The 72,089-nt window shown below is 37.1% G+C and overlaps 2 protein-coding genes and 1 long non-coding RNA gene across 4 annotated transcripts; 1 reads left to right on the forward strand and 2 right to left on the reverse strand.

Moving 5' to 3' along the window:
* Positions 1-3,536: 3,536 nt before the first annotated feature.
* LOC112785456 (protein FAR1-RELATED SEQUENCE 5-like) lies at positions 3,537-6,776 on the forward strand. Its single transcript, XM_025828920.1, has 5 exons — positions 3,537-3,623; positions 3,743-4,294; positions 4,370-5,965; positions 6,496-6,564; positions 6,693-6,776. Exons 1-5 carry the CDS (start codon positions 3,537-3,539, stop codon positions 6,774-6,776), a joined length of 2,388 nt encoding a protein of 795 aa, XP_025684705.1.
* Positions 6,777-7,525: 749 nt separating this feature from the next.
* Positions 7,526-7,967, reverse strand: LOC140182662 (uncharacterized). The gene is made up of 2 exons (XR_011878658.1): positions 7,865-7,967; positions 7,526-7,775 (listed from the first exon to the last, which is right to left on the reverse strand). It is a non-coding gene; the product is annotated as an uncharacterized lncRNA (long non-coding RNA).
* A 17,133-nt stretch (positions 7,968-25,100) lies between these two features.
* Positions 25,101-31,095, reverse strand: LOC112783594 (probable inactive shikimate kinase like 1, chloroplastic). Of its 2 annotated transcripts, none has more exons than XM_025826600.3 (10): positions 30,721-31,095; positions 29,587-29,633; positions 28,747-28,801; positions 28,584-28,656; positions 28,406-28,493; positions 28,045-28,127; positions 26,224-26,323; positions 26,074-26,152; positions 25,883-25,947; positions 25,101-25,319 (listed from the first exon to the last, which is right to left on the reverse strand). In XM_025826600.3, exons 1-10 carry the CDS (start codon positions 30,923-30,925, stop codon positions 25,251-25,253), a joined length of 864 nt encoding a protein of 287 aa, XP_025682385.1. In that variant the 5' UTR covers positions 30,926-31,095; the 3' UTR covers positions 25,101-25,250. The 2 variants fall into 2 exon arrangements, with proteins under 2 accessions (XP_025682385.1, XP_025682386.1); XM_025826601.3 differs by having other exon boundaries at positions 29,587-29,627; positions 30,721-31,063.
* Between the last annotated feature and the right edge of the window lie 40,994 nt (positions 31,096-72,089).

Here is a 72,089-nt window from a genome sequence, read left to right on the forward strand (position 1 = left end):
ATATCATGGAGGTCCACGAAACAGACAATAGCAGCAACATCCTCTAATCATGTTGAAATACTGGCAATTCATGAAGCTAGTCGCGAATATTTTTGGCTGAGGAGTCTGATTCAATATATTCTATCATCATGTGGATTGATTGGTCATAAGATAGCTCCAATTGTCCTGTTTGAAGATAATACATCATGTATTGCTCAACTTAAAGGCGGATATATCAAAGGTGATAGAACAAAGCATATTTCTCCCAAATTCTTCTTCACTCATGATCTTCAAAATCAAGGGACAATTGATGTCCAACAGATCCGCTCAAGTGACAATCTGGCAGATTTATTTACAAAGTCACTCCCAAAATCCTCCTTTGAAAGATTGGTACATGAGATTGGGATGCACCGATTTCGAGATATCAACTGATGTCGACAAGAGGGGGAGACTGTACTCTTTTTCCTTGGTCAGGTTTTTTCCCATTGAATTTTTCTTGACAAGGTTTTTAATGAGGCAGTCCCCATCACTAAAGGATATTGTACTCTTTTTCCTTCACTAAGGTTTTTTCCCATTGGGTTTTTCTTTAGTAAGGTTTTAACGAGGCAATAATCCTAAATGGTCATCCAAGGGGGAGTGTTGTGACGAGGATGGATAAGGATGATGGATGCCCATTTATGAGGGCACATTTTCCCTATGTTGAAAGAAATAAATGAAGTTTGAAATGTAAACTTTGTGTGCCTATAAATACATGTACTGAGGCAAAGAGGGGATACAAACACAACAACCAATAAACAATTCTCTCTCTCCCTTACGTTGTAATACTTCTCTCTCTTTACATTTCTTTATTTTATATTTGTTAACTCTTCCTTATTTATTTATTTAGTTATTTTATAACAAGTCGAACCGATTACAATTATTAGGCTCCTTTTTAATAATTGGAGATGTGGGCTTTGTGTTTCATGTAATTTCTTTTTTTAACTTTTAATTTTCTATTGTGCCAGAAAGGATGAATGTAAATTAAAATTGGGTTTCTTTATCAAAAGAAAAATGTCTAATAAATTTTCACATGAAAGAAGAAATTTAAATTCATCAAATACCTATGTAGATATGATATACAATTTTAAAATGATTTGTGATTTTTTTTTTCACCATTCAATATTTTTTCTTTCTTTTTTTAGTATCTTTTTCTTTCATTACAAAATGTGTATTTTTTTTATAATTTGTTTAGTTTTAAATCACATAACTTTGTTAGAGTACACCTAATTCTTATGTTACCAAATTATACTTAACAAACTTAGTTTAAGATAATTTGATTAATTTTACAGTTTGTACATTGTATTAATAATTAGTTATTTAATATTCTTAAAAAATATAACAAATTATAATTTAGAATCAAAACTATTTAATGTAAACTCAATATTCATATTTAAACTAAATTTGATATCAAATTATGAATTAAAACTTTAAATGTTATCATTTGAATTTCTTGGTTTCTTTGGTTTTGATAAAAGTTAGAACAAAATTAAAAAAAATGAATAACTAAGCAAAAATCTTTTTAGCTTTTAAGAAAAATTGAAGTCTATTGCTGCATTAAGAAACTATGTTTAAATTAAATACAACTTTATTATTCTAAGTTTTTTTTTTCTAAAACCAAATAAATTACCAATTTCAAGTAATAACATTTTAAGACTAATGCTATGGTGCTAAAAGACATTTTTTTTGGTAGATGCTAAAATGTGTTGTTGACATGTAGAGAAGGATACGTGTTTGTGTTGCTGGCACACACGCAAACAAGAACTGGATGGTAGCAGGAAGTGGTCAGAATGAAGTGATAGTTTGTAGAGAATGATTGACCAATTTTTATAATAATTAAGTAGTGCTAAGTCTTAATGATAATTAGGATACGTTTCAGGTACTCCAGTGTACTTTACTGGAGTATTGATGTGCCATGTACGTTTAGGTTTTCAGTTTTGTATTTGTCTTATAGTAAAGTGTTAAAAGACTATATTAACCTCTGAATTAAATTAAAAATTACCTAATTGGGCAGCTAAAAATTTGTCATAGCTTGCTGCTGGAATTGAAATCTTTGCAGCTTAAATAGGAAGATGCTAAGAAAGTTAAGTGGCTTATAATGTTGGATGAGCTGGAAGAATGTGATGGTAAAGCATGTTCGTGAGAAGTGGATATGGTCGCATCTCTGCCGCAGTTCGCCCTTAAGAATGTGTTGATGTCCTGATACAGCTGTGTTGGGTTGTTGGCATTCTCGACCTTCCCCTAAGTAGCTGATTCGATGTTCTGCAGTGGAGTTGTTTTGGGTGCTGTTGCGAGAAAAGGAGGAAAGGGCGATTCATCAGTCGGTATTGTGCGGGCTGCAGAAGCTTGCGCCGTTAAAGGAACAATCGAAAGGTATGTTTGTTATTTCTGGCATTATTTTTTGTAGCAGGGGAATTAATTTGGGGCCAGATTTAAGGTATCGGAACTGACCGAGGGAGATTACATGTGTTGGCACTGTAATTTTGGGTTGTTGACATGGCGTGTACCTGGAGAAGTTATTTATGATCTTTTTAGATAAATTAATTGACTCACACTAAAGGATTACACTGGTATGCAGTGGAAAATGGAGTTTGGCGTTTAGTTAGAGTCATTTTCTGTACAGAAGCAAAGGCAGAAGTTTTTTACTTTTTGGGTAGATTAATACAAGAATTATTAAAATTTAGAATTGTTGAATTTCTATAAACTTAATTAAAGCGTTAGTTTATTTATTTGTTCAGGACACCACTGTTTTTTTAAATTGGTTGGTTGAATAGATTAGGATTAGCTGCATGTGATGTTAATGGCATCAAGTAATTTAATATGCATCCGGTCACCAGTTTAACAGGAAAGGTGTAACTTTTTTCGTCTCCAAATTTCAATTCGAATTGGTTAGTTAATGTGCTTTGCTGGTCTTCTGGTGCATATGTTATTGGAAAACAGAGGTATCTTGTTCTACATTTGTTGTTGAATTGGCTACATATGTATTTCTCAATCCGTCATGCCAGTTTAGTTTCTTAAAGTTACAACAAAATCTGGTTTCACAATCACTATGAGGGGAGTTGAAGCAATTTTTGAGCCATTTAAGTGCATAAGCAATTTGGTTGTTCATAAAGGACTAATAAGCAACGAACTATATAGGAAATTCATGTTCCCCCTAGTCACAACCGTAGTTGTAGTTATGACATTTATTTTGTCAGCTTCATTTGATTATGTAATAGTAGATGTGGTTTTTTATGTGTTGATATGAATGATCAAGGTGGGGTAGTTGTTTGTATAGGGGGATTTTACTACATCAAATGAGTGTATAGTTTCGCTGGAAGCATTGAAATTGGCGTAGATGCTATGCGTTTCCCATGTTAACATGTTAGATTAAGTTGCTTTGTTAAAGGGGTTTTTATAAATTGGGCAGATTGTGACGGCGAGAGTGGTTTTTTTTGTTGTCTATGCAATTGTTGAAGTTCTTAGGAACCACAAGTGAGGGGATCCTCTAAAAGAAGCAAGTGCAGCCAATTAGGAAATAGATGAACAACATAAACCAAGAGGCGATATCAACGTCAGCCAATCATGAATCGGCGGTGCCAGAGCCGGAGGACGGGATTTTGAATGAGGTATACGATAGGGGGAAGTTGCAGATTTGGAATGTGTTATTTTCTTTTTCAATCTGAAGATGAATAGTATAAGTTAATGTACCAATTGGGTGATCGTAGCGTTGTTAATTGTTGTGCAGGAAACACTTTTTGACATGAGCATGTTAGGGGACGAAGAAGGGTTTCCGAATATGACGCAGACAAAGGTGGAGCCTGAATCTGCTCAGGTACCAAGTCATGTCAGCGTTGAAGATGTGCTGAAGATGGAGTTCTTTACCCCTGGGGAAGCAAGGGAATTCTACACGAGTTATAGTAGGTTAAAAGGTTTTGCAATAAGGAACAGTAAGACGGTAAAAAATGCTAAAGGAGATATCGTTAGATACAATTTTGTTTGCAACAGAGAAGGATTTAGGCAGAAGAAGTGGTTAGATAAGCCCGATAGGAAAAGAGAGTACAAGCCTATAATGCGATGTGGGTATGTAGCAGAGATGAGGATAAAGAAGAATCATGGTAATGGAAAATGGTATGTTTCACAGTTTGTGGATGATCATAACCACACCCTACTCCCAGAAAGGTTTATTGGATATCTGCCTTCACACAGGAATATGTCTGATGTAGAAATTGCTCAAATGAATAGCATGCGGCAAGTTGGGATAAGCATTCCGAAGATATACCAGTCATTTGCGATGCAGGTTGGGGGCTTTAACTTAGTAAGATTTACTAAGCAAGATATGCACAACGAGGTGTGAAAGCAACGTGCTCTCCAGAGCGGAGATGTGAATGCCGCGCTACGTTTCTTCGAACATGCTGCCAGAAACGATGAGAGACTGTTTTGGAGGTATGAGGTGGCGGCTGGTTCTCGCATGTGTGACATTATATGGAGTGATGGTCGAAGCCAGGAAGATTATGAGGCGTTCGGTGATGTCCTCGCCTTTGATGCGACCTATGGGAGGAACAAGTATAACTTGCCGGTTATTGTTTTGTCCGGTGTTAATCACCATAATCAGACATGCGTGTTTGCAGCAGCAATGGTTTCATGTGAGTCACAGGATTCGTACAAATGGGTGCTGAGACGGTTTCTAGAATGCATGCGGGGAAAGGCCCCGAAGGCATTTATAACTGATGGGGATCCTTCTATGAGGCTAGCTATTATGCATGTATTTCCAGATGCTCATCACAGACTATGCGCGTGGCACCTACTAAGGAATGCCACTGCTCATGTCTCGCAACCACGTTTCACACAGTTATTCAAACAGTGCATGCTCGCTGACATAGAGGTTCATGAATTTGAGAGGCAGTGGGAGGCGATGGTTGGGGAGTGTGGTGTTCGAGAGGTTGAATGGGTGATGGACCTCTATAGTAAGAAGTTGTCATGGGCAACCGCGTACATACGGGGCAGATTCTTTACAGGTTTAAGGACAACCTCTCGGTGCGAGTCGTTGCATGCTAAGTTGGGTGGGTTTGTGGAGAGTAGATATGGGATATTGGACTTTATTACAAATTTTCAGAGATGTGTTGATTTCCTAAGAGACAAGGAGGAGGAGCTTGACTTTCGTTCCTTTTACGGTACCCCGGTGCTTCAAACGCACTTTCAAGAGATTGAGAGGTCAGCGGCGACCCTGTATACCCGTGAAGTATTTTATAGATTTCGAGAGACCTTAAAGCGGGTTGTGAGATTTAACATTATCGACCGGGAGGATTGTGAAAACGGATGCTGCTACGTGATACAAAAGTATCGCCGACCGGAGTCAACTTGGCAAGTGTTGCACCAGCCGCAGAATGGAACCTTTGAATGTAATTGCCACAGGATGGAGTCATATGGGATCCTTTGTGTTCACATAATTTTTGTTCTGGTAGGTATTGATATCGGTTATTTGCCCGAGACTCTGGTCCTCAAGAGGTGGTGCAGAAACGCCAAGAACAATGTGACTTTCGTTAGACAAGTTACTGAAACGGGTGATGCTGCATCCCGGTACCACAGCAGACTTGGTGCATTTGTAGACCAATGTAAGCGTTTGGCTAAGGTGGCTTGTCTAAGGGAGGAGGACTACAAGGTATATAGCGAGAAAATGGCACGGGATGTTGTCATGTTGGAGGTCAAGAATGGGTTGCGTGTCGCCGCAGATGTTAATACACAGCCTAACGGTGAGGGCGGTGGTGGGATAAATGATCCAGTCCGCGTCCGAACAAAAGGCACCGGTAGAGGAAACGTTTCTCAGCGAACCAAGGGACCGAAGAAGAGAAAATGCAGCGCCTGCGGAAAACTGGGTCATCGCCGAACTCGCTGCCCCATTGGGGCAGACCTGCGCCCGGGATGTCGTGGATCGCAACGGGTTCCCAAGGGTCGGCAAGCTGAAGCTCAGGTTAGCACGATATGCTGTGTGTGAGTTATAATTCATGGGATTTCTAGGGTGGTCATGAAATTTTTCAAACTTTGAAGGATCAATGATTAGGACATGCCAAATGTGAGTATATCCCGAAAGGAGTAGATGATAACAGGGACTTTAAGTTTTGAACATTGTTGAGTTTGCGTAGGTTTTGAGAGTTGTTCATAAAACAAAAAGCATCAATATTTCATGAGCATAGAACATTTCATACAGGGTAGAATCAGCATGAAAGTATAAGTAGAACATGAGCAATTCACAAAGTAGGAGAAACATGAACAGTTAAATCTATAAACGTCAATATAGCAAATTCTAGGTATTAGGGGTTGAGGCACATGTTTTATTTGAAATCAATTAATCATGTTGGGAGGGTTCATTAATATTAGGAGTGGTTTTTTTGTCATATGCGGATCCACAAAGATTTGATGTACGTCAACATTTCAATTCCATTAGAATTTATGTTGGAAACATTGTATTTAATACCCGACTTGCCTCTTTTTGCTGTGCAGGCGACACCGTCACAGACGACTAGACCAGATCACTTGAACTGTTTTGCCTCTGAACTTGCAACGGGTCAGGTAAGTGCCAATATTGTCCCGTTACAACTGATTCAATTATGCCACGTGTTTTGTTTACGTTTCCATCTCTAGCTTTGCTATCAGTGGGCAAGCACCCTAACTGTTGAAAACATAAATGTAAATTGCAGCAGGAGCTCCAGATGGGGGCGGGCACGAGGAAGAGGAAACTAAGGGTTGAGCTTCCAAATACATTCCCGCAATTCATGTCATAGGAGGCTATCATAGACAAATAGACTTGTAGTTGCTTTCATTATTCCTCTAAGTGTAGAACATTATTTTTAAGGTTTACGCACTAAGAGGCTAGCCCCCAACCATGTTGTGTTATTGACAGTGTGGGAATATCAATTTGATTGAGTTTGTTGGGTTGTTATGAAATATCCTAATGTGGTAAGAAATTTGTGTTGTAACAGTGGCTTCTTAGCAGCGTATATCATTTCACCGTAATTAAAAAGTTTATTATATTCTAACAGGAGCTTTGTAACAAGTAATATGTTCTCTTGTTGGGGCATGCAAAGGTTGCTGCTTTAGGGCAGGACGTTTCCTCGCAAGGAAGGATGGAGATTTGGCAAGATATGTTGACCAGTACTCGGAGTGTCAACATATGCTGAGGAATGCACAATCACTCTGGGGCAATGCCTGATTAAAACGGTGACCACACATGCAAGTTTGAAAAAAAAATGGTTATGAGAAGCGAACACCTGATGAAGCCACCTAACTAATACATATTCATAGATATAGAAACCATCTGGAACCAGAGTTCAACCCTTACACATTAAAGCCTTGATATAGCAATACATAACAGCAACAATTAAATTAAAAATGTATGGACCTGCTTAACGGTTCCCACTTACATTGTTACACAAGTCATCATGCTAATTAACAATAACAGCTGGGTACATAGTAAGAGCATTTGCTACCCGGCAGGGTTCATAACCAAAGTTGACCACCGGAATAATACAAGTAGAGTACAAATACTAAAGTCTGGAATTAGAAATATATAACATCAACAAGTACTTTCAAAATAATTGGGCCTTGTAAATGGATCCCAACTTCATTCACATAAAACCATGTAACTATCCTAGTAATTAGGGAACAAACGGAAGACTCCGCCACACCGTCTCCGCCTTGAGGTCCACAAGCGCCTTAAGCTCGCTGTAGTCGGATCCGGCAATCCTGATTGCTGTTTTCATCCTCAATGTGGCCTCATCACCCTGTGAAGTAAGTATATAAATAGTGAAGCCGTAATATGAATAATGACAAGTTAATTTCCAGCAACGTACGAGAATGAAGGGGTTCTTACAAGGTTGCCTAGGATAGCTGGGGAGAATCGCCCATTGTGAGACATCCACCAAATGCACCATATTCCGGATTCATCCCTATGCAAAGTGAATTGTGACATCAATAAACGAGTGACGTAAAGGGCAAACAGTCGGCCACAATAATTAAAATTTGATCCCCAACAACATGGTTCGAGGGATGTGGTTTTTGATTCCAATAAAATCTAAGAAATTGTGTAGAAAGTAATTATGTGACGAAAATTATGGAGACATCATAGAATGACTTACGCGCCTAGCCTGCTCGGAATGCTCATCGGGTATTCAATGCGTCCCCACGTGTTGGGGTCCGGTGACACATGTTTAAAGTTAGGCAGATTCTGCTCATGTTTGAAAATCTTGCCGAGGACAGCCATCTGCAGTTCGAATCAGCATGGAAAACATATGAAATTCTCAACAGTTGCACCATACATGAGTTTAGTGTGTGCTATATGCCTTGCGGGTTACTTACTATAAGGCGCATATTCCGCTCACGCCTGGGAACGGACTCCATGCTTGTGCAAACATCAAGCGCATAAATAGTGGTTCTCTTTACATCCAACAATAGCATGTACCAACTCTCAGGTGGCTCGCAAATGGGTACAAACACCTGTTCAGGCGAGCAGCAGCGTACAGCATCAGTTAAGATATATCGATACGGTGTTTGAATGCCAAATCTACGTGTTATCGATAAATATGGAGCACGAAAGGAGAGACGCTACGTCGAATATTTCTTACATGCTCAAGTTCTTGGGTTGGTGGCATCCATCGTCTCGCGTAGCTCTCAAGTAAATGTTCCGTCGGAGCTTGGAACAAGATCTCTGCGGCAAATGTTGACGGGAAGAACCAGCAATGCGGAATAGGGTTTGCCTTGGCTTGTAGAGACGAAAGCATTGCAACAGTGTTGATCACCTACATATTTCACCTTTATTAGCTTTCAACATTGAAATAATGAAATCAAATACTGCCGTTAATTTGGGAATAGTATCGAGGCAAGCTGAAACGTTATTACATCAAAGTGGGGCATGCATTCCGGCCTAAGGGATAAGAACTTTCCCCGGGGCAGGGTTAGTTCGTAATGCTTAAATAAGATCTCTGATTCCCTGTAAATAGAAGAAACACGAATAGGGTTTAAGGTTGGGTGCTGGAGCTATGTATAAAACCCCGAAACAACTGCTGACTGTGTCCTAGTGTTAGCAGAATGTTACCCTATTTCTTCATTCTTGGCAAATATATACATCCCAAGGCGGCACTCGTCCCTGGTGAGACTCATATCGGCAGTGGGCCTGAACCACATGGGAAAATTCTGCATTGAAAATATTTGTAGTGGTTAGGAGGGATGCTACACAATGCAGGAATAATAAAGTGCTTGAACCCAAAAGTTAGATGTAATCATCCACATCGTTAACGACAGGAGTAAGATAATGTGACTTGCCTTAGGGATTTGGTAAACCGGGTTGTCCAAGTTCGGCGGCGGAATGCGTCCCCGACCCCCCCTTACACCACGCCGAAACAGAGGTCGTGTCTGTGGCACGGAGTTGGAATGGGTCTTCGGAGGGGAGCCCATGGAGGCATCGTGAAGGGCTGTTGCAGCCAAGTCCGACGTCGACAACCGCGACGTCTTCTGGCGCCTAGGACCTGGCTCGGAAGATGCATAGAGATCACTCAGCTGAGTCGTGCTGTCGAGATCCCTTCCGACCGTTGTTCTCTGCAAAAAGAAAACCTAGGTCAGCCGATAAACATAAGTTCCCAAGAATGACAGATATTAAAAAATAATATTATGTTTTTAGCATTGGACTGAATAATAAAGGCCTAACAGAAAGTTACCCACGGTATTCCATTTTTTGTGGGTTCGACTTTATGGCTACTTACATATACACACAATAAAATAAGCCATAGTTAGTTAACCAAAAAAAAATAAGCCATAGTTATTCCTTTCCCAAAGAAATTCCCATAAACATTCTGATCAATTACATTAAACATATGGTTGATGGGTATTTCGAAAGTGGGCCAACGCACATGTAGCCCAATGGTTGTTATTTAGGGTGAGCCATGTAGGGAATGGTCATGTAATTTAGGCTCATTCAAAATTTAAATCCTGAGCATAAAACTAACGCGGTGTGACGAATATATGTTTAACTGCGGACTTTTAATTTTGAAACAGGGCCTTGCTTTCATATACAATGCCTTGGCCTTGCGTGTTTAGAATGACTAGAGGCTCGTAAAACTTACTGCACTTTGAAAAAGTTCATACGAAATTTAAAGGTTATCATGAGCATCAGGTTTGCACCCCCGGCGCACAATAGACTCCTACTACTCATGGGCACAGGTTTAATAACTAACCACACAATACTACGTATACATGATCATGGGATCATGTTTCACTCGGCAGTGAGATTGTTATCCATGAGAAACAGCATAATGTAAAAATTATGTTACGTAGGATTAGATATAGTTATAGCTACGCTTAGGACAACATAATTCGAAAACTTCACCTGTACAGTGGCATTGCATGCTGTAAATGGCTCATCCTTGGAGTCATTCCAAATTTTTGGAACCCCACGCGACCAGTGAAGGCTGGCTGGTGCTTCGGTCAGGATTAGTGTTGCACCAGTGGATAGTACGGCTTTTGAAGAATGGTGGTCAAGCAGAACGAGATCATCCTCCGAACCTGAAGAATCCGGGACAACAACGTCGAGGGTCAAGTTCGTGATGGGGTCACCCAAGATTCCCTTACCCTTTTCTGAACTGCTTAGCTGATGGGTGAACATCTGAGCAGATGCTTCGTTTTTGCTGTTGTTCAAGACAACTGCAGCAGCGCTGCCAACACCTCCAGGAGTGTTAGGCGCCTGCGGTGTTTTCTTCTCCGTGGCTTCATTATGGAGTTGTGCCTTTGGAGTAGGTATCATCTGAAAAATCTCCTCCTTCTTACATAACGTGGATATCATCGTCTTGATATACACAATGAGAGCCTCCGTTCGGGCGGCCCTAATATCAAGCATTCCAACCGACTGCTCAATGGCCATCAAGCGTGCCTCTATACTCTGCAATAGTAACAGCTGGAGAGTTCAGGAATCCATGCTATTAAGTTACATGAAAGTGAAACCGTTCCTATTCGGGAGAGAAAGCTTTGGGATATACAGTCGACCTCGAGCGGAGCTTGGGGAGGTGACTTATACGCAGAAGGCGGAATGAACTCTTCAACAAAAATGTTGGCCGGGGACGCCGTATTAAGGAGGGGCTACATAAACAAAGGCCACGCATGAGCAGTGGATTCCATTAATGATGCTCAGAAAACTGTTGGCATGGATACAAGTAACTGAAAATACAAACTTACCACCTCCATCATTAGGTCAAGATTCAAGGCCTTCGTTTCATCAGCATCATTTTTCCAGTTGGGTTCGTCGATGTTGCCAGGAGGTTGAAGCCTGGATCCATACACAAATGAAAACATCAGTTCCATCGCTGAAGTATGCAAATAAAAAAAAGTTATGACACTAGCAGCGGCGGAATTTCCCGCCACGATTAGAATTTTAATGCTGTGTTATCATTGTGACAGAAGGGTCTTACTCTGACGTTAGGCAGGGCTGCTCCGGATCGACTCCCGCACTTTGTGACACTTCTATTTGTGCCGCTGCACGTTCTACTACAGAGGAGGATGTGTCCTAGGGATAAGGATATTTTCAAGGGAAGGCCTCTTCGCTACAACATGGATCACATTTTCTCCTCGTTGCCTTCCTTTTATAGAGCCCTAAGGCCAATGTGATGTGACCGATACCTTGGGTAATGATGATGATTTGCTGCATTGGTAATCCACTGAATCAGCATTTAATGCTTCCGGCTCAATGTGCCAAAGGGTTTGAAACTAAATTAGAAAAATGTTTGAGCACACCCTTGCATTGCCAAACTATATAACCAACCATCTTTACGGCATGCCCCCTTATGGACCCTAATGGCAGTGAAACTCCGTTAGATCACGTTCGTTGATGGTCAGTATATAACAAGAAACAGTGGCAATAGTATGGTTTTCGCAAATATCAATCGGTTGGTCATATTATCCAACCGATCGAACGATGACTAGAATGTGGCTTTTATTATAATTCAATCGATTGTTCACATTACCCAATTGATTGAAGGCTGCTATTAAAATTATATATGAAGGTTTAAACGATTGAATGATCATACAAATCGATTGAATTGGAAATTGAATTTTGTACGTGACTAATGGTTTATTCCAATTCAATACATTGGTATGATCATTCAATCGATTGAAATGTGACGTAAATAAGTTTTTTTCTGCATTCAATCAATTGGTAGGATAATCCAATTGATCGAATTTTGAATCGCCCCGTTCTCAATTTTCATATCGTTTTTATAAATTTTGAATCGCGCCGTGGCTAATGGTTTATAAATCGATTGAGTTATGGAAAACCTGAAATTCTAAAAAACACGATATCAGAATCCACGACGGATGTACAGGATCAAAGATAAACTTTTAATTGATTGGAATTGCCAAAAAAATATTATTATCAATCAAAGATCTTATTCGTTATTGTTTTTATTTTTTATTATTAACAAACATAATAAACGAATGATAAAATAATCATTTACAAAATAAAAAAAATAATTTTTATAATTAAATAAAATATATGGGGTTGATTTGTAATTAAAATTAGAAACGGACTATTTAGCAGCTATTAAAAAACTTTAAAAACATGTTTTGTTACAGGATCACTTAATGGTTCAAACTTTATGAGACCATCGAATCCTTTGCCCTGATTCTAAATGTTTAGCAATAACGTAACAAGTTCGAAGAATACCTGAAAAAGCACAATGATAAGATAACAACAGAAATAAAATTATAGGTTACTTAACATAAAAAATTAAATAATATTCTCAATATAACAAATTTATAAAATTTTAATACCACGTGAATAACATTAACATGCCAAACAAGTTGAACATGTTACAAGTGTAACTGTAAATATAGTAATCGAATAATAATATTACAGCACGTTGTGCGGTTTCGATTGGATTCGATCGGTTATGAAAAGTCGATACGAGGTCCAATTTGATCCACCGGTTTGCAGAAAATTAAAACCAATCACATTCGAGTTACTGCGGTTTTAATCGATTTTGGTATAGATTTGATTCGATGAGCGGTTTAAGTTGGATCCGTTTGGATTTGAACACCCGTAATAATAACAATCTAAAATCTTAATTAACTAGCGGGTTAACCACCAAGAACGCCCCCAAATTATTCGAACGTCGAAAAAAAATTCCAAAATTGTAGGAATAATAATATCTTATCGTTAATTAATTTTATTAATTTCTTAACTCAACAATCTTCATTAAAGACATGCTATTTGTAAGGGGTTACTTAGAACGATATGGATTGACGTCGGACCAAACTGAGTGAATAAACAAAAAAAAAACGAGGAATTGAACCCACTATCACTCCGGTTTGCTACTTGATTTGTACAAACAAAAGAACCGATCCCCAACTCCTTAAACACAAAGTTAACCTATCAATACCGATTAAACTCGTTCGCGAATGGTTCACCCGAACAACTTCGAATCTAAAATTTTGAAATATTGCATGGCCTGCTTGAAACTCCTATATTAACGAAAAGTAGACTCCTTCGTTGTTATATCCGTGCTAAAAAATTAATTACAATTGTTTTTATTTAATATTTAATGCTTAACATACATAACTTCGATATTTACAATTAATTACCAAAATCTAAATAAGTTAACTCTCCATTATTCTACGCCAACAGTTTTCGGGGTGCACTGTATTTACACAAATTTTTTACCAACCCAAAACTCCTCAGGCCCATTACCGCACTATGGAAACAAAATTTGGACATGTGTCTTTGAAGTCTCTTTCTGTGCATCAGCTGGAGCATTTTTCGAGCAAACCCACTCCAACTAAGTGTTGCAGACTTCGATCGCATTAAATGCTACGATTTAGCCCATCAAGACAGCCTCCGTGAATGTCATTCCTTCCCCAAATGGAGGTGACACAAAGGCGTGATCATTTTGCTTTGGGAAATATCAACTGTCAACAATGCATCATTGCTACTGTCACGGGAGGCACTCAGCTGACAGGTTAGACTGGCTACGACATGATGGTGGCGCTAATCCTCGAGGCTACAAACCATACACTATACGCTTCGTCCTTGGCCGAACTAGAACAAACACTTCAGTTCCATTCTAAATTCGTGATGATCTCAGAAACATGGATTTTAATAACTCTCAAAGGGCCACCGTTAATTACGATATGGAACGTGCGGGATATATGTCTAATTTTGTTAATCTCATGTTAATCACTTCTTTTACACTTTCAAACTCCTGAATATCTGTACATCGAAATTTATATTATTTTGTATAACATCAATGATTTCATCTGTAACATTGAGGAGCCAAATAGTTCCTTTTTTTTTGAACTATTTACTATACAATAACCTAAATTTTTAGTACTCTTCTTTAGTACTCTTCATTAATTTAAAATTTTTTTAAGACTTAATTTTAACTTTAAAAAATTAACTTCCTATACAGACCTAAGTTTGAGTATAAAATCATAAAAAATTTCTTATATATCGGCCATATTAACAATTCTATCCAAAAAGCACAGCACTATACTTGACTGAAATTTCCTTACAAAAAAAATGCTATTTGGTTATTTACGGTGAATGCAAATTTAAATCCCACCTCCTGTCCGCTTTTAAAAAAAATTACTCAAGTGGACCAAAAAAAAATACGGGATTTAAAGAATTTAATTGTGCTTTTTATTCCCTTAACGGATTTGTCGAAACCGTCCGTACTATACTTTTTCCAAACACATTTACTCACGATTCAACTAATCTATCTTAAAAACCTAAAAGCTAACTTTAAATTAAATAAATTTCTAAACTCACTCAATGCAAGAATCTTCCTCAGAAAGTCTCTTCACATAATGCCTTCCACCTGAATAAACCTCTCGTCCACAACCATCATTGCATCTCTCATTCACCCACCCCAACAACAACAAACCACTCCATGCCCTTGTAGATTTATAACACTCACCACCTAAACAACATCACAACAACCAACCACCTCAGGACCTGGGACCGAAACCACCTTGCCGAACCGTCAACAACAATGGAGGCCGAATTGAGAAAATTCACCTACTTCGTCATCACCAAAGGAAGGAACCCGGGAGTCTTCACTTCCTTCGACGAGGCCAGTGCTCAGGTTGCGGACTATCCAAACGCCTAATACCAGGCATTCAACTGTCAGGCCCTAGCACTTGGTTCCTACACGGCGCGATTAAAGGCGCTCGAAAAAGAGAAACAGGCCCTAGATGAGATGACGCTGCAAATGGGGCTACCGGATGAGTCTCCACCAAAAAGCCCTGCGACCGTCGTCACCGAAAACGGTCGTCGAGCCCCTCTTTCTCGGTGTAAGTCTTTCTTCACCTAAACACATACTACAATCTGCTAAATTTACACCTTTTTACCAGACATGCCTAACGCCGAGCTTTTCAAATTTCACACAGGGGTTAATTGCATCCCACCTACCGAGGTTGCCTCCGCTGCCTATGCCGTCAACCTCAGCATGGAAGATTTGCTATACAAGGTTTGCTACAACGCCTCCTTGCCACCTCCATCCTACTTCCGTACTGAGCTAGGTCTCCGTGACACAGGAGTCGTCTATGCTTTTCTCGGTCGTTCTCCCTTGGAACCCCTTGGGAGCCGACGTCCACGCCAAGGGTAGGTTCAGCCCTCTCGAGATGGATGCTAAGGAAGATGCTGCTTACAACATGCTTCAAAAGGTCCTCCACACCACGGGTCAGGAAATAAGGGACTTCAACTACTTGAAAGCAAAGATGTTACAGATGGCCAACAATGAACTTTCTGAAGAGGTTGAACGCCTTCAGGAGAAGACTCGTCTCCACGGCTACGACAGCAGCCTGGAGAACGTATCGCCATAGTACTCTTCCCCACCCCCTCTATATCCAATTGACCTGCATTCTACAGATCAATCATCACATCATTAGGAAGACTTTTAAATAGTAACGTTGCCGGAAATATATTTCTATATTCCATGCTCATGTCGATAATTGTTGTGTTAATCTTGCATGATCAATCCAACTTATCTATTCCACTGTCTTATGAATGAATTCCATTATCATCCAAAAACTCATTTGCCCAACACTCAAAATTATGTTATCACAACTGTGACCACGCAAGATATGCCGATATTGACCGACGCCAAAATTTTCTATTTTCTTTATTGCTTCTCAAATTTTATTAGTTTAAATTAATAATCTATTTGTTACTTATTTTAATTTCTATTATGTTTTGTTCTTTTTTTGCCAACACAAAAACATCACAGAAACAAATTAAATAAATTAAATTAAATAAATAATAAATACCCTACTAAAATTTTAGGAAAAATTTAAATTATCAGCATGAAAATTATAAAACATAAACATAGGATACTTAACGATATATTATTTTTTCTATAAAAAATTTCCCTATCTTTTAAAATATTATAAAACAATTTTGTCTTAATTAATAATTTTGATATTAACTACACATCCTTTTTAACAATTAAATCTTTTAAGCTGTCGTTTAGAAATTTTTTTTTAGTGATACTTCTAACTGTACTTAAATACATACACCCACAAACTTTACATCAAAATTTTGTGTTTCTCTATATCTACTTACTCTTCTTTTAATTGGCATTCTAAATAGATTCTCAGTTCACCTCCATCAACTCCAACAAAAAAAATTTTAACCGCCTTACCCAAACTGAACCATTTAAAAAAAAAAGGCAACACTTAAGCCAAAACTTGGATAAACTTAATTTCATTCCTGGAGGTACCTTTGGCTTTTCGTTTTCATTTATACAGATACAATTTTTTTCCACATGCTCATCCACATAATTCATTAGCCCATTTCCCATGCTTTCAACCCAAAATTTTATAGCTAGCCCATTCAGACCCGACGGCATTTGGTACCGCGACTATGTTGTTGTTCTGCCCGGGAATCCATTCCAGCAACAGCTTCTCGCTAAGGATAGCAAAGGTACTCCATGGTTGAATCCGACGCCAGACAACAGGTCGTTTTCAACGATAATTATCAAAAATTGCGTTTTGTTACATTTACAATCCTGTTATGACTCTTCTCCATGCTTTTTGGATTCGAATTCTCCTGTGTTTGTCCTTGTTTCAATCTCATCATTTATTTCTTAGTATGTTCAACAATGAACTTATTTAGTCTATTTCTGTTTTAACATATAACCTTTTCTATATGAGATGTAGTTTAATTTTGCTAGCATTCCGAAGATAAATGATAACAACATATCCACCTTAATTTAACTTCTACTTCCATTAAATTTATAAAATGAAAAATAAGTTAAACGCGAGAAAGCTTGCGATATAATTTACAAACATCACAATAAAATATTTTAATAAACTTATTACATTAAAAACAATCCTTTTTCTATTTACCGCTTGTTATATGAAAACTGAATTAGCAATTAAGTACATTAATTCTATTCTTGTTATTTATCAAAACTGAATTATTTAGCAAAAATAATTTAATACATTTCAACAAATTCATAATATCCCTGAACCTTTAAAAAACGCTACTAATTTTTCGGAAATATTAGTTTCGATATATAACAAAAACCAAGTAACATTATGTTTAATCTTTTTTGTTCACATATGTCATTGTCTTATTTTTTTTATTATTTTTCACAATGCTTTTTTCATCTTTATTCTGATTTTTTGAATTTAATTTCTTTTTTTTTTTTGTTTGACCAGCTTAGCCATATGAAAGGAACACTTTCCTTTAACACCGCCACTTACTAGGCATCAAAATATTCCATTTCTAAAAAATAAACCCTGTCCCACAAGCCCACCTCAATTTCTTTGCTTTTAAATCTTTGGGTTTTACTACAATATGTCATTAACGGGCCCAGCATTAATCGGACCTCAATGTCCATGCCAGGAAGCCTAGGCCATGCGGAAGCCTAAGCCATGCAGTTGTTAGGGTAGCTGACTACAAGTTCCGTCATTTCACTCAACTATATTTTGCCCAATTCTGACCTTTAACATTCGGTTAACATGTCACTTTTACAGCCTGTCGCATCTCCACGCTGCATCCCACCTAACCTAACCCCACAGTATCAAAACTTCACCTAATCTTAGTCAATCAAATTTTTTATATTAAATCTAAACGCTTCCAGACGTTGGAGTTTTGAAACTCCACTCCCGTACCGTGGCGCACGTGAAGCGTTTCCTGATGTATTTGAGTTGAATGTGTCTTTTTGGACGTGAACTTTTTGGTGTACTGGTGGATTTTTGATTACTAAAATATCAATGTTTTATACAAAAAAAAAATGTAATGTACAAAAGATAAATAATATATTATATACTTTTTATATTAATAATAAATAATAATAAATCTGTTATACTATTGTATAAATTATTTTTCATACTTTTTATATTTAATTTTTCATGTTTAATATTAAATTATTTTATGCTGATAATAAATAATAATGAAATTATTGTGATAAAGTACAAATAACAAATAAAATATAATATTTTTTATTTTATTATTATATTTTTATATTAATAAAAAATTAAGTATTATATTTTTCAGGTTTAATATTATATTTTTTGTCTGAATAATAGATAATTATGAAGAATTTATTTTAGTTGTATTAATTTTTTTATTTTATTTAGAGAATAAAATGTATTTATTTTTATTATTAAAAATGATAAAAGACGTTTATGTATTATGGAATCTGATATTAATGTTAGTGGTATTGAATTTTTTTCTCTTTTATTTAATAATTTAGATAAATTTATTGGTAATTAAAGTTATTTAATTAAATGTTATTGGGTTTGAATTTTTGCTTAATATGCTACATGTGGCGAGAATGAGAGTTTGCCATGATTATTAAAAGTTCATTTCTCTTCCTTCATATTATAACTCTCTTTTTCTTTGTTTAAGCTATATTATTATTATTATTATCTGAAAAAATGGATGAATTGGTCATATTATTAGTTTGGTATAAGTTGCCAAAAAGAGGTCCAAATACAATAAAAAAGATCAGCCCAATTGTTATCAAAATTAACATTAATTATTCACAATTTATCAACTTCATTGTGTAATTGTCTTTTATTTCACTATCTTTTACTTCACTCTAATAACTTCCTGCTTCCACTTAGTTTTTGTCTGTACATGTCCTAACAATATAAACTTGTGTCTTTCTCTTCATGTTATCAACACATTTCAGTACCTGCTGAAAAAAATGTCTTTCAACACTGTAGCACAATTCACATTTTAACTGACATTTTGGTCTTATATTTAGTTTAAACAATTATATTGACTTTTGCTTAAATACTAGTTTAGTCTAAATATAATTGATAATAAATGAAACGTGCTATCTGTAAAATTAATCAAATTTAATTAAAAAAATTTTAAATATAACTTTCTAATTATACATTTCTATACCATTAAAAAAATATAAATATATACTACACCAAATACCAAAAATGTTAAATAAATAAATAAAATTAAGCGGGGTTTAACTGAATTTGGCTAACAACTTCAATCATAATATGTAGAGATGTTTGCTGAATTAATATGATACTATGTTAAGTTTGGAAACTAATATAATATGATGATCAAATATTATTAAAATATAAATTAAATATTTATTAAAATATTTTCAATTGTTTGTTTATTTGGTTTGTGTGCAGGAAAGAAAATTAATTTTCCTCTTTACTCAGTTATTGCAAGTCCAGTTTGACCATTAAACAAGTTTAGTCTAATATAAATTTATTTCAAATCATGTGGCTGAAACTTTAAAAGGGTAGTAAGACCAATTAGCCCAAGAAACAAACCCAAAGCCTAAGTCAACATTACTTCTAGCCCAACAATATCCTTAATCCAAAATAAAAGAAAAGAAGAAAATGGACTAAGCACTCTTTAGTTATCTACTCCTTTGGTTCAAGTAACACATTTTCCCAAGTTTCAACTCAATTTAATTTTATTAAGACTTCCACCGAAGCTATTCACTCTTCTCTCTCCTCTCTCTTACTTCAGTCAAATCATTTATTCATCCAACAAGAAGAAAGAAGGAAATGGAATGTTTGAAGGTTAGATTATGAAAGATGGCAAAAAGATTTTTGCCAAATCAAAGCAAAGTAAAGAAGGCTACAATCCAGTAGCTAGTCCTCTCGGTCAAGCACCACAAAAAGTTTGTTTTCTCTTTTGTGCTTCGACGAAGAATGAAGAAGAAAGCCTCAAGATCTCAAGCAGAAGAAGCAACCATAGAGAAAGTGAAGTCAACATGGTTCAGAAGCTCATCAACGTTCAGAATTAAAACTTGGGGCCAAAGTTAAGTTCAATGGTCAAGATTGAAGAAGTTTGAAGAAAAAGGATGAGAGAGAAGAGGTGAGCATGCATGCAACTGCCTCGGTTCTCTCCCTCCTCTCTGATGAAGCCGCTGCTACTTTGATGTTGGAGAAGAAGACACTGTGAGTATTGAACCTGTTTCAACCTTGGAAGTTTTACCTTCTATATTAAGGGTGAACGGCCAAGGGTTGAAAGTAAGGAGAGTAAGTAAAAAGTACAGAGTTCACTCTCATAGCTACCCAAGTTCTTTGAGCCCTTCTCCTTCATGTAGTTCATTGAATATTTTTTTTTCTCATTTTTGATCTGTCTGAGTCTCATTGTAAAAGGCAAACATGGTGAGGTTTGTAAGAAAAAGCCAATGAGAAAAAAAAAAAGGCAGTGAGTTAAACAGTGAGAAAAAGTCATAAGATGTTTTAGAGGTTCTTTATACATCTTTCTGTTTTGTGTCATGATCCTATGGGGATTCCCTTACAAGTTGGGTTAGCACTTTACTGTTGAAAGATAGGTTTGAGTCCTAGTCAAATTCAGATTGGGTTTAGAATCTGGATTTGTTCTAGATAGGATTGGGTAGATCCTAGGGAAGGAATTAGTGTTTGTAATCTGTTAAAGATAGTAAAATTCTGTCACTATTGTGATGGAGACTGAATGTAGGCTACATTGCACCTTGTAGCTGAACCAGAATACATCTGGTGTTGTTTCTTCTTCCCTTCTACTTTTCTGTTTCTGTTACTCAAGAGACAAAAATAAAAATATCTCTTAAATATCTCTTAAGATTCAACCTCTCCATTCTCTTTGCCACTGATAACCATCATACTATAATCTTCACTCACTCAAATTATTATCACAAAATTTGAACCTTATTAAAAAAAAGTGTTTGCTTCGATACGATGACAAATTCATATGTACCGATACGTTTAAAATATGGACAAATAACAATAAGTCATGTGAAATTTATTTTCCACGTCGACACCTAATTTTTTTAAAAAATATATATATTATTATCACTATTTTTACTAAAATATCCTTATAATTTAATGAAAATAACAAAATATTTTTATTTAATTTTTTAAAAGACTTAAATACCCTTTTTCATATGTTAGACAAAATTTATTCTTTTAGATTAATCAAATTATTTAATTTTACCATTTTAAAATTTAAATAATCTAAAATACAAAAACAAAAATACATTTAACAAAATTATTTAAATGTATGGGAAGTATAAAAATATAATTTTGTTAAATGTATTTTTGTTTTTGTATTTTAGATTATTTAAATTCTAAAATGATAAAATTAAACAATTTGATTAGTCTAAAAGAATAATTTTTGTCTAACATATAAAAAAAGAGTATTTAAGTTGTTTAAAAAATTAAATTAAAATATATTTTTTATTTTTATTAAATTATAAGGATATTTTAGTAAAAGTAGTGATATAATATATATTTAAAAAAATTAGGTGTCGACGTGAAAAATAAATTCCACATAATTTATTATTATTTGTTTATATTTTAAATGCATCAGTATTTATGAATTTATCATCTTACCAAAACAAACACCATTAAAAAATTATAATAAAATGGTACGGTATTTTTAATTACAACATAAAAATATAAAATAATTAAATTTGTTTTAAACATAAAAAAGTATTATTACTTGTTTCTAAATTTATAAAGATACTCTTTTATAGGATATTTTCTCATCCACCACCACACTTAATGTTTATTTTAGAATTATAGACATTAAAAAAAATGAAATTTAACAAAATTCAAATTAGTTCCAAGAGGGTTCTACATCAACTTTTTATATTTATTTCTTAAAGGATATTTATTATCTTTTCAAATTTAATCTATTAATACTTTAATATTTTAGTTACTCTTGGATACTTTGTTCTTTCATCTTCAATTCCAGATTTTTTTCAATCTGGACATCATTCAGTTGCCTTTTTAACTCTCGTTTTTTAACAAAAAAAAATTTCCAAAAGTGTTTTTTATTAAAAGTGCATCTCTCTAAACTTCTAACAAACTCTTAAAAAAATTGTGTCATGCGTATTTAACTAAAAAAAGTATTAAAATTAATTTTTTTTAATTTATTTTGGCTGATCTTCCAAGCAAAACAACTTTTATTTTAAAAAAAAACATCTTTAAAAATATTCTTAATGTTTAGTTGCATTTAATTTTATTTCTAATATTTATTATTTGAGTCCAAATTTTCTTAAATGTTAACTCCATGTAAAATGTTACAAACAAAATTAAAATTAAAAATTTTTGGGGATAGTTTTGATACAAATTGAAAATATTAAGGACAAAATTGAATAATTCAAAAATATTAGGAATTAAATTAAATATTAGCGATATTTTGAAAAAAAATATAAATATTAGGGACAAAAAGTATATTTTATTCTAAATTAGATAAAAATAAAAAATATACTACATTCTAATAAACATGGTATAAATATTTTGGAAATTATATCAATTGTATATTTCTCTATTTTAACTTCTTTTTACTAAGTCGAAAATGTATTTTTTTTAAACGCCAAAATTTAAACCTCATTTTAAATTTAACATGAATATTAAAGAATATAAATTATCCTTGTAAATGCATACATTTATTATAAAAAAGTATCTGCACTAAAATGCATACATAAATTCTCTTTCAACATCACCAAATTTTTTCAAATTATTTATATAAGCAATTGTCTACAACATAAACAACCAAAAATAAGGTGTATATTAAACTGTAAAATTTAAATTAATATAAAATATTAAAAAAAAGATTTACTAAATTATTTGAACCAACAAAATAAAATAAACATAACGGTAATATAATTGTCTTGAATAACTTGTGTAAAAAGTTAATATTAATATGTATTTATGGATAGACAAATTCCAAACGAATTTAGCTTTCTTTAACTCTAAAGTTGAAGTTGTGAACTACTTCCATTTAAAACAAAAATTATTGCTCATTCTTTCAAAGACAATGATAGATATCAAAGAAAGGACATATTTAATTTAAATTTTAAATATCTAAAAATGTGATAATTAATTTAAATCAGATTTAATTTACATTTTAAATTTTTAAAAATATTACTAAATAAATCAAAATCAAATCAAATTTTTTAACAAATCCAAACAATAAATTAAATTTAAATATAATTAGATAAATTTAAATTTGTGCTTTTCAATGAATTTGAAAGGAACTTGAATTTTTTTGTTATTCTCACTTAACCCAATACGTCTTATGAGTACGTGCCATAATTTTAGCATCACTATTTTTTAGGCAAATTTTTGGTCTTCTTGATATATTCAATGTCAATATAATGTAATTCTTCTAGTATTCAGATTTTTAAATATGATAAAATTATCATTTTATATCTTGTCTCTAAAATAATAAAAATACTCTTAAACACGTATTAGTTAAATATATAACTTTGGATTAAAATGAGAAGTAGTAAATTTAATCTTTTAATCTATTAACAAATTATATATAGCCAAGGATAAATGACTAAAATAAAAATATATTAAATATGTTTTAAATTATTCATGTATTTTTTCTTTTTCATTTTACTTTGGGGAATTCATTTGTATATTATACTAGCATTGTTAACGCAAAAATTTTATTTTGCTTAAGCTATTTATTATTTTTAAATATTTTATAAAAATTAAAATAATTTTTTATACTTTTGAGTTAGTTCATTTTTGCATCGAAATTGAATTTATTTTATTTATTTATTTATTTATTTAATAACTAGTGAAAGCCCAAATATTTAGGAATGTATTTAGTTTCTTAGTTTAGCATGCTATATGCATTTGAACTGGATTCATTCATGTAATAGTCTTTCTTACAAATATGTATTATTTATGGGTTGACTTGATAGCCATAGCTTGATCATACCAATTACCAAACTAGTTATGAGTCTATATAACTCTTTCAGAAGTTGAGTCAAGATCTATCTGGCTACTTTGTTGTCATTCCACGTGTAGGCCAAGCATTCTTGCAAAAGAAATATCATTCTCTCTCTATACAAATTGACCTGTATAATATAATTCACCTCTTACAAATAGACTCGATAAATGTTTAGAACCAAAGCCGAGTCAAGAACTGATTTTACCGGATTCAGATACATCCGAGGAGAACAAACCAAAGGGACGAACAAGTACAAGGATTTCGTGGTTAAAAACTGTTCATATTCTAGTCCAAAACAAAGTCAGAACCATTAAAAATAAAGGCCCATCAAGAATGATCTCTTTCACTTATCCGACCTCTTAAGAGGTCGGACACGACAAGGAAATCCAATCTTACTTATCTAAATAAGTAACTACATCTTCTAAATCTCTCCTACTATCTCTATCCCATCTAGGGAGATGATCGTAACATACTCCTAAAATAAAAGAAACGATTATCCACCAATAAATGTGGAACTACTCAAAAATGTGGTTATCTATTTTACTATAAATACACTGACACCTCTCAAATATATTCAAATCCTAATCTACTAAAAAATTACTTAAAGTCCATGCTAATTTAAGTATCGGAGTCTCTTACAGATACCACCTCCACCTCCTCATGAGGAACTCGAACGACAACACCTCAACTCCCGTACAAGTCCTATGATGCCCCTAAAAAAGCTTTGACCTCACGTTTAGGCCCAAAAACAACCTAATTTTAGGTAACCCTCGAAATAGAAATATTGCGTGTTTACTTGATTTGGGAGGTGTTATTTCCAAATTTTCTCGAGCATTTTGGAATGTTCCAAGCTTGCTTGTCGTGTTTGTGCAACTGTTTAAAAATGCATAATCACTACTAAAGGTTTGTTATGTAATGATCCGCCACTCTCATAGTGTGGAGCTATATATAGTAAAAACAATATATAGTAACAAATCCCTTGGTACATCATTTCAGAGTAAAACAACTAATCGAAAGTAATTTCAAGATAAGACATGAAACAAGCCATGTTTGATTAGAACGGTCTTGCAGCCTCTTCCAGCATCTTCTTCACTCTAGTCAACTTCTGGATCTCCCTTAGCGCCTAAAATTAATGAGATATTGAGAATTATAATACTAATCAACCAAAACATAGCAGCATTAAGTCAATTTGGATAGTTTAAAAATGGTGGCGAACACTAATTCAGTACCCGTGGCATCAGAAAGATTATAGATGTTTGACAAAATGGTCTAACCATGAATAAAATCACGGCGGTTGTGAAGAAGCATAATATCCAACCATGACCATTTTGTCAAACATTCATACTCTTTCAAACAAGACAGGAGACTTTCTTTCTTCTGGGATCTATTTTGTCGGCTGCATAATCTTTCGATTATCGATTTGGTATTATAGGTACAACTGTGCTTCAAATTAATTTTGTATTCTTTAACCAGAGTAAAAGTCATTTTGCACTTCAAAAGATATGATTTTGACAAAATGAATCAAACTTAAATAAGTAAAATAACTAAATATTTGGTTCATTTTGTCCATTAGAGCATATCTTTGGAGGTTATTTTGTCATTTACATTCTTTAGCGTTCATTTTGTCAAAATTGTAATCTTTCGAGATGCAAAATGGATATTTGCTCCTTTAACAAGAAGGTTAACCTCTAATGTCATCTCTTCGATTGTAATGTCATCAAAATTATCACACCCCAACCTAGAAGCAACTTCTGCAAAAACATAGAAGCCATCAATATTGGAGACAAACTTCGTAAACCATATATCAGTTCTTCAACACCTCTCTCTCTGCTGGGAGAAAAATCAGAATACTACCAACCAGGAAGGTTGCTACGTACTTTGAACTGAAATAATTGCATCAGCTGTAGCATATCCATCCCTGTATTTGTTGTATAGTGCAGCTAGTTGATCTGTTACCTATATGGTTCGTGAAAACAATAAGATTTACTGAAAGTTTTAGCTTGTAAAGTTAAGAGTAATGAATCAACCTCAGGGTAAGATCCTGATGATGATGCTTCACATACATCCCTAGCCATGATGTCTAGCGGAACATCTATCCACAAGGAAATCCCGTGTCTCAGAAGTGCCCTATGTCCAGGTAACAGCAAGTGGAAAAATGAAAAAATAGCTTTTTGACAGAATAAACAAGAACAAGATTAGTCGAACATGGGGAAGGCATACAACAAAGCTACACTTGGTTTCAATTCCAGGACGGTGGGGATAGGACAAAATTGTGTCTAAATCATATTTGGTTATAATAGACAAAGCTTAACATCAGAATATTTTGAAAGGTAAAGTGGAAAAATATTTAAAAAGAAACGAAGGCATGTTGGGAATACAATTTTATTAATCAGTTCCTCCCTCTCAATCCCAATCTTTCACATGGTGGTGGTCTCGTTGAACACATTTTTCTCCCTCTCTATCCCATGTCCTGGTAATAGAACTCAAATTTTTGAATTATAATTGTATTCATTTTTAGATTTTGAGTTATGTTCTCCCACTTTTCATGAAATTTTATTTGATTCTATATTTTGTCCGCAAATTGTGATAATTGATAAATTATATAAATTTTGCCTTTATTTTAAAAGTATTTAGTCTTAATATCCAACTAGTACCACTAACATGTTTTTGTTTACATTGAAATACATACACATAGTTAAGATAACATGCATTACAAGGGGCTACAATGATCGAATTGGAGCAAATTTGGAGTCATTGAAAGGAGAACTCAAACTCTAAAACATTCATTTTGATTCTTGATTGCTAATTGCTAGTTTAGACTTGACGAAAAAATCAAGAGATTATAATTATAGAGAATTGATTTATGCATGCCATATGTTTGATGAAATGTCAAAGTTGAGAATAAGCTATCCAACCAATAAGAATCCTCATGATAGAATTTCCAATTCTTGAACTATCTTTAACTTTATTTTCTTTTCAATCTTACTTAAAATTGTCTTATATTTTCTTGCACAAAATCAAACACCTTTTTAAATCCAATCAACTACAATACACCCTTACTTCAAGAGACGACCTGAGTTACATTATGACTACATAAACTGTGATATAATTTAGTTTAAGAGCTAGTGCGACCAAATGTCTTTTATCCCTACGAAAGCGTTTGTTTAGTGTGTGCGTTTGGCCAAGACATGGACAATGTGGAACGTGTCCCTTGTTTGGTTTGTGAGACACAAAAATGAGAGAGACACGCATACCCATAAACATACACAATATACATGTTCTTTGTGTCTCACTAAATTGATGAGACACGGAGTTGAAGCCATGGACACGGATCTGAATTTTTTCTTTTGGATTATTTTATCCTCATTGATTTTTTAAAATTCCAAATATCTCCTTCTCCTTTTACAAACCCTAATTTAATTTATGAGGATAAAATAGTCATTTTCAGTTATGTAGTGTTTTTGTGTTTTGCAACAAAACATAATATTAGACACTACACTAGTGTCATGTCTATTATTTCTAACACTATACACAAACACAAATATTTTATGTCTATGTCTTAAGTGTATATGTCTTAATGTCTATGTCTCAATACATACACAAACCAAACGGAGCCTACATGTCATGGTCCCCACTATCCTTTGACAATAACCAAATGCAGCCTACAGCCTTCTCCCATGATGCCATTGCACCCAACTATGAATCATGTTTGTACTTAGCCCATTTATACTTAAATCCCTTTTGGTGATTAACATATTTTTAAATATTCAAGAAAACCAAACTCCAAACTCCAGCAAAAACATTAAAGGACGAAAAAAAAGATCTGGCCAGGAATTAGAAATCCATACAGATTAGTTGAACTTTGAACTGCACCGTTGCCAGCACAAACTACTAGTCGGCCCATAGATGACAATTGCTTCAACACTTCAGTCTGAGCCATTTGACATGTGAATATAAGTACCTCATATTCTGATTGAACAACTCTGGACCATTTGACATGTGAATCATAAGTAACTTATATTCAAACTTATCAACTTAGAAGTCAGAAGCAGATTTTAGGATGCATGTAAACCTTGTTAATTCAAGAGTTAGCTTTGTTAAGGTACACAATGTTCTGATGCATGGATCACTAACAATAGAAACTTGGTAACAGTTTAGCAGGTATCCAATTAGACACACATAACCTTTAAACAAGTCTAATACAATCACCTCAGATTCATGTAAGGCCATTTCATCTTTCTCTCTAAAGGATTTTGCAGCAGGTGCACCACCAACAGCTTCTTCAACCAAACTATCACTAAATAGAGTAAATAAAATATCAAGTTTAGGTAACATTCTGGAGCTATGTTTAATTCTTTAAAACTTTTATCAGAAAGTAGAAAGATACCTGTCAAAATAATAATATCGCAACATATCAGCTAGCATCTTTCCTAAACTGGTTTTCAGGGAATTTTGCATGCCTTTATCAAATAGTAGACACACAAAGTTAATGGCGTCATAATAAGCAACAAACTTTCAAAGCAATTAATTGCATTATAAGCCATTCTTACCAACCAGAAAAATAGAAGTCCCTTTTAGCTCGGGGGATACATCTGCTGCTTGTTTCTGAATCAAAACTTAGTTAAAATGTGTATATCCATCCACAACAAAGGGAAAAAAAGAGTACTTTCAAGTTTAAGCCAGTAGAAAATTTCCTATATACCAGTATTTTATGAAGCTGATCCCAACTAGTGGGATAACAACAGATTGATGAATTGGAATGGCAGAGGGAGTTGAGAGCAATCACAGGGAATGGAAACGGGGGATTGTATGAAATGAATCAACACAATTACAGATGTCATAGACATTGTAAGAAATATCAGCTAACTTAAAACTTGCTTACTACCACTAACCAGTGCTCAACTAATTCCTAACAAACTTCAACAACTGGTGCTGAGTTGGCATTGTTAAATAACAGAGAAAAGGAAACTGTGATGAAGTTAAATAAGTTATATTTACATCAAAATGATTTTTCAATGTAAGATTCACATCCTAGGAAGGTGAAAACATTCCACGAACTACATGCCCCTTAAGAGGAAGTGTTAACATAAGAAGTGTATCAGGATATGAGGGTGTGAGTAGAATATTGTAATAGGATGAAATTAATGGAATCAGCTTTGGAGACGCATAGCTGCTCCAATTACTCAATCCCTCCTATCTTCTATATAGCAGGCTAATCCCTTTCCTTCAACCCTATTCCATCACCAGTATCCGATAGACAGAATCTGCTTTCGTAAGTCATGTAATTTTGTTATTTCTTTCACACAAGTTTTTATGATCAATAAATTTGTTTTTTTATTTAAGTCAGCTCTAGTTCCTACTGAATTCAACAAGAATGAATATGATCTCACCTTCACTGCAAGAGATGAATCCACAGCACCCACCTTACTCCCTGTAGCTAAGGAAGCATCCAAAAAATAGGAGAAGAATAATGCAACATTAGCACATTAGCTCCCAACAAACAAGATCCATTCTACCACTTATTCAGAGAAATTATACATATGCGCCACTTTTATGCACACCGAGCATGCAAGAATTATCGTATTTTAGTCTTGTTAACATTATCCCTAACTGATTAAACCTAATATGCTTGAAAATGTGCCACGGTATAGCAGTGTGAGTTTCTTTAGCATCTTATAAAACTGTTAAAGCACTTACTCCCTATGGAGTATTGACATTGACACGGACACCAACACAATACAATAGAACACAGGCAGACACACCAAATTTTTCAAACAACCAATATATCTTTTTTGAATCCTATTAACACTATATCTAAGTCATGTTTGAAGTGTAGGGAATTTTAAAAGAGAAATAACTAATTGGTTAAATAAGGTGTCATACTGTCTGTCATACGAGTGTCTGTTAGACCCTGACACCTGTCGAAGACACGGACATGTTGCTCATCTGGTGTGTCCGTGCTACATAGCTTGATCCAAACAGCGTTCTTTTACCCTTTTTTTTTTCATAATTAACAAACTCTTGACCCTCCAAGAGGGAAGAAATACTAATTAGAGTACAATCTCCAAACTCAAAAACTAAAACAGCCATATCAGTGCTTTCCAAAACTCAAAACTGAAAAGGACTCTACATAAATAACAACATTCTGGAAGAACACAAACAATTAGTCACAAAATCGGTCACTTGTATAAAATACACGTTAGAATATAAAATACATATTGAAATGAGTTAAACAAGTCATGTATTTATGAACAAACTTATGGTTGCTGATTTTTGGTGCGCCCGTAGCATTTTTGCATAAATCAATTTTGAGACAAATAAAGAAACAGATAAAAACATCCACTGACTTTCATCAAAATCGGAATATATTCAATACATAGTTAAAAATCCTCTCCTAGCAAAACCCTTTGGGACAAAACTTTATCTAACGCCGAAAATCACATACATGAGACAAAAGTAAGAGCATATAAATGGATGCAAATTAAAAGTTGAGGAATTTCATTAATCGAAACTGGGAAGATTACCATCGGGATTTGCGCAGTTGAGGGAAGGTGGGCCGCGTGTGGAATAATAAAGAGAAGGAGGCGAAGCTCGAAGTGGGAGGCAGCTTTTGTGGGCGTGATGTGAGAAGGTTTGGTGAAAAGAAACTGCTGATAAAAGGTGAGAATGAAGTGGCAAAGAGAGTGTGGTGTTCATGTGAGTAACAAGACTGCTGCTAGCCTTCTCCATTCAACACCACAATCTCGTTGGTCGACGGCACGACTGCAGGGAGCCCGAACTTTCTCCCTTATCCTTTCTGTTTTTAATTTTTATTTTTCGTTTGGGTGCGGGACTGGGCTCAACTACTGTCTGCCTAGGCAGCACCATAGACTACTGGTCATTGATTCAACGGGTGAATTACATATTCAACCGGTTAATTCGATTATAATTAAATAATTATATAAAATTTATTTTTTTAATAATTTTTATAATAAAATAATTTATTTTTTAATTAATTAATTAATTAGTATTTATTACATTATTTAAATATATATTAAAAAATATTAATATTAATAGATGTCATATAATTATTAATAACAAAAATATATTATAATTAATAAAAAAATTTTATTTATTTTTTTTAATTTATAAATATTTAACAAAATTTAATATTTATTTTAATAGTTATATATAATTAAATAATAATTAATTTAAAAAGGAATAAATATAAAATAAAAAATTAAATTAATATAAACACTATCTATTAATATGACTAAAAAAAATTAATACATAAAGTTATTAATTAGAATATGTCTAATAGATTATAATATATTTATAAAAAGATACCATATTATACAAAGATTAAACTTACTCTAATGGTTGAAGGCTCTTTTATATATTGAAAGTCTAAAGTTTGAACTTATTAGCGAGTATATCATCCAAGTTTTTGAAATTTGTGTGATGCGCGTGCTGACGTTAGCGGGCCAACCGGTCCAGTTCGATCATCGGTTTAGATCGAGTTTGACCGGTTCGTTTACTTGTCCGGTTAGAATGTTAACTCAGATCAGTGTAAAGTTTGGTTTATCGATTTTTTAATCGAACCGGTTAGTTTGGTCCGAATTTGATAACTATTAGTAACATTATCTTTTTTGTCTTTCTACTAATAATAATGGGAAAAAAAAAAACAAAATAGCATTTTTTTTCTACGATTTTAAAAAGAGTTAATAGTCAAAATCGTCCCTAAAAGATACCTCGATTTTCATTTTCATTACTGAAAGATAAATTTAATCAAATTCGTCCCCAAAAGATAATCAACCTGATCACATTCGTCCTTTTGTCATCTATTTTGTTGAGGTGGCTAACGTTCGCTGACGTGTCCCGTTAACTGCCAGCGTGGAAGACGCCAAGTAGTACCCTCTTGTTGTTGACAAGATAAGTATGTTATAACAATTCAAATCAGTCTCTAAGTGGATGAACCCTACTCCCAAATTCAATCATAAATAAGTTGTCGTCAACACTTAGATAGCCATATATTTGGGTAGAACCTGAAATTGTTGGTTTGCCGCGAGGATGGAGATAGGAAATGGAGGTCGTGGTGGTGATTTGTCGTATCCGTCACACGACAGTCATGGTTCCAGCGCTTCAATGTGAACGAGGAGGAAGACTTATGACGAATCATGTTTCTATGGGTTGAAGACCATGATTAAAAAATCTAAAACAGCAGAGAACCTAGATAGATTGTTCCATGCATGTCCAAGGTACTGAGTAAGTGGTGTTGAAAAAAAGTTAAAGTTTTTCTATCTTGTTCTCTGTTGTTGCGTGTTTTTTCATTTTTTTCTGCTTTTGAAAATTGCAGAAGGGCAGTCACTGTAATTACTTTAAGTGGGTTGATGATGCTGACTATCAAGGAGTGGTTGTCAGTGGTACAAAAAAAGATGCAGAAACTGATTTAGAGGTTAAAAATGGCTATGATGAATGGAGGGTGCAGGTGGCATGGAGATTGAGCAGCTTGGAAGATGAAGTTAAAGCTTTGAAACTGCTAATAATTTTTATATTTGTGGTAGTTGTAATTAGTGTGATACTTTGTTGTTTGATATGTACTTCCAAATAAATCCAGTTATGTTATTGAGTGAATTGGCATTGTATGCAAGAATGTGTTGAAATGTAATGGTGGTATTGAATTGCATGGCTTGAATGAAAATAGTGGTTTAAAGTTGGATGTATAAGATTAAGTCCAAACTATCCATTATTAACATTGTTAAATATTGCAAACAAGTCTCTGTCACTGTTGCTATAAGATATATTAAGCCATAAATATAGTAAGTAATCAAACTAAGTAATCTTAGCATTGTCTTGCCATTGAAGGCTAATTGTCATATTGTCTTAAGAAATAAATACCATAGCAAATTCATAAGGTTTTCAAATTACAGATAACTACAATGTTAATATGGTACTTCATTTGTCCTGTATGAAAAAACTGAAAGTAGTTCTATACAAAAAACAGCCAATCACACCACATTTCTAACTAATCAAACTTTATTATCATTCTTTCTTGGATGCTTAAAGCCTGGAGTAGGCAGAAAAGTCATGAAGTTGGTCAACTTCTTAGCAGTTGCAGAACTTGTCCCTTCGATTGTCTCAGCAGAAATAGTCACAGGTGCAGTTGTAGTAGATTTATGGAAGGACCTAACTCTTGCTTTTTCTTTAATTACTTATAATTTAGGTGGCCTAGATCCAATTGATCCTACATAATCCAGTACCAAATACATTTGTTAGATGATTAAATAAAGCTAAAATTTTTTATAGTTGAGTAGTGATGATACAACTTATTGTGTATCTTGGGTTGGTGAAATGCTTTTAGATTGACTGATGTCAATCTCTGTTGGAGGTTGGATAGGTGATGGAAGTGCATGCAATGGTGCTATTGCTTTTGGAGCAATATCAGCGTCAACAGGGGCAACATTTACTTCGGGATCAACACCATTTGCAGTAAGGACAACAACTGCCAGTTGCAACTACATCTGCTTGGCATGTTTCTCAACATCCACAACTTTCTTCTTTGCACAACTTCTTTTGTTGTGTCCAACCTCACCACAATACATGCATCTAATTTGGTTGTACTTTTTCTTCATATTTATCTTTGACTCAGTTGGTTGTTCATCCTTATCCCTTCTCCTTTTCTTTGTCAGTCTTCCAGGTTTGGGCTTAATTGGGGGTGGGATTGGAGCTAGATGCGGAGTTTTTTCTCATATATCCTATCCCTTTACCGGATTGACATTGAAACAATAAGTGCTCTTATACGCTTTGATCTTAAACCAATCATGACAATACTCTTCAGCCCTCTTGTCATTCTTATTCTGTGTTACTGATATTGCATGCAAACATGGAATTCTTTTCAAAACAAATTAAAATATTGATTAAAATTTCTAACATGATTGAAGAGATCATTAACTAAGTATTGAAGTTGTTATCTGTGAGTTGCCAAAACCTGTGCTTTTCCAGGTCAACCACCATATTGGTTGGCTAGCCATGCACTTCCTACAATTCTTCTTTTTCATCACCAAACCACTGAGGAGCCCAATGGTTAGACAACGTTATCATTGCTTCTAGTCTACTTTGTTGAATAGGAGGGAGAATTTCTTAATAGTTCTGCAACTTTTTCCTATTGTCAATCATACTTTTTATGATGATTCTTCTAACTTTTTTCGCTAAGGTCAGGATTGGCTTGCTCCATTCGTGTTTGATTTTTGCATTGAATGACTCACATGCATTGTTGCATATGTTATCTACTTTTGAAGCTTCACTGAAATGCGCCTTCATCTATGCTTCTTTCGTCCATTTGTCAAGATACTCCCAAGCTTTCTCGTTGATCAACTTAACTTTGTTCATGTTTCTATCAAACTCATTTCTTGTCCTTAACCGAGTACATTCCTGAACCAACATATACTCTTTTATCTCATCACCCTCCACAACTTTTCTAGCAGCTTTCAAAGCCCTAGTAATGCATGTGATATTTAAATACACATTACAATTTCTTACAAACCAATCATAAATCTCTCCATGCTTCATAGTTAAATGCTTCCTAAGCTTAGGTACTAGTTTATTAAGTGTCCAGATTTGAGTGGCAACTCTATTTTTTCTCCTTCTTAGGCAGGTGTGATTATCAACTAGAGTTTTAATTTGCCATGACCTGTCTTATTTGTTATATGCACAATATACTACCCATGGACAATCTTCTATCTTACAAATAGCTTTGACCCTAACATTGTCATTCTTTGTAAATAAAATATTTCTACCCTACTGGATTGTATAGTCCCTAGTAGCTTGTATAAAATTAGCTTTTGACTTAAATATAATATTAACCTCAAATTTCAGGTCTTGGTCTTTTCATTAAATTGAGGATATACAGTTGGTGATTCCTCCTCAGAGTCTAACTCTTTACCAGAATCCTCTGAATGCCATAAGTCAGCATCTAAGGCACCATCAAGGTCATCATCATTCCCTTCTACACCTGCCAACAAAAATTCAAACCATAAATTACCCTAAACATTTACCAGATCAATCAATAAATTAATAACCTTAAGGATATAAACATACTAGAGTCAGAGCTTTGTTCATCTTCAAAACTGCTCACAGCTAGAGTCATCAGTATCTATTTTTTTATTCCCTAATCTGGACTTAGGAGGTCTATGCTTCTCTCTGACCTCAGACTTATTATTCTTTTTTGGTGCACTTTTTTCACTGTCACCATTACTGTCACTACTATAAAGATTGTCTTCTAGAACTTTGGGAGTCCTGTACAGTTCATTTTCAGCACTCTCATATGAGTCATGAGAGTCAGTATCCTCTTCTTGGACTGGAGCTTCTATTACACATTTTTCAGATCTTGTGAGTATGCATCCATTGCTATTTCCTTTGTTCTTATTACCTTCTGAGATCTTGGCTGGTTGAGATGATATTTTGGGCTGAGGTGGAACTGTGTTGACCTGAAGGGTGGTCTTGGTGGCCTGAGAGTGGGTTTTTGTGGACTATAAGAGAGCCTTTATGGGCTGAGAGGTAGTCTTGATGGGCTTATATGCTGGTTTAGTGGGATGAAAATTGGGCTTATTGGGCTTACTGGCTGCTTTAGTGGGCTGAGAGGTTCGTTTGTTAGGCTGAGGGTGCATTGTAGTGGACATCTTGGCAAGTTGAAATGGTGCTTCTTAGCTTGGGAGGAATTCTTCTTCTTGTTATTTTTGCTTTCACAATGACTACATCCTCTTCCATGTTGTCCACTACACATGTCTGTGAAATACAATTCTCAAAATACAGGTTGATCAAATGTTGGTTCCTCCTACAATCATTGCACATTACAAGCAAATATGCATCTATCACCAACTTTCTCAAACCGAATAAAATGGAAACTCCAGGAACTTTCCACCAATAGTTTCCAGCTTCAATGTATCCCAACTCCTTATAGTAACCCCTCACAAATAACACATCAAGTATATCTCCTTCAACACCCATCAACACTTTTGTATTGTCAGGTTCATATATCATTTTTCCATCTTCACACTTTTTAAACAACCCACCATGGTGAAACATAAATATCATGGGAGGACCTTTCATCTATAATAACAAAATACCATTAATAAACAGACTTATACTAGCTATTCTCTATGTGTCACCAATGGCCAAACCCAGTTTGTACCAATCAATCATAAGAAAACGTACTCTAAATCCAAAATAAACATGCAACAAACTAAAAGAACCATCATTAGAATCAAACTCCTCTAACTAAAAATCATCACAGAGCCAGTTAAAAGAAGGCATTTTCACATACTAAAATGATAAATGAACAGTCACACAAACCCTTGGTCACCACAAACCCTAGCCTAAATTAGAGGAACACACACAGCACAATACTAGGAAGACATCACACTACAGAATAACTCAAAAATCATGAAAAAAGTTTCATCCTTACCTCTCACCGTTGCAATGCCTTCCTCCACTATCAACGCTACTTCAGGATAAGATTAACTCTACGTTCAGTAGCAACAATTCTTCTGTTTTAATCGTTAACCAACACTAACAAATGTTGATGGGGTGGTTCAAAGCTTGGGTGAAAGGCTTAGGGCATAGTTTGATGGAGACGATATGTTTTGGAGCGAAACAGAGAGAGATGGTTGTTATGAGAGGGGGGTTAGGCTTTACAATGTTTGAATCTCTCTTTTGAACCCTAAACGATGACATTTCAAGGCTTGAAGATAACTGAATCAAAACTGTGTCATTTTATTTGTGTGTCACGCTGGTAGTTAACGGGATACGTTAGTGAACGTTAGCCACTTCAGCGAAGTAGATGGTGAAAGGACGAACGTGACTAGGTTGGTTATCTTTCAGGGACGATTTTAATTAATTTCATTTTTTGGGACGAAAATAGAGATCGAAGTATCTTTCAGGAACGATTTTAACTATTAACTCATTTTAAAAAATAGGGTAAAATTAGTTTAGGCTAAATATTAATTTGTTATTAACATTTAAATCATCTTATTTCATTATATTTTAGCAATTTGGTAAAAATTAAGTTTTTCTTCCAAAAATACCTTTTCATTATAACTAATGTATGTTTTCATGCACTGCACAAGAAAATTAATAAAAATATATGAAAATGTTTTATTAAAAAAACTAAACAGAAAATATATATAATATAATAATTATTACTATAAATATTTTACAAAATTATAATTAAAAACAAAGTTGAATGATTTTTAATGTTGAAAATATTAAAAATTTTAGTATTTGTCTTTACTAATTTGGGTTGATTGAGTAGTCATCTCGCTCGTCCACTTAAGCAAGTATTAGGATTTCAAATCTCGTCTTGTATATATAACAACTTATTGACTAGTGGTAGACCCTTAATAAATGGAGCTTCAATCTGTAGTGGATTAGTTCTCAGCCTGTCGAGTTAAAAAATATGGTGAAAAAATAGTATTTGTCTTGAAAGTTGAACAATTCTCAGTGATAGCAATACTTATGGAGATTTGTCTTTGTTAAAATTTAACCAACAACAGAAAATAACAAATGACGAGGGGTAAAATCTCAACTAAACCAACAACAGAAAAGACAACACACATATATAGATAAAGCTTTGTAGATCGGTCGCAGCTTTACACCTTCCTAGACCTGTCACTGAAAAAGAAATTTTGTAGGGGATGAGAACATCGTCCTCGCAGGTTCTCAACAGGGAAGGAAATACCATCAAAGTAAAGAGATACTTGTAAATAGAAGTAATTTCATTATAAAACAGTTTATCCTTGAAATAACTTCTTGGAAAAGTTTTGTGGAAAAACTTACTTTGAAAAGTCGTAAAGAAACTCCTTTAGTTTACAAATCAGTATGGTGAGTAGTTTAAAGAAATGAAAAGGAACAAGGACATGCCTAAGAGCTTCCTACCCAACCCACATCACTCACTCCTATCTAACTAATACATAAATTAGAGTAATAAAGCAACACCTAGTCTGTAAGAATCGAGCTTAATTAATCGTCTAATTAAGTAATTAAATTGTCCAAATTAGATTTTGAAAAAAATTAGAGTGAGAATTTGAGGATTTAAATATGATTTTTGGACTCATTAGGTTTTTCTGAGTTAGAAAATGTATTTTTGGCAAAAAACCGGGAAAAACCACAAACCGGCAGTTGAACCGGTCGAACCAGTTCAAGTCTGCCCAGTACTGCGAGAGAAAAAGTGAAAACATTCAAAAACCTTAGAAAAATGTTAGAAACGAAAAATCGGGCGTTAATTTTAAAGGTTTGGCCGAAAGTTGGGCCGAACGGGCTAAAAACGCTAACGGGTTGGATGACGACTGATTTCTTTGATGGTAAAGAAATTCACAAATAAAGTATCGTTGAAAGTATAGTTTCTAAACCAACAAAGAATCCTTTCGTGCAAAAGTTTTGGTTGTCACAAGTAACAAACCCCTAATAAAATTGATAAGCGAAGTATTTAAACCTCGGGTCGTCTCTCAAGGAATTGCAGGGAGGTGTATTTATTATTGATTATGGAAGATTATCTTTTTGGGGTTTTTGAATAATGAACAGGAAAAGTAAATTGCAAGAATTAAAATAATAACTAATAAAGCTCTTAGCAAGATATGAAAACTAGAAATCCCATCCTAGTTATCCTTATCAATTGTGATGAGAATTGTTCATTACTCCCACTTAGTTAACCCTTACTAAAAAAAGGAAAGTCAAGTGGACCAATTAATGGGATTCCTCAAGTCCTAGTCAACTCCTAAGGAAAGACTAGCTTTAGAGGGATCCAAATCAACAAGCAAATTTCAATTATCAATCAACAATGGAGTTTGATAACTCAAGTGTCACCAATTAATCAATTCAAGCTAAGAATGTCAAAAGCTAAATTAAAATCATAAATCTGAAATACCTCAATTTGCATTAAATATAAAATCAATTCTAACATTGGAAGGTTCATAAACCAAATTGGAAAAATAAGTAATTAACAAATGAGATAGATAAATCAAAGCACTAGAATAAATAAAAGTAGAAGATAAATTAAATTAAAGGAACATTGAACCTGGAATGCAAAAAAAATCCTAAATCCTAAAACCTAAGAGAGAGGAGAGAGCCTCTCTCTCTATAGAAAACTACATCTAAAACCTAAAATTATGTGTATGAAAGTTGTATGATTGAATGAATGGATTCTCCCACTTTATAGCCTCTAATTTATGTTTTTTGGGCCAAAAACCGGGTAAAAAATAGCCCAGAAATCGCTCCCAGCGATTTCTGATATGTCTAGTACGCGGCAAAGTCACGCGTACGCGTCGTCCACGCATACGCGTGGATTGAATTTTCTCCAGGTCATGCATTCGCGTGATCCACACGTGTGTGTCACCTATCTTCAGGGCAGCTATGGAAAATTATATATTGTTGCGAAGTCCCGGATGTTAGCTTTCCAACGCAACTAGAACCGCCTCATTTGGACCTCTGTAGCTCAAGTTATGGTCGATTGAGTGTAAAGAGGTCAGGCTGGACAGCTTAGCAACTCCTTCAACTTCTTGTATTCCTTCTACTTTTCATGCTTCCTTTCCATCCTCTAAGCTATTCCTGCCCTATAGAGCCTGAAGTCACTTAACACACATATCACGGCATCGAATGGTATAAAGGGGAATTAATTTTTGGTAATTTAAATGCTTAGGAAGCAAGTTTCCAATTATAGAACAAAATTAGGAAGAAAAATGTAAAACCATACAATTTATATGAATAAGTGAGTAAAGAGTTGATAAAAACCACTCAAATTAGCACAAGATAAACCATAAAATAGTGGTTTATCAAACTCCCCACACTTAAACATTAGCATGTCCTCATGCTAAACTCAAGAGAAGCTACAAAGAATGAATGGGGAAAGTAAGACTCATGAAATGCAACCTATGAATGCAACTATATGCTGAGATGATTCTGTCTACTTGGTCAAAAGTGAACAAGTTCTCCAAGACAAACATAAATCAAATTCCACTAATTCAAATCATACAATAAAAACAAGTAAACTTGTAAGAAGATAGCTCAGGAATGCAGGGAACATAGAATCAAGCATTGAACCCTCACTGATGGTGTATATGCACTCTATTCACTCAAGTGTATAGGGTAATCACTCTACTCTTCTCTAGTAATGCTTTCTAAACTTTGTTCTTCACCTAACCAATCAACAAGTATTTAATGTACCAATGCAAACATCATGAGGTCTTTTCAAGGTTGTAATAGGGCTAAGGTAAAGGTGAGGGTATATATATGGCTAAGTGAGCTATAAATTGAATCTCTGATTAACCTAAGCTCTTCACTTATACATACACTCTTTAAAATTATGCCTAGCTACCCAAAATTCCTACTTTTGTATATTTCACATACTCATGTATCAGCTTTTCTTTAATTTCACCACATGTGCATTGATCTTTTATTAAACTTAGTACTGGGCTAATTTTGTCCCTTATTTATTTATTTATATTATATATATATATTCTCTTTTTCTTTTTCTTTTTCTCTTTTCTTTTTTTTTATTGAAAATATAAAAGTAAACATAACATATCAATGCACATGAGTTTTTTTTTATTTTTTCTGGTCTCATATGAGTATGCACCCAAATTCCCAATACTTTTGTCACTAAACACAACACACTTTCATCAACCCAAGTTCCCACAGTTCCCCACACTTAATTGATACACAATCTCTAACTTAAGCTAACCAAAGATTTACTTGGGGTAATTATTTGTTTTTCTGCTTAAGGCTAGTGATGTGGTAACATATAGAACAAATAGGGATAAAAAGGCTCAAGGTGGCTAACAAAGGTGATTAAAAGGGTAGGCTATTTGGGATAAGTGAGCTAATAATAAATGATGGCCTCAATCATATGCATACATATAAATACACTAAACATTGGACATATAGAATGGAACAAAGCAAAGATTGCAATCATAGGAAAGAAAACACACAAGAATAAAAATTTATGGCTAAATAATGTAACCATGTAATTAAGCTCAAATTCTCACAGGTTGTGTGTTCTTAGCTATAACCCATGTTCCAAATACAACTTCCAACAAGTTTAAAAAAAAATTTCAATTTAAATGAGTGAAATACTATAAAAAAAGGGTCTTGAAAAGAAACTCATTACTTTAACCAAGCAAAACATACATGCAAGCAATTATTAACATGCAATCAATGCTAATTAACAAAAGAAAAACTAAAAATGTTGGTGTTAAGAGAGAAAAGTTACCTCCAGAAGTCAGGTACTGACCGACCTCCCCACACTTAAAGCTTGGTAGTAGTGTCTCCACAATCGGGGCCGTCATAGCTCCCGGTGCTGGTAGGTAAGGTGGAGTCCAGAGTATCCTTTGGTCTTCCTCAGGTGGGTGGTTGCCAACAATCAGCTTCTTGAGGTATGTAAATCGACGCTTGTTACGACGCTCCATTTGCTTCGCCTGCCGGTCCAGCCAGTCCAACCTATGAAGTATATGAGGGAGCAGCTGATTTGTTGAAGGTGCTTGTGCTTTTTGTTCTTTTCCTTGCCGGTGACTTATTAGAGGCTCTCTCTGTACCCTTTCTGGTGGCCATCCTGAAAAGAGAGAAGAGAAAGGGGCATGAATTCAAAGGGATAGAGCAAGGAAGAGGGCATTACGAGTGATAATCATGCCAAGGTAAAGAAGAATGTCGTTAACACATGGTCGTGACTCCATGCAATTAGGACATCAATGGAAATATAGCATGATCAATTGAGGCAATTAAATGCAAGATGTTTATTGGCATGCTGGCAAAGGCATGAGTAGCATAGATCAAGCATTAAAAGCCAAAATGGATTATCACTCGTAACAAACTAACAATAACGTTTGTATTGACAATCATATTTAAGTAATAAAATATTAGAAGGGTTTTGTGAAAAATAGGCATTAGAGTAGAAGGATAGAATAATTAAGAATTCATAATGCTATACGGGCTTTTCACAAACACTTGGTATGCATGTAAAATATGTTTAAGGAAAGTAAGAACTCTAACATGCATGCAATCCAAAAATTAATATTAATTGTTAAATCACTCTTGATGATATCCATAAGCTCAAGTATAATAATATAAGACCCAAATAAAGCTCCAACACCAACATAAAAATGCATGAAGAAAAAAAAAGAATGAAAAAGAAACCATAAATAACTAAGTATGAAAGAGAAAAAATTTTTGAAGAAAAAAAAGTAATTAAATGCAATAAGAAAAAGGAAGGAAGAAAGGAGAAGGGAATGAAAAGTCGGGACGCGACGCACGCGCGCAAGGCACGAGTGCGCGTGAGAACTGTATTTGCCATGCGACGCGTACGCGTCGCTTACGCGTACGCGTGGGTGGCCTTGGAAGCAAAAGGAAGCGCACGCGTCAGGGACGCATACGCGTGGATGACCTTGTGCCTCTAGCACAGTTCCAGCGTGGGGGCAGCACAACTTTCTGTCCAAAATGCTATTTTACGCCGATTTCCCTATCCACGTATGCGCGTGCTTGACGCATACGCGTGGATTTCCCTTGTGGCAGATGACGCGCACGCGTCATAGACGCGTACTCGTGGGTCGAATTGTGCGCAGAGCACACCAGCCACACGATTCTATCACAACTTTCTATTCGTTGGATGGGAGAGTGAGATTGCTATCAACGCCCACGCGTGGCCTGCGCGCAGGCGTGGTTTGCCCCTTTTTTTTCTTATGTGTATGCAGAATGCAAAATACAGAATGCAGGTGAATATGTAGAAATTATGAATGAACACTAGTAAAAATAAAATAAAATAAGATTAAGAATTAAAAGGAACGATTATACCATGTTGTGTTGTCTCCCACCTAGCACTTTTAGTTATAGTCCTTAAGTTGGACATTCGGTGAGCCCCTTGTTATGGTGGCTTGTGCTTGAACTAATCTAGGAATCCCCACCAATGTTTGTAATTCCAATGGCCTCCGGGATCTCAAACTAGGCACAAAGAGCCTTCAAGCAAGATTAAGCAAGTGACAAGGCCCCAAGAGTGTTGATTGCTAGACTGAATTCCAGGGTCCCAAACCTTGCTTTTGCACCCGTCTTCTTGTTGACCATCTTTGTTCCAACCAGGTGGTAAGCAATCCGAATTCTCACTGAGGCATCCAAACAGTTTCCTAGATCCATACAATTTAGTATTCTTCCAACCATGATAATTCAGCCGTGAGCTTCCTACCACAATGAACCTAGGATTGTGTTGTCAACCACTGATCATCTCCCTCTTATTCTTATAGCCACAAAGAGCTCTAAGTTGCCCATCCATCTCAAGCAAAGCATATTCAAGTGGGCTAATTAAGCTTAGAGATGAGAGATTTACCCACTTGAATGAAGGGATGGATGGTGATGGCTTTGGGGGAGAGGTCTCCAACAACCTTGGCAAGGTGATCTCCAGCTCCATTCTCTTGGCCTCTTCTTTGACAACTTCCACCTCTTTGCAAGCTTCTTCAATATCAACCTCTTCCTCTTGGTAGCTTTCTTCTAATTCGATCTCTTCTTCATTGTTCACCAAGGGCATGGGAGGTTGTGCTTCTTCTTTTTTAATCTCCATGTCAAGTCTAATGGGAGAGGATTCAAATGTAGATAAGAATTCATCAATGATTGAATCCATCTCTTGATCATCCCCTTCAAAGTCTTCAACCATGATATACCTTAGAGGTTGTACACCCTCCTCAACATCAAATTCAAACTCCTTAGAAGGGGGCTCTATGACTGGGCTTTCCCATGGACGTTTCGCATCTCCTAAGTCTGCGACCAATTCTTCTTCTTCGATAATTCCGGCTTCCTCCACTTGTTCCAATACAAAGTCATGCTCCTTACTGTCCACCGGAGTTTCTAGTGTCTCCTTCATGCTACGTTCTTCATTAGATTCTCCACATGAAGCCATGGGGGTTCCTTGAGTGTCCAAACATCGGGAAGCTAATTAATTTATTGCTTGCTCCAGTTGATGAAGGGTTGCATGAAATTGATCCACTGTTTCCTTGAGACGATCCTTTGATTCTTGTTTCGCTTGGGTATCATAAGTAGGACCATAAGGCTATTGGATTGATGGATATGGATATGGTGCATATGGAGGTGGTGGTTCTTGGGAGTAATTGGGTTGGAATTGGGGTGGTTCTATATATGGTTCATATGGCTCATAAGGTGGTTGGTATGGTAGATGATGGTTGGGGTCATATGAAGGTGAATGGTGGAAGGGAGCTTGCGAGTATGGTGATTCAGAGTTATGTTGAGGAGGTGGTTCATAAGCATATGGTGGGGCTTGTTGGTAACTACAAGGGGGTCCACCGTATCTATTGTCTTGATATGCACCCTGGAATGGTTCTTGACCATAGTAATTTGGTGGAGGTTGGTTGTCATAAAGAGGTCCACTATAACTATTGTCTTGGTATGCATCATAGAATGGTTGTTGGTTATAGCGCATTGGAGGGGGTTGTTGCCAAGAGGGTTGATCAAATCCTTGTGGCTCCTCCCATCTTTGATTCTTCCAACCTTGATGCCTGTTCTCATTATAGCTTCCATTCCTTACAACAACATTGGAACCAAACTTGAAACCAGAGGGGTGAGAATTCATAGTAGCTAAAGAAATAAAAACTAATAGAAATTAATGAAAATAAACTCCTAAAACTAGAAACACTAACAAAGAAACGAAAAAGAAAATATTTACAATAACCAATAATAAGGCAGACGTTCACAATTCCCCTACAATGGCGCCATTTTGACGAACTGATTTCTTTGATGGTAAAGAAATTCACAAATAAAGTCTCGTTGAAAGTATAGTTTCTAAACCAACAAAGAATCCTTTCGTGCAAAACTTTTGGTTGTCACAAGTAACAAACCTCTAATAAAATTGATAACCGAAGTATTTAAACCTCGGGTCGTCTCTCAAGGAATTGTAGGGAGGTGTATTTATTATTGGTTGTGGAAGATTATCTTTTTAGGGTTTTTGAATAATGAACAGGAAAAGTAAATTGCAAGAATTAAAATAATACCTAATAAAGCTCTTAGCAAGATATGAAAACTGGAAATCCCATCCTAGTTATCCTTATCAATTGTGATGAAAATTGTTCATTACTCCTACTTAGTTAACCCTTACTAAATAAAGGAAAGTCAAGTGGACAAATTAATGGGATTCCTCAAGTCATAGTCAACTCCTAAGGAAAGACTAGCTTTAGAGGGATCCAAATCAACCAACAAATTCTAATTATCAATCAACAATGGAGTTTGATAACTCAAGTGTCACCAATTAATCAATTCAAGTAAGAATGTAAAAAGCTAAATTAAAATCATAAATCTGAAATACCTCAATTTGTATTAAATATAAAATCAATTATAACATTGGAAGGTTCATAAACTAAATTAGAAAAATAAGTAATTAACAAATGAGATAGATAAATCAAAGCACTAGAATAAATAAAAGTAGAAGAGAAATTAAATTAAAGGAATATTGAACCTGGAATGCAGAAGAAATCTTAAATCCTAAAACCTAAGAGAGAGGAGAGAGCCTCTCTCTCTAGAAAACTACATCTAAAGCCTAAAATTATGTGTATGAAAGTTGTATGATTGAATGAATGGATTTTCCCACTTTATAGCCTCTAACCTGTGTTTTTTGGGCCGAAAACTGGGTCAAAAATAGCCCAGAAATTTCCCCCAGCGATTTCTGATACGTCCAGCACGCGGCAAAGTCACGCGTACGCATGGATTGAATTTTCTCCAAGTCACGCGTGCGCGTGATCCACGCATGCGTGTCACTTATTTTCGAGGAAACTATGTTAAATTATATATCATTGCGAAGCCCCGGATGTTAGCTTTCCAACGCAACTAAAACCACCTCATTTGGACTTCTATAACTCAAGTTATGGTCAATTGAGTGCGAAGAGGTCAGGTTGGACAGCTTAGCAACTCCTTCAACTTCTTGTATTCCTTCCACCTTTGCATGCTTGCTTTCCATCCTCTAAGTCATTCCTGCCCTATAGAGCCTGAAATCACTTAACACACATATCACAGCATCGAATGGCATCAAAGGGAATTAATATTTGGTAATTTAAAGGCTTGGAAAGCAAGTTTCCAATTATAGAACAAAATTAGGAAGAAAAATGTAAAACCATGCAATTTATATGAATAAGTGAGTAAAGAGTTGATAAAAAATACTCAAATTAGCACAAGATAAACCATAAAATAGTGGTTTATCATTGGACCAAGCCCAAGCGCAACATATATATAAGCCCTCATTAAAGACCCATTTCAGCACACTATACACTTAAACACACACATTCATGCTGAAAGGAAGAGAGGAAGAAGAAACCCCATGAGCACTATTCACCATCATCTTCTCAAGCTCATATCTTGAGCTATAGAGCTCCGATCGCCGCACCCTTTGCGGCCATGCGTTCCTTGCGAAGAACTCTACAAACCCATCCAAGAAACTGGTGAGGTAACCACGAAATCTTTTTTCAGTTCTCCTTGATGAATTAATTTTTGACGGTTTAGAATTTCACAAATGAAATCTCATTGTAAGTATAGTTTCTAAACCAACAATAATCCTTTCATACAAAAATTTGTTTGTCACAAGTACAAACCCCTAAAATTATAAACCGAAGTATTTAAACCTCAGTTCGTTCTCCCTAGAAATTGCAATAAAGTATTCTTGTTATTGGTTATGAGGTATGTTTTGGGGTTTTTTATGAGAAACAAGAGAAGTAAATGGTAAAGGAAATAAACTAACAACTAGAAAAGCTCTTGGCAAGGTATGAGAATTGGAAGTCCTATCCTAGTTATCCTCTTCAATTGTGATAACAAATTGTCCATTGCTCCCACTTATTTAACCTCTAACCATGGAGGAAAGTCAAGTGGATAAATCAATTTGATTCCTCAAGTCCTAATCAACTCCTAAGGAAAGACTAGCTTTAGAGGCATTCAAATCAACTAGCAACTTCTAATATTCAATCAACAAATGCATTAGATACTCAAGAGTCACTATTTACTCTACCTAGGCCAAGAGGAGAAAAATCTATACTAAAATCCAACCAAGCATTTTATCAAACACTTGGAAGGCATAAGAGGAAAATAAAACGAATTGAACAACAACCAAGCAATTCAACAATAAAGGAACATGAATCATAATTTGCATTAAAAGAGAAATAGAAGAAACAAAAATACATCAACATAAAAGTAGAGAATTACAAGAATTAAATGCTAAACTAGAGAGAGGAAAGGTAGAAGAAGAAGAATTACAAAAGGAAAAGCAAATCAAAGCATGAATTAAACCTATATCTAAGAAATTCTAATCTAGATCTAATCTAATCCTAATTCTAGAGAGAAGTGAGAGCTTCTCTCTCTAAAACTAACTTTCCCTCCAAAAGTAAACTGAACTAAACTAATGTGTCTAGATGATGTGATCCCCCCTTCATTCCTTGGGTTAAATAGCATCAGAAATGAGTTGGAATTGGGCCTGGGAAGCCCAGAAATCGCCCCCAGCGGATTCACTTTAAGTGGGTCATGTGCGAACATCGACGCGTACGCGCACGTCATGCGTACACGTCGCTTGAAAATTTTCCATCCACGCGTACGCGCCATGTACGCGTACGCGTCGCCATGCGACTCAACATTTCACGCGTGCGCGTCTGCTGCGCGTGCGCGTGGAGTGAATTTCTCCCAATCCTTGATTTCCATGATTTCTCTACTTTGCATGCTTTTCTCTTCATTCCTTTGATCCATTCCTAGCCTTTCCAATCTGAAATCACTAACAAATACATCAAGGCATCTAGTGGAATCAAAAGTGAATCAAAATTGACAATTAAGGGCCTAAAAAGCATGCTTTCACACTTAAGCACAATTTAGGAGACAATCATGAAACCATGCTATTTCATTGAATAAATGTGGGTAAAAGGTCATAAAATCCCCTAAATTAAGCACAAGATAAACCCTACAAATGGGGTTTATCATTGCTCTTCAAAATTTTGAAAATTTAGGGCTTTGGATTAAGTGAGATTTTGTGATTTTGGGGTGTTTAGGTACACTCTAGCCTTTGATTAGCATTGGATTTTGGTCATCAAAACTGTTGGAAAAGGTAAGAGGTCTTGAACTCTTGTGAAATTTCAATTATAATGAGCCCTAGGTTGAATTATTGTAAATTATGTGTGTTATAGCTTGAAGTTGTGATTATTGGAAATTGTTGGAGCTTGTTGGTGATTGTTGGTGGCTTGGATTGTGGTTGGAAGCTTGCTTGAGCTCAATTTGGGGTTTTGGTTCATATTGGGAATTGGCCAAGGTATGGTTTTAGTTTCTTCTATGTAGTATATAATATTCATGGACACTTAGGATAGTGACCCATAGGATAGGTTTGAATTAAAATGATTGTTGAGTTGTTGAATGATGATGTATGATGATTTATGATAGGTTGATGAATTTGAGTAATTATGATGATTGATGATGATATGATAATGATGAATGATTGTGTAGATTGAAAAGTGAATGGTAATGATATATGCGATGTTGAGATTGATGAAATGGTAATGTGGGTGGAAAATGTGAATGAGGATTGATTATAATGTTATACATTTGATGTTGAGGTTGAGAATAATGAAAGGTGAAGGAAAAATTAGTAAGAATGGTGCAATATGTTGAAAAGGGTAGATTTTGATGAAAAATGGAGTTTAGAGTGGTTTTATTTGGTTTTGGTTGGTTTGAGTTATGAAAATTGGGAAATTGGTAATTTGTGAACTTTTGGTAAAAGTTGGTTTCTCGTGAACTTTGTTTGATCATAAATTATACCTCAGTTTTCAAAATTTGTTGAAAATTGTTTGAAATTAAAGCTTATTGAAAATTCTTCGAATTGATATAAAGTTTGTAAAATTTGGATTTTTGTATATGAAGTTATGATCATTCAAAGTTTGGTATCAAAATCTGAAATTCAGCAAAGTTGCAGAATTTTGTGATTTCTGGTATGTGCGCACGCACACTCCTACAAAAATTTAAACCTGTGCACACGCACAGCCCTGTGTGTAAGCACAGGCAGGGAATGCTTCCTGTTTAGAGCGCTAGCACAACTTGTGCGCGCACATATCCAATGAAGAATTACAACCTGTGTGCACGCACAGCCCTCTGCGTACGCACAAGTTAGGAAAGGCAATCTGTTGAGGGCGCTAGCATAGCTTGTGCGAGTGAACAGAATTATAAAAATTTGTACCTGTGCGTACGCACACCCCTATGCGTACGCACACGTTTAAAAAGTCTCTTGGGCGTGCGCACGCACACGCCCTATTTTATAACTTAAACTTTGTTTTTAAACTATTTCACTTTCCCAACAAGGTTGTTGGTGCACAAAATTGTTACTCTCTTACAATTTCGCACACATGACCAGCAAGTGCACTGGGTCGTCCAAGTAATACCTTACGTGAGTAAGGGTCGAATCCCACGGAGATTGTTGGTTTGAAGCAATCTATGGTTATCTTGTAAATCTTAGTCAGGAAGTCAATTATGTTTATCAATTGAATTGTGAATAACCAGTAGAGCATAAATTAAAAGTTACTTGTTGTGCAGTAATGGAGAATATGTTGGAGTTTTGGAGATGCTTTGTCTTCTGAATCTCTGCTTTCCTCTGTCTTCTTGTTCACGCACGCACGTCCCCCTATGGCAAGCTGTGTGTTGGTGGATCACCGTTGTCAATGGCTACCTTCCATCCTTCCAGTGAATACTACGCTCACGCGCTCTGTCACAGCACGGCTAATCACCGGTTGGTTCTCGATCCGGTTGGAATAGGATTTACTATCCTTTTGCGTCTGTCACTAATGCCCAGCCTTCAGGAGTTTGAAGCTCGTCACAGTCATTCAATCCTTGAATCCTACTCGGAATACCACAGATAAGGTTTAGACTTTCCGGATTCTCATGAATGCCGCCATCAGTTCTAGCTTATACCACGGAGATTCTGATTAAGGAATCTAAGAGATACTCATTCAATCGGATATAGAACGGAGGTGGTTGTCAGGCACACGTTCATGGTTTGAGGAAGGTGATGAATGTCACAGATCATCACCTCCATCACAGTTAAGCGCGAATGAACATCTTAGATAGGAACAAGCGTGTTTGAATGGAAAACAGAAATACTTGCATTAATTCATCGAGACACAGCAGAGCTCCTCACCCCCAACAATGAGGTTTAGAGACTCATGCTGTCAGAGAATACAAAGTTTAGATCTGAAATGTCATGAGATACAAAATAAGTCTCTAAAAGTTGTTTAAATACTAAACCAGTAGCCTAGGGTTACAAAATATGAGTGGATTATGATGGATGATGCAGAGATCCACTTCTGGGGGCCCACTTGGTGTGCTGGGGCCCACTTGGTATGTGCTGGGACTGAGACTTTAAGCAATTCACGTGCAGAGGCCATTTGTGGAGTTGAACGCCAGTTTTTGTGCCAGTTTGGGCGTTCAACTCCAGTTTTTGATCCTTTTCTGGCGCTGGACGCCAGAATTGGGCAGAGGACTGGCGTTGAACGCCAGTTTACGTCGTCTATTCTTGTGCAAAGTATGGACTATTATACATTTCTGGAAAGCCCTGGATGTCTACTTTCTAACGCAATTGGAAGCACGCCATTTCGAGTTCTGTAGCTCCAGAAAATCCACTTTGAGTGCAGGGAGGTCAGAATCCAACAGCATCAGCAGTTCTTTTTCAGCCTGAATCAGATTTTTGCTCAGCTCCTTCAATTTCAGCCAGAAAAATACTTGAAATTACAAAAAAACACACAACTCATAGTAAAGTCCAGAAATATGAATTTTTCCTAAAAACTACTGGAAATAAACTAAAAACTAACTAAAACATACTCAAAACTATATGAAATTATCTCCAAAAAGCGTATAAAATATCCGCTCATCACAACACCAAACTTAAACTGTTGCTTGTCCTCAAGCAAATAGACAAATAAAATAGAAGACTAATAGGTTGAGAAGCAATAATATCTCAGAGTTTTTGATTGAAGCTCAGATCCTAATTAGATGAGCGGGACTAGTAGCTTTTTGCTTCTGAACAGTTTCGGCATCTCACTTTATCCATTGAAGCTCAGAGTGATTGGCATCTATAGGAACTCAGAATTCAGATAGTGTTATTGATTCTCTTAGTTCAGTGTGATGATTCTTGAACACAGCTTCTTTATGAGTCTTGGCCGTGGCCCTAAGCACCTTGTTTTCCAATATTACTACCAGATACATAAATGCCACAGACACATAACTGGGTGAACCTTTTCAGATTGTGACTCAGCTTTGCTAAAGTCCCCAATTAGAGGTGTCCAGAGTTCTTAAGCACACTCTTCTTTTTGCTTTGGACCTTGAATTTAACCGCTCAGTCTCAAGTTTTCACTTGACACCTGCACGCCACAAGCACATGGTTAGGGACAGCTTGGTTTAGCCGCTTAGACCAGGATTTTAGTCCTTTAGGCCCTCCTATCCACTGATGCTCAAAGCCTTGGGATCCTTTTTATTTGCCCTTGCCTTTTGGTTTTAAGAGCTTTTGGCTTTTTCTGCTTGCTTTTTTTTTTTTTGCAAGCTTTGTTCTTTGCTGCTTTTTCTTGCTTCAAGAATCATTTTTATGATTTTCAGATTATCAATAACATGTCTCATGTTCATCATTCTTTCAAGAGCCAACATATTTAACAGTCTTAAACAACAAATTCAAAAGACATATGCACTGTTCAAGCATTCATTCAGAAGACAGAAAGTATTGCCACCACATTTAACCAATTAGAATTTCTTTTTTTAAACTCGAAATTTTATTGCTTCTTATTCAAAAGATCTACTATTTTATTCATGTTTAATGATGATGAGAAAAATAAACTATAGCTTAATTGGAGATAAAATCAAATAGATACTAATTACTATTATATGACTTCTAAGGTAAACTTTTTATAAGGACACTGTCACAGAGTTAAGGCAGAAATTGGAAATTAGAAACCTTTATTCTGGGGGTATGGGAGTTCCTCTGATCCTTGGGAGGCTTGGTATTACAGAAGACTTTTGGCGCTTCAGTTCCCTTAAGTCACGTCCCTGCTCCTCTTGTTCTTTAAACATATGGGTCAGCATTTGACTGTGTTCCTTCTGTTGTTTTATTATTTGCTCCATAGCTTCTTGTATCTTGGTGATAGACGTCTCAAGATATTCCCAATATTCTGCTTGAGGAATCTCTGGGAGGAATTCCTGTGCTCTCTTTTTGATAGGATCCTCCTGTGCTTGTTATCTCTCCATTGATGCCTTGGTGATAGACTTTTCAATTAGGATATATTCAGTTATTCCCATCTTGACTCCAGCGTCCTTGCAGAGCAGAGAAATCACGCTTGGATAAGCCAACCTGGCCTCTCTTGAATTTTTATTAGCTATCTTGTAGAGTTCAGTGGAAATCAGCTGATGAACCTCCACTTCCTTCCCAGTCATGATGCAATGAATCATCACTGCTCTTTTAACTGTGACTTCAGAATGGTTGCTAGTGGGCAACAGAGAACACCCAATGAAGTCCAGCCATCCTCTGGCAACTGGTTTGAGATCCTCCCTCTTGAGTTGATTTGGGACGCCCTTTGTGTTGGTAGTCCACCTGGCTCCAGGGATACATATGTCTTCTAGAATCTTATCCAGGCCAATGTCTGCTCTCATCATCCTCCTGTTGAAGGAGTCTGGATCATCCTTTAACTGAGGTAGCTTTAATATCTCTCTGATCTTGTCATGGGTGGTATGAACAATCTTTCCCCTGACCATGGTCCGAAATTCGTAGCATGCAGTTCCAGATAGTCTTTGCTTGTCAGTCTGCCACATGTTAGCATAGAACTCCTGGACCATGTTCCTTCCTACTTTCATTTCAGGATTAGCTAGGACTTCCCAGTTCCTGATTCGAATTTGCTCCTGGATCTCTGGATATTCATCTTCTTTCAGATCGAATCTCACTTCCGGGATCACTGATCTCAGACCCATTACTTTAAGATAATGGTCTGAATGTTCTTTAGATAAGAACTTCCCTTGATTCCAAAGTGATTTTGGAACGCTCTCTTTCTTGCCTCTTGGAGTGGATTGTTTCCCTTTGGGAGCCATGATCTTAGTAGTGATCTCGGATAAACACACCAAACTTAGAGGTTTGCTTGTCCTCAAGCAAAAGGAAAGAAAGGAGAGGGAGAGAAGGAGATCGAGGTGCACTTGTTGATGGAGGAGGGGGGGAGGCCGAACCCAAATTTAAAGGGGTGGGGGGGTGGATTTTCGAAAAATTGGAAGAGATAAGATAAAAAGATTGAGTTGAAAAAGATAAGATAGAAGATATAGTTTGATTTTGAAAAGATAGGATAGATTTTTGAAAAAGATAAATCTGGGTTTTTGAAAAAGATAATATGAAAAAGATATTGAAAATATTTTAGAGTGAAAAAGATAGATTTGTTTTTGGAAAAGATTTGAAAAGAGTTGGATTGATTTTGCAAAGAGGGTGTGTGCTTATGAATTAAGATACATTTGATATTTTGAGGGTAGGATTTTTAGAAATCAGGGTTCTTGACATGTTTATGTAAATAAAATCATGTATTTAATCATAAAATTTTAAATTAAAATGGAAATATGTGTGGGATAACTGGATTTGGCTCCTCCCTGTCCTCCTGGCGTTTGAACGCCCAAACACTGCCTGTTTTGGGCGTTCAGCGCCCAAATGCTGATCTCCTGGGCGTTCAGCGCCCAGTTGCTGCCATTCCTGGCGTTCAACGCCCAGTGGGTGGCCATTTCTGGCGTTGAACGCCCAAATGCTGCCATTACTGGCGTTCAGCGCCCAGTGGATGCCCATTTTGGGCGCTGAACGCCCAAAATGCCCCTTTACTGGCGTTTTCTTGCCATTGAGCTCTTTTACTCTGTTTTGTGTGCCGAGGTCTTCTGTAAATGATTATTTACCTTGTTGTCAATGAACTCTATATAAAAAATAAAGATAGAAATAGGGCAAAATGCTTAGAGGATTGTTGCCCCATGGCTGGGTTGCCTCCCAGCAAGCGCTTCTTTATTGTCTTTAGCTGGACCTTGCTGAGCTTTTAATCTAGCTTCAGCCTTGAGCATTCTTGCTCAGTGTTGCCTTCAAGATAATGCTTGATTCTCTGTCCATTGACAATGAACTTCTTATCAGAATCAATATCTTGAAGCTCCACATAACCATATGGTGACACACTTGTAATCACGTATGGTCCCCTCCACCGGGATTTCAGTTTCCCGGGGAATAGCCTGAGTCTAGAGTTAAACAACAGGACCTTTTGTCCTGGTTCAAAGATTCTAGATGACAGCTTTCTGTCATGCCATTTTTTTGATTTTTCTTTATAAAGCTTGGCATTTTCGAAAGCTGTGAATCTGAATTCCTCTAGCTCATTTAGCTGGAGCAATCGTTTTTCTCCAGCTAATTTGGCATCAAAGTTTAGGAATCTGGTTGCCCAGTAGGCCTTATGTTCCAGTTCCACGGGCAGGTGACATGCCTTACCATACACCAGTTGGTATGGAGAGGTCCCTATAGGGGTCTTGAATGCTGTTCTGTAGGCCCACAGAGCATCATCCAAGCTCCGTGCCCAATCCTTTCTACGGGTATTTACTGTCCGTTCCAGGATTCTCTTTAATTCTCTATTAGAGACTTCAGCTTACCCATTGGTTTGTGGATGATATGGAGTGGCCACCTTGTGGCGAATTCCATACCGAACCATGGCAGAGTAAAGCTGTTTATTGCAAAAGTGAGTGCCCCCATCACTGATTAGTACTCTAGGGACACCAAACCTGCTAAAAATATGTTTCTGGAGGAACTTCAGCACTGTTTTAGTATCATTGTTGGGTGTGGCAATAGCCTCAACCCATTTTGATACATAATCCACTGCCACCAGAATATAAGTGTTTGAGTATGATGGTGGGAAAGGTCCCATGAAGTCAATTCCCCATACATCAAACAACTCTATTTCCAAGATCCCTTATTGAGGCATGGCGTAACCATGAGGCAGGTTACCATCTCTTTGGCAACTGTCACAATTACGTACAAACTCTCGGGAATCTTTATAGAGTGTGGGCCAATAGAAGCCACATTGGAGGACCTTGGTGGCTGTTCGCTCACCTCCGAAATGGCCTCCATATTGAGATCCGTGGCAATGCCATAGGATTCTCCGTGCTTCCTCTCTGGGGACACACCTACGGATAATTCCGTCTGCACATCTCTTAAAGAGATAGGGTTCATCCCACAAGTAGTACTTTGCATCAGTAACTAATTTCTTCTTTTGTATTCTATTGTACTCCTTGGGTATGAACCTTGCAGCTTTATAGTTTGCAATATCGGCAAACCATGGTGCTTCCTGAATGGCAAATAGATGTTCATCAGGGAACGTCTCAGAGATTTCAAGAAAGGGGAGGGACGTCCCTTCCACTAGCTCTATCCGGGACAGATGATCAGCCACTTGGTTCTCTGTCCCTTTTCTGTCTCTTATTTCTATATCAAACTCTTGCAGAAGTAATACCCATCTGATGAGCCTGGGTTTTGAATCCTGCTTTGTGAGTAGATACTTAAGAGCAGCATGGTCAGTGTACACAATCACCTTTGATCCTACTAAGTAGGATCTGAACTTGTCAATGGCGTAAACCACTGCAAGTAATTCCTTTTCTGTGGTTGTGTAATTTTTCTGGGCATCATTTAAAACGCGACTGGCATAATAAATGACATGCAGAAGCTTGTCATGCCTCTGTCCCAATACTGCACCAATGGCATGGTCACTGGCATCACACATTAGCTCAAATGGTAATGTCCAGTCTGGTGCAGAAATGACTGGTGCTGTGACCAGCTTAGCTTTCAGCGTTTCGAACGCCTGCAGGCACTCTGTGTCAAACACAAATGGCGTGTCAGCAGCTAGCAGATTGCTTAGAGGTTTTGCGATTTTTGAAAAATCCTTTATAAACCTCCTATAGAATCCTGCATGCCCCAGAAAGCTTCTGATTGCCTTAACATTGGCAGGTGGTGGTAATTTTTCAATTACCTCTATTTTTGCTTGATCCACCTCTATTCCCTTGTTTGAGATTTTATGCCCAAGAACAATTCCTTCAGTCACCATGAAGTGACACTTTTCCCAGTTTAAAACTAGGTTGGTTTCTTGGCATCTTCTCAAAACAAGTTTCAGGTGATCAAGACAGGAGCTGAATGAGTCTCCATATACTGAGAAGTCATCCATGAAGACTTCCAGAAATTTTTCCACCATGTCAGAGAAAATAGAGAGCATGCATCTCTGGAAGGTTGCAGGCGCATTACATAGCCCAAATGGCATCCTTCTATAAGCAAACACTCCGGATGGACATGTGAATGCTGTTTTCTCTTGATCCTAGGGATCTACTGCAATCTGGTTATAGCCTGAATAGCCATCCAAAAAGCAGTAATAATCATGACCTGCTAGTCTCTCTAGCATCTGGTCTATGAATGGTAAAGGAAAATGATCCTTTCTGGTGGCTGTATTGAGTCTTCTGTAGTCAATACACATACGCCACCCTGTAACTGTTCTTGTAGGAACCAGTTCATTTTTTTCATTATGAATCACTGTCATGCCTCCCTTTTTTGGGACGACTTGAACAGGGCTCACCCAGGGGCTATCGGAAATAGGATAAATAATCCCAGCCTCTAGTAACTTGGTGACCTCTTTCTGCACCACTTCCTTCATGGCAGGATTTAGCCGCCTCTGTGGTTGAACCACTGGTTTGGCATTATCCTCCAATAGGATTTTGTGCATGCATCTAGCTGGGCTTATGCCCTTAAGGTCACCTATGGACCACCCAAGAGCTGTCTTGTGTGTCCTTAGCACTTGAATAAGTGCTTCCTCTTCCTGTGAAGTTAAAGCAGAGCTTATGATCACTGGAAAAGTGTCACCTTCTCCCAGAAATGCATATTTCAAGGATGGTGGTAGTGGCTTGAGCTCGGGTTTAGGAGGTTTTTCCTCTTTCAGAAGAAATTTTAGAGGCTCTTTCATGTCCTCTAAATCCTCCAAATCAGGCTGAACATCTTTAAAGATGTCTTCCAACTCTGATTCGAGACTCTCAGCCATGTTGATCTCTTCTACCAAAGAGTCAATGAGATCAACTTTCATGCAGTCTGTTGATGTGTCTGGATGCTGCATGGCTTTGACAGCGTTCAACTTAAACTCATCATCATTGACTCTCAGGGTTATTTCCCCCTGTTGGACATCAATGAGGGATCGTCCAGTTGCTAGGAAGGGTCTTCCTAGAATGAGAGTAGCACTCTTTTGCTCCTCCATTTCCAGCACAACAAAGTCAGTGGGAAAGGCGAATGGCCCAACTCTGACAATCATGTCCTCAATCACGCCTGATGGGTATTTAGTGGAACCATCAGCAAGTTGGAGACATATCCGGGTTGGTTTAACTTCATCAGTTAAGCCAAGCTTCCTGATAGTGGATGCAGGTATCAGGTTGATGCTTGCCCCAAGATCGCATAAAGCTGTCTTGGTGCAATCACCTTCTAATATGCATGGTATCAGAAAACTCCCAGGGTCTTTAAGCTTTTCAGGAAAGCTTTTCAGAATGACTGCACTGCATTCTTCAGTGAGGAGAACTCTTTCTGTTTCTCTCCACTCCTTTTTATGACTCAAGATCTCTTTCATGAACTTGGCATAAGAAGGTATTTGCTCAAGTGCCTCTGCAAATGGAATCTTTATTTCAAGAGTCCTTAGATAATCTGCAAAGCGAGCAAATTGCTTATCCTGCTCCTCTTTCCAGAGTTTTTGAGGATAAGGTATCTTGGCTTTATAATCCTCAACCTTAGTGGTTAAAGAAGCCTTTTTAGAGGGGTTGTTATCAGCACTTGTGTGTGTCTGATCCCTCACTGGCAATTGAGTGCCAGAGTCAGAAGCTGGAGTGACGTTAGACGTCAGCTCACTGTCTGTTCCTGGCACCTGAACGCCAGAAATGTGCCCATTTTGGGCATTCAACGCTGGATTCTGCCCCATTTGGGCGTTCAACGCCAGATTCTTGCCCATTTCTGGCGTTGAACGCCAATCCTGCCTTGTTTCTGGCGCTGAACGCCAGTTTTGGGCATGGTCTGGGCGTTCAGCGCCAGCCTTCCACCCATTTTCTGGCGTTTTAGTGCCAGAATTATTTTTCCCTGGGCTCTTACTGTCCTCAGGGGAATCTTTGGTGGGTCGCTCATTTCTTGAATTTTTGATGCCTTGAGGTGGGGTATTTAATGTTTTCCCACTTCTTAATTGAACTGCTTGGCATTCTTCTGCTATTTGCTTTGATAGCTGCTGCTTTGTTTGCTTAAGCTGTTCGTCCATATGTATATTAGCTATCCTTGTCTCCTGTAACCTGTCTTTGAATTCAGCTAGCTGCTTTGTTAGAAAATCTAATTGCTGATTGAATTCAGCAGCTTGTTTTACAGTACTGAATTCAGCAGTTACTGTTTTAACCTCTTCATTCATGGAAGGGTTGCTGCTTAGATACAGATGCTGATTCCTGGAAACTGTATCAATGAGCTCTTGAGCCTCTTCAATTGTCTTTCTCATATGGATAGATCCACCAGCTGAGTAATCTAGAGACATCTGAGCTCTTTCTGCAAGCCCATAGTAGAAGATGTCTAACTGAACCCACTCTGAAAACATTTCAGAGGGGCATTTTCGTAGCATCTCTCTGTATCTCTCCCAGGCATCATAAAGAGATTCATTATCTCCTTGTTTAAAGCCTTGGATGTCCAGCCTTAGCTGTGTCATCCTTTTTGGAGGGAAATATTGATTCAGGAATTTTTCTGTCAGCTGTTTCCATGTTCTTATGCTGGCCTTAGGTTGGTTATTTAACCACCTCTTAGCTTGATCTTTTACAGCAAATGGAAACAGTAATAGTCTGTAGACATCCTGATCTATTTCCTTATCATGTACTGTGTCAGCAATTTGTAAAAATTGTGCCAGAAACTCTGTAGGTTCTTCCTGTGGAAGACCGGAATACTGGCAACTTTGCTACACCATGATAATGAGCTGAGGATTCAACTCAAAGCTACTAACTCCAATGGAGGGTATGCATATGCTACTCCCATATGAAGCAGTAGAGGGGTTAGAATATGACCCCAGAGTCCTCCTGGACTGTTCATTTCCATTTATGTCCATGATGGATATATGGATATAACTTGGACTGATTTATCTTTTTATTTATTTTATTTTATAAGAAGTAAATACTTAAATAAAATAAAATAACTAAAAAGAATTTGAATTTTGAAATTAAAATTTTTTTTATTTTTTATTTTTTATTTTTTATTTTTTATTTTTGAAAATTTTGGAGGGAAAACACCAAGGAACACCAAACTTAAAAATTTTAAGATCAAGACACAAGGAAAACTCAAGAACACTTTGAAGACTCACAAGAACACAAGAACATGAAGAAAGAACACCAAACTTAAAATTTTTAGAAAACCCAACCAAAATTTTCGAAAACCAAAGGGAAATCAACAAGAAAACACCAAACTTAAAGTTTGGCACAGGATTTAATAGAAAAATTATTTTTGAAAAAGGTTTTAAAAAATATGATAGCCAATTATCATGAACATAAACACCACGTTCTAATTAACTGAGCTATAAATTTAAAGTATTTTAACAAGGGATAAATAATAAAAGACTCTAAACCAAAAAAAAGAGAAAATTTTTTTTCCTAATCTAAGCAACAAAATAAACCGTCAGTTGTCCAAACACGAACAATCCCCGGCAACGGCGCCAAAAACTTGGTGCACAAAATTGTTACTCTCTTACAATTTCGCACACATGACTAGCAAGTGCACTGGGTCGTCCAAGTAATACCTTACGTGAGTAAGGGTCGAATCCCACGGAGATTGTTGGTTTGAAGCAATCTATGGTTATCTTGTAAATCTTAGTCAGGAAGTCAATTATGTTTATCAATTGAATTGTGAATAACCAGTAGAGCATAAATTAAAAGTTACTTGTTGTGCAGTAATGGAGAATATGTTGGAGTTTTGGAGATGCTCTGTCTTCTGAATCTCTGCTTTCCTCTGTCTTCTTGTTCACGCACGCACGTCCCCCTATGGCAAGCTGTGTGTTGGTGGATCACCGTTGTCAATGGCTACCTTCCATCCTTCCAGTGAATACTACGCTCACGCGCTCTGTCACAGCACGGCTAATCACCGGTTGGTTCTCGATCCGGTTGGAATAGGATTTACTATCCTTTTGCGTCTGTCACTAACGCCCAGCCTTCAGGAGTTTGAAGCTCGTCACAGTCATTCAATCCTTGAATCCTACTCGGAATACCACAGACAAGGTTTAGACTTTCCAGATTCTCATGAATGCCGCCATCAGTTCTAGCTTATACCACGGAGATTCTGATTAAGGAATCTAAGAGATACTCATTCAATCGGATATAGAACGGAGGTGGTTGTCAGGCACACGTTCATGGTTTGAGGAAGGTGATGAATGTCACAGATCATCACCTCCATCACAGTTAAGCGCGAATGAATATCTTAGATAGGAGCGTGTTTGAATGAAAAACAGAAATACTTGCATTAATTCATCGAGACACAGCAGAGCTCCTCACCCCCAACAATGAGGTTTAGAGACTCATGCCGTCAGAGAATACAAAGTTTAGATCTGAAATGTCATGAGATACAAAATAAGTCTCTAAAAGTTGTTTAAATACTAAACCAGTAGCCTAGGGTTACAAAATATGAGTGGACTATGATGGATGATGCAGAGATCCACTTCTGGGGGCCCACTTGGTGTGCTGGGGCCCACTTGGTGTGTGCTGGGACTGAGACTTTAAGCAATTCATGTGCAGAGGCCATTTGTGGAGTTGAACGCCAGTTTTTGTGCCAGTTTGGGCGTTCAACTCCAGTTTTTGATCCTTTTCTGGCGCTGGACGCCAGAATTGGGCAGAAGACTGGCGTTGAACGCCAGTTTACGTCATCTATTCTTGTGCAAAGTATGGACTATTATACATTGCTGGAAAGCCCTGGATGTCTACTTTCCAACTCATTTGGAAGCACGCCATTTCGAGTTCTGTAGCTCCAGAAAATCCACTTTGAGTGCAGGGAGGTCAGAATCCAACAGCATCAGCAGTCCTTTTTCAGCCTGAATCAGATTTTTGCTCAGCTCCTTCAATTTCAGCCAGAAAAATACCTAAAATTATAGAAAAACACACAACTCATAGTAAAGTCCAGAAATATGAATTTTTCCTAAAAACTACTGGAAATAAACTAAAAACTAACTAAAACATACTCAAAACTATATGAAATTATCCCCAAAAAGCGTATAAAATATCCGCTCATCAGTTGTATACTTCTATGACATTTAATTGAGACTCTGGTGCACGAATTGTGAATCACACTTTTCACAACTCGTACCACTGACCAGCAAGTGCACTGGGTCGTCCAAGTAATACCTTACGTGAGTAAGGGTCGAATCCCACAGAGATTGTTGGATTGAAGCAATCTATGGTTATTTTGTAAATCTTAGTCAGGAAGTCAATTATGTTTATCAGTTGAATTGTGAATAACCAAGAGAGCATAAATTAAAGGTTACTTGTTGTGCAGTAATGGGGAATATGTTGGAGTTTTGGAGGTGCTTTGTCTTCTGAATATCTGCTTTCCTCTGTCTTCTTGTTCACGCACGCACGTCCTCCTATGGCAAGCTGTGTGTTGGTGGATCACCGTTGTCAATGGTTACCTTCCATCCTTCCAGTGAAAACTACGCTCACGCGCTCTGTCACAGCACGGCTAATCACCGGTTGGTTCTCGATCCGGTTGGAATAGGATTTACTATCCTTTTGCGTCTGTCACTAACGCCCAGCCTTCAGGAGTTTGAAGCTCGTCACAGTCATTCAATCCTTGAATCCTACTCGGAATACCACAGACAAGGTTTAGACTTTCCGGATTCTCATGAATGCCGCCATCAGTTCTAGCTTATACCACGGAGATTTTGATTAAGGAATCTAAGAGATACTCATTCAATCGTATATAGAACGGAGATGGTTGTCAGGCACACGTTCATGATTTGAGGAAGGTGATGAGTGTCATAGATCATCACCTCCATCACAGTTAAGCGCGAATGAACATCTTAGATAGGAACAAGCGTGTTTGAATGGAAAACAGAAATACTTGCATTAATTCATCGAGACACAGCAGAGCTCCTCACCCCCAACAATGGGGTTTAGAGACTCATGCCGTCAGAGAATACAAAGTTTAGATCTGAAATGTCATGAGATACAAAATAAGTCTCTAAAAGTTGTTTAAATACTAAACTAGTAGCCTAGGGTTACAAAATATGAATAGACTATGATGGATGATGCAGAAATCCACTTCTGGGGCCCACTTGGTGTGTGCTGGGCTGAGACTTAAGCAATTCACGTGCAGAGGCCATTTGTGGAATTGAACGCCAGTTTTTATGCCAGTTTGGGCGTTCAACTCCAGCTTTTGATCCTTTTCTGGCGCTGGACGCCAGAATTGGGCAGAGAACTGGCGTTGAACACCAGTTTACGTCGTCTATCCTTGTATAAAGTATGGACTATTATATATTGCTGGAACTCCCTGGATGTCTACTTTCCAACGCAATTGGAAGCATGTCATTTCGAGTTCTGTAGCTCCAGAAAATCCACTTTGAGTGCAGGGAGGTCAGAATCCAACAGCATCAGCAGTCCTTTTTCAGCCTGAATCAGATTTTTGCTCAGCTCCTTCAATTTCAGCCAGAAAAATACCTGAAATTACAGAAAAACACACAACTCATAGTAAAGTCCAGAAATATGAATTTTTCCTAAAAACTAATAAAAATAGACTAAAAACTAACTAAAACATACTCAAAACTATATGAAATTATCCCCAAAAAGCGTATAAAATATCCGCTCATCACAACACCAAACTTAAACTGTTGCTTGTCCTCAAGCAACTAGACAAATAAAATAGAAGACTAATAGGTTGAGAAGCAATAATATCTCAGAGTTTTTTTGCATGAAGCTCAGATTCTAATTAGATGAGCGGGGCTAGTAGCTTTTTGCTTCCGAACAGTTTTGGCATCTCACTTTATCCATTGAAGCTCAGAGTGATTGGCATCTATAGGAACTCAGAATTCAGATAGTGCTATTGATTCTCCTAGTTCAGTGTGATGATTCTTTAACACAGCTTCGTTATGAGTCTTGGCTGTGGCCCTAAGCACTTTGTTTTCCAGTATTACCACCGGATACATAAATGCCACAGACACATAACTGGGTGAACCTTTTCAGATTGTGACTCAGCTTTGCTAAAGTCCCCAATTAGAGGTGTCCAGAGTTCTTAAGCACACTCTTCTTTTTGCTTTGGACCTTGACTTTAACCGCTCAGTCTCAAGTTTTCACTTGACACCTTCACGCCACAAGCACATGGTTAGGGACAGCTTGGTTTAGCCGCTTAGACCAGGATTTTATTCCTTTAGGCCCTCCTATCCACTGATGCTCAAAGCCTTGGGATCCTTTTTATTTGCCCTTGCCTTTTGGTTTCAAGGGTTATTGGCTGTTTGCTCTTGCCTCTTGGTTTTAAGAGCTTTTGGCTTTTTCTGCTTGCTTTTTCTTTTTCTTTCTATTTTTTTTTGCAAGCTTTGTTCTTTGCTGCTTTTTCTTGCTTCAAGAATCATTTTTATGATTTTTCAGATTATCAATAACATGTCTCATGTTCATCATTCTTTCAAGAGCCAACATATTTAACAGTCTTAAACAACAAATTCAAAAGACATATGCACTGTTCAAGCATTCATTCAGAAGACAGAAAGCGTTGCCACCACATGTTACTAATTAGAATTTTTCTTATTAAAAACTCAAAATTTTATTGCCTCTTATTCAAAAGATCTACTATTTTATTCATGTTTGCTGATGATGAGAAAAATAGACTATAACTTAATTGGGGATAAAATCAAACTAGACACTAATTACTACTAATGATCATGTAATGAAGACACAAACATAGATAAGCACTTAACATAGAGAAAACGAAAAACAGAGAAAGTAAGAACAAGGAACGAGTCCACCTTAGTGATGATGGCATTTCCTTCTTGAGGCACCAATGATGTTCTTGAGCTCTTTTATGTCTCTTCCTTGCCTTTGTGGCTTGATTCCTAGTGATTTTTGGTATTTCTATCCTCAGTTGCTTCCAATAATTATGTGGAGGGAAGTGCATCCCCTGAGGTATCTCTTGATTTGCAGCCACATGTTCTACCACTGAGCTATAGATCCTTCACATAATTGTTTTACCACACCAAACTTAGAATGTTGCTCGCCCTCGAGCAAAAGAAGAGGGAATAGATGAAAAAGAAGATGTGGAAAGAAAAAACTAGGATTATGAGGAGGGAAGGTGGGGATCCTGTGGGGTCCACAGATCTTGAAATGATCCTGTGAGGTCCACAGATCTTGAGGTGTCAAGGCATTTACATCCCTGCACCAATTTGGGCATGCAAAATGCCCTTGCACACAACTCTGGGCGTTCAGCGCCAGGTTGGTGCCCATTTTGGGCGTTCAACGCCCATTTACTAGCCATTTCTGGCGTTGAACGCCAGAACCATGCTTGTTCTGGGTGTTCAGCGCCAGGATGTTGCCCATTTTGGGCGTTCAGCGCCAGAACCATGCTCTGTTCTGGCGTTGAACGCTAGACAGGTGCTTCCTCCAGGGTGTGATTTTTCTTCTGCTGTTTTTGATTCCGTTTTCAATTTTTAATATTTGTTTTGTGACTCCACATGATCATGAACCTAATAAAACATAAAAAACCATGAAAGTAAATAAAAATTGGGTTGCCTCCCAACAAGCGCTTCTTTAATGTCCTTAGCTGGACCTTGCTGAGCTTTTAATCTAGCTTCAGCCTTGAGCATTCTTGCTCAATGTTGCCTTCTAGATAATGCTTGATTCTCTGTCCATTGACAATGAACTTCTTATCAGAATCAATATCTTGAAGCTCCACATAACCATATGGTGATACACTTGTAATCACGTATGGTCCCCTCCACCGGGATTTCAGTTTCCCGGGGAATAGCCTGAGTCTAGAGTTAAACAACAGAACCTTCTGTCCTGGTTCAAAGATTCTAGATGACAGCTTTCTGTCATGCCACTTTTTTTATTTTTCTTTATATAGCTTGGCATTTTCGAAAGCTGTGAATCTGAACTCTTCTAGCTCATTTAGCTGGAGCAATCTTTTTTCTCCTGCTAATTTGGCATCAAAGTTTAGGAATCTGGTTGCCCAGTAGGCCTTATGTTCTAGTTCCACGGGCAGGTGACATGCCTTACCATACACCAGTTGGTATGGAGAGGTCCCTATAGGGGTCTTGAATGCTGTTCTGTAAGCCCACAGAGCATCATCCAAGCTCCTTGCCCAATCCTTTCTACGGGTATTTACTGTCCGTTCCAGGATTCTCTTTAATTCTCTGTTAGAGACTTCAGCCTGCCCATTGGTTTGTGGATGATATGGAGTGGCCACCTTGTGGCGAATTCCATACCGAACCATGGCAGAGTAAAGCTGTTTATTGCAGAAGTGAGTGCCCCCATCACTGATTAGTACTCTAGGGACACCAAACCTGCTAAAAATATGTTTCTGGAGGAACTTTAGCACTGTTTTAGTATCATTGGTGGGTGTGGCAATAGCCTCAACCCATTTTGATACATAGTCAACTGCCACCAGAATATAAGTGTTTGAGTATGATGGTGGGAAAGGTCCCATGAAGTCAATTCCCCATACGTCAAACAACTCAATCTCCAAGATTCCTTGTTGAGGCATGGCGTAACCATGAGGCAGATTACCAGCTCTTTGGCAACTGTCACAATTACGTACAAACTCTCGGGAATCTTTATAGAGTGTGGGCCAATAGAAGCCACATTGGAGGACCTTGGTGGCTGTTCGCTCACCTCCGAAATGGCCTCCATATTGAGATCTGTGGCAATGCCACAGGATCCTCTGTGCTTCTTCTCTAGGCACACACCTACGGATAATTCCGTCTGCACATCTCTTAAAGAGATAAGGTTCATCCCACAAGTAGTACTTTTCATCAGTAATTAATTTCTTCTTTTGTATCCTGTTGTACTCCTTGGGTATGAACCTTGCAGCTTTATAGTTTGCAATATCGGCAAACCATGGTGCTTCCTGAATGGCGAATAAATGCTCATCAGGAAACGTCTCAGAGATCTCAAGAGAAGGGAGGGACGTTCCTTCCACTGGCTCTATCCGGGACAGATGATCAGCCACTTGGTTCTCTGTCCCTTTTCTGTCTCTTATTTCTATATCAAACTCTTGCAGAAGCAATACCCATCTGATGAGCCTGGGTTTTGAATCCTGCTTTGTGAGTAGATATTTAAGAGCAGCATGGTCAGTATACACAATCACTTTTGATCCTACTAAGTATGATCTGAACTTGTCAATGGCGTAAACCACTGCAAGTAGTTCTTTTTCTGTGGTTGTGTAATTTTTCTGGGCATCATTTAGAACGCGACTGGCATAATAAATGACATGCAGAAGCTTGTCATGCCTCTGTCCCAATACTGCACCAATGGCATGATCACTGGCATCACACATTAGCTCAAATAGTAATGTCCAGTCTGGTACAGAAATGACTGGTGCTGTGACCAGCTTAGCTTTCAGCGTTTCAAATGCCTGCAGGCACTTTGTGTCAAACACAAATGGCGTGTCAGCAGCTAGCAGATTGCTTAGAGGTTTTGCAATTTTTGAAAAATCCTTTATAAACCTCCTATAGAATCCTGCGTGCCCCAGAAAGCTTCTGATTGCCTTAACATTGGCAGGTGGGGGTAATTTTTCAATTACCTCTATTTTTGCTTGATCCACCTCTATTCCCTTGTTTGAGATTTTATGCCCAAGAACAATTCCTTCAGTCACCATGAAGTGACACTTTTCCCAGTTTAAAACTAGGTTGGTTTCTTGGCATCTTTTCAGAACAAGTTTCAGGTGATCAAGACAGGAGCTGAATGAGTCTCTATATACTGAGAAGTCATCCATGAAGACTTCCAGAAATTTTTCCACCATATCAGAGAAAATAGAGAGCATGCATCTCTGGAAGGTTGCAGGTGCATTACATAGCCCAAATGGCATCCTTCTATAAGCAAACACTCCGGATGGACATGTGAATGCTGTTTTCTCTTGATCCTGGGGATCTACTGCAATCTGGTTATAGCCTGAGTAGCCATCCAAAAAGCAGTAATAATCATGACCTGCTAGTCTTTCTAGCATCTGGTCTATGAATGGTAAAGGAAAATGATCCTTTCTGGTGGTTGTATTGAGCCTTCTATAGTCAATACACATGCGCCACCCTGTAACTGTTCTTGTAGGAACCAGTTCATTTTTTTCATTATGAATCACTGTCATGCCTCCCTTTTTTGGGACGACTTGGACAGGGCTCACCCAGGGGCTATCAGAAATAGGATAAATAATCCCAGCCTCTAGTAGTTTGGTGACCTCTTTCTGCACCACTTCCTTGATGGCTGGATTTAGTCGCCTCTGTGGTTGAACCACTGGTTTGGCATTATCCTCCAATAGGATTTTGTGCATGCATCTAGCTGGGCTTATGCCCTTAAGGTCACCTATGGACCACCCAAGAGCTGTCTTGTGTGTCCTTAGCACTTGAATAAGTGCTTCCTCTTCCTGTGAATTTAAAGCAGAGCTTATGATCACTGGAAAAGTATCACCTTCTCCCAGAAATGCATATTTCAAGGATGGTGGTAATGGCTTGAGCTCGGGTTTAGGAGGTTTTTCCTCTTTCAGAAGAAATTTCAGAGGCTCTTTCAGGTCCTCTGAATCCTCCAAATCAGGCTGAACATCTTTAAAGATGTCTTCCAACTCTGATTCGAGACTCTCAGCCATGTTGATCTCTTCGACCAAGGAGTCAATAAGATCAACTTTCATGCAGTCTGTTGATGTGTCTGGATGCTGCATGGCTTTGACAGCGTTCAGCTTGAACTCATCATCATTGACTCTCAAGGTTATTTCCCCCTATTGGACGTCAATAAGGGATCGTCCAGTTGCTAGGAAGGGTCTTCCTAGAATGAGGGTAGCACTCTTGTGCTCCTCCATCTCCAGCACAACAAAGTCAGTGGGAAAGGCGAATGGCCCAACTCTGACAATCATGTCTTCAATCACGCCTGATGGGTATTTAGTAGAACCATCAGCAAGTTGGAGACATATCCGGGTTGGTTTAACTTCTTCAGTTAAACCAAGCTTTCTGATAGTGGATGCAGGTATTAGGTTGATGCTTGCCCCAAGATCGCATAAAGCTGTCTTGGTGCAATTACCTTCTAATATGCATGGTATCAGAAAACTCCCAGGGTCTTTAAGCTTTTCAGGAAAGCTTTTCAGAATGACTGCACTGCATTCTTCAGTGAGGAGAACTCTTTCTGTTTCTCTCCAATCCTTCTTATGACTCAAGATCTCTTTCATGAACTTGGCATAAGAAGGTATTTGCTCAAGTGCTTCTGCAAATGGAATCTTTATTTCAAGAGTCCTGAGATAATCTGCAAAGCGAGCAAATTGCTTATCCTGCTCCTCTTTCCGGAGTTTTTGAGGATAAGGTATCTTGGCTTTATATTCTTCAACCTTAGTTGCTGCAGGTTTATTGCTTACAGAAGTGGTTGAAGAAGCCTTTTTGGAGGGGTTGTTATCAGCATTTGTGTGTGTCTGATCCCTCACTGGCGATTGAGTGCCAGAGTCAGAAGCTGGAGTGACTTTAGACGCCAGCTCACTGTCTGTTCCTGGCGCCTGAACGCCAGAAATGTGCCCCTTTTGGGCGTTCAACGCTGGATTCTGCCCCATTTGGGCGTTCAACGCCAGATTCTTGCCCATTTCTGGCGTTGAACGCCAATTCTATCTTGTTTCTGGCGTTGAACGCCAGTTTTGGGCATGGTCTGGGCGTTCAGCGCCAGCCTTCCACCCATTTTCTGGCGTTTTAGCGCCAGAATTATTTTTCCCTGGGCTCTTACTGTCCTCAGGTGAATCTTTGGTGGGTTGCTCATTTCTTGAATTTTTGATGCCTTGAGGTGGGGTATTTAATGTCTTCCCACTTCTTAATTTAACTGCTTGGCATTCTTCTGTTATTTGTCTTGACAGCTGCTGCTTTGTTTGCTTAAACTGTTCTTCCATATGTATATTAGCCATCCTTGTCTCTTGTAATCTATCTTTGAATTCGGCTAACTGCCTTGTTAGGAAGTCCAATTGCTGATTGAATTCAGCAGCTTGTTCTACAGGACTGAGTTTAGCAGTTGTTGTTTTAACCTCTTCTTTCATGGAAGGGTCACTGCTTAGATACAGATGCTGATTCCGGGCAACTGTATCAATGAGCTCTTGAGCCTCTTCAATTGTCTTTCTCATGTGGATAGATCCACCAGCTGAGTAATCTAGAGACATCTGAGCTCCTTCTGCAAGTCCATAGTAGAAGATGTCTAACTGAACCCACTCTGAAAACATTTCAGAGGGGCATTTTCGTAGCATCTCTCTGTATCTCTCCCAGGCATCATAAAGGGATTCATTATCTCCTTGTTTAAAGCCTTGGATGTCCAGCCTTAGCTGTGTCATCCTTTTTGGAGGGAAATATTGATTCAGGAATTTTTCTGTCAGCTGTTTCCATGTCCTTATGCTGGCCTTAGGTTGGTTATTCAACCACCTCTTAGCTTGATCTTTTACAGCAAATGGAAACAGCAATAGTCTGTAAACATCCTGATCTATTTCTTTATCATGTACTGTGTCAGCAATCTGTAGAAACTGTGCCAGAAACTCTGTAGGTTCTTCCTGTGGAAGACCGGAATACTGGCAACTTTGCTGCATCATGATAATGAGCTGAGGATTCAACTCAAAGCTACTGACTCCAATGGAGGGTATGCAGATACTACTCCCATATGAAGCAGTAGAGGGGTTAGAATATGACCCCAGAGTCCTCCTGGACTGTTCATTTCCGCTTAGGTCCATGATGGAGAAAGAAAGATGATGTAAAATAAAAAATATTTTATTTATTTATTTATTTATTAATTTATTTCGAAAATAAAATAAATCAACATAAGATAAATAAAAATGAGTAAAAGATTTTCGAAAAAGTGAGGAGAGAGAAAGTGGTTAGGAGATTTTGAAAAAGATATGATTTGGAAAAGATTTTAAATTTTTTTAAAAAATCTGATTTTTTTTTTAAAAATAATTTTCAAAAATTTGTTTTAAAAATAGAGAGAAAAGATATTTTTGAATTTAGTGAGGAAAGAGAAAAACAATAAGATAGCACAAGATTTAAAATTTTTAGATCTAGTGCTCCTTGTTTTTGAAAATTTTGGAGGGAAAACACCAAGGAACACCAAACTTAAAAATTTTAAGATCAAGACACAAGGAAAACTCAAGAACACTTTGAAGACTCACAAGAACACAAGAACATGAAGAAAGAACACCAAACTTAAAATTTTTAGGAAACCACCAAAATTTTTCGAAAATTTTAAGGAAAATCAACAAGAAAACACCAAACTTAAAGTTTGGCACAGGATTTAATAGAGAAAATATTATTTATGAAAAAGATTTTTAAAAAGAGTGTACCCAACTGCCACGGGCTTGGACTAATGCTCTAGCCAACTAGGCAGAAAATGTAACACTTGTTTTAAAGAAAGATATTTTTAACCAAGAATAATAATAAGAGACTCTAAACCAAAAAGAAAAATTTTCCTAATCTAAGCAACAAAACAATCCGTCAGTTGTTCAAACACGAACAATCCCCGGCAACGGCGCCAAAAACTTGATGCACGAATTGTGAATCACACTTTTCACAACTCGTACCACTGACCAGCAAGTGCACTGGGTCGTCCAAGTAATACCTTACGTGAGTAAGGGTCGAATCCCACAGAGATTGTTGGATTGAAGCAATCTATGGTTATTTTGTAAATCTTAGTCAGGAAGTCAATTATGTTTATCAGTTGAATTGCGAATAACCAAGAGAGCATAAATTAAAGGTTACTTGTTGTGCAGTAATGGGGAATATGTTGGAGTTTTGGAGGTGCTTTGTCTTCTAAATATCTGCTTTCCTCTGTCTTCTTGTTCACGCACGCACGTCCTCCTATGGCAAGCTGTGTGTTGGTGGATCACCGTTGTCAATGGTTACCTTCCATCCTTCCAGTGAAAACTACGCTCACGCGCTCTGTCACAGCACGGCTAATCACCGGTTGGTTCTCGATCCGGTTGGAATAGGATTTACTATCCTTTTGCGTCTGTCACTAACGCCCAGCCTTCAGGAGTTTGAAGCTCGTCACAGTCATTCAATCCTTGAATCCTACTCGAAATACCACAGACAAGGTTTAGACTTTCCGGATTCTCATGAATGCCGCCATCAGTTCTAGCTTATACCACGGAGATTCTGATTAAGGAATCTAAGAGATACTCATTCAATCGTATATAGAACGGAGATGGTTGTCAGGCACACGTTCATGATTTGAGGAAGGTGATGAGTGTCACAGATCATCACCTCCATCACAGTTAAGCGCGAATGAACATCTTAGATAGGAACAAGCGTGTTTGAATGGAAAACAGAAATACTTGCATTAATTCATCGAGACACAGCAGAGCTCCTCACCCCCAACAATGGGGTTTAGAGACTCATGCCGTCAGAGAATACAAAGTTTAGATCTGAAATGTCATGAGATACAAAATAAGTCTCTAAAAGTTGTTTAAATACTAAACTAGTAGCCTAGGGTTACAAAATATGAGTAGACTATGATGGATGATGCAGAAATCCACTTCTGGGGCCCACTTGGTGTGTGCTGGGCTGAGACTTAAGCAATTCACGTGCAGAGGCCATTTGTGGAATTGAACGCCAGTTTTTATGCCAGTTTGGGCGTTCAACTCCAGCTTTTGATCCTTTTCTGGCGCTGGACGCCAGAATTGGGCAGAGAA

The sequence above is a fragment of the Arachis hypogaea genome, chromosome 20 (genome assembly GCF_003086295.3).
Source record: "Arachis hypogaea cultivar Tifrunner chromosome 20, arahy.Tifrunner.gnm2.J5K5, whole genome shotgun sequence".
NCBI classification, from domain to species: domain Eukaryota; kingdom Viridiplantae; phylum Streptophyta; class Magnoliopsida; order Fabales; family Fabaceae; genus Arachis; species Arachis hypogaea.

What these genes read in the sequence shown, in the direction of transcription:
- LOC112785456 (XM_025828920.1), top strand. Translation starts at nt 3,537, where the DNA reads ATGAACAACATAAACCAAGAGGCGATATCAACGTCAGCCAATCATGAA. An exon ending in ACCAGTCATTTGCGATGCAG is followed by an intron (nt 4,295 to 4,369) that starts GTTGGGGGCTTT and finishes CGTGCTCTCCAG; the next exon opens with AGCGGAGATGTGAATGCCGC. An exon ending in CTGAACTTGCAACGGGTCAG is followed by an intron (nt 6,565 to 6,692) that starts GTAAGTGCCAAT and finishes TGTAAATTGCAG; the next exon opens with CAGGAGCTCCAGATGGGGGC.
- LOC112783594 (XM_025826600.3), bottom strand. Translation starts at nt 30,925, where the DNA reads ATGGAGAAGGCTAGCAGCAGTCTTGTTACTCACATGAACACCACACTC. An exon ending in CAACTGCGCAAATCCCGATG is followed by an intron (nt 29,634 to 30,720) that starts GTAATCTTCCCA and finishes ATGCTTCCTTAG; the next exon opens with CTACAGGGAGTAAGGTGGGT. An exon ending in ATTCATCTCTTGCAGTGAAG is followed by an intron (nt 28,802 to 29,586) that starts GTGAGATCATAT and finishes GTTTTGATTCAG; the next exon opens with AAACAAGCAGCAGATGTATC.